Genomic DNA, 62,632 nt, shown 5'->3' on the forward strand with positions numbered 1-62,632 from the left:
CATTTGGACTGAGCATTAAAAGGAATCCACGAGGAGATATGCACCACATGGAAGTAGAAAGAACACTAGAGTTGGTTAGTGGTCAGTTTTATTTATCTCAAATGACACGAGCAGTAGAAAGTAAATGTCAGACTGTTGTCTCAGAAGGAAGTCTAAAGTAAAGAAGGCTGCCAAGCTTTTGAATATTGTAGCAATTGCTCCAGAGCTAACCATGACAGAACTTCTGGAAGACACTCTAGTAAGGGAGAGAACCCTACGTGAAGTAGCTAATGCAGGTGTGCAGAAGAAATGGACGAATCCTGGTTTGATTCAACTCTGCAATCAGTCCTCAATCAAAGGAATTTGACCCAAACAAGAGTACTCAACTTCATGAAGATCAACTGGAAGAGACACAAATCAGGGAAATTTCCCACCACAACATCTGTATAGGGCACTGCAGAGTTACCTATTGGATCTCACAGAACATGGAGAGTTAGAAGCCAGCTACGGTAGAACCTCAAAGATATGAACACCAGAGTTATGAACTGATCAGTCATCCCAACACCATGTGAAAGTGTAAGTAAGCAATCAGGCAGCAGTGGAGGGAGGAAAAAAAAGAAAGCAAATACTATACTGTGCCTATATTGCATCTTAAAGGTTGGCGTGCAGAACAGAAACAGCCCAGGGTCTGCACTGTTTCCTGTAAGCCAATGGCACTGTTTGACCCCCTCCCACCTCACCCCACTGGGAGGCGAGAAGCTGTTTTCACACACACACACCCCTCCGAGCCTGGGAAAGAAAGCTGCCGCAGCGAGCCGCTGCTACTGCAAGGAACTGAAGGTTGCAGCCAGAGCCTGGCCTGGAGCTGGCATGGGAGTCAGAGTCTGAGCTGTTGCCTGCATGCTGCACTCTGGAGGAGTTTTACAGGGCCACAGTCTGTGCACCGATGCAGCCCAAGGTTTGCCTGTGGCTGCACTCCTGGATCCTGCCAGCACCTCTGGCGGTGCAAGGGGCAGGGGAGGGAGGGGCACTGGCAGCCGCCTGGCATCAACTCCCTGCCACGTGCTGCCTCTGGAGTGTGGCAAGCAGCGCACTGAGCAAGCTGAGCCCTAGGGAGAGGCAGCTGAGAGTTGGGGCTTGTAGTGCCAAGGGTGCGGGGCAGACCCCCCCCAGTTTAGCCCAAAGGCAAGAAACAGGAATAGGGCAGGGAGCTGTTTGCAAACCAGCAGTGCTGCCAGGTGCCACCTTTGCAGAGATCTCTGCCAGCCACAGCTGGAAGACACTGCCTGCAGGGTACTGCACCATCGTGTTTTGTTCAGCGTTATGAACAATCTCCATTCCCGAGGTGTTCGTGTCTGAGGATTTACTGTAGTCACATTTGACTCTGTTATTAATCCAAGGACTGGAATGCTGTTAGATTAAGGATCCCTAGACTTTGGTTTGCTGACAAAGCTCTGAAACGTTTGGAAAAGAATCAAGATGTTGCCATTCTTTCAAGCGATGAAGAATCCAGGTGTCACATGCTACTTATTGTGGAGGCTGAGAGCTCATCTCTGAAAGAAGGTCAGAGAGGAATATGTTTTATATGTGTGTGCTGAAGTGTAAATGTTCTATTGAAAGCTTGTATTTAAATATATATGCAACAACACCAGAGTGGGAAGTTTGTATAAGGACTAGATTTACTACCAAATAGCTTGTGTTTAAAAAGTATTCAGAAGTATTCCCAAATACTATTTGCAGTGTGTCTGCATGTGTTGAATATTGATTTAGAAGACCTTGTATGGGACTCTCTCTCTCTCTGAAGCTTCCTGGGAACTATTAACACCTATCTTCAGGGTTTTACATACTACAGCCCCGAGGTTTGACTTGTGTAATGCTTTCTGAAAAGTCTATGCTTAGCAAAGAGCTCCACTGAGGTGCAAGCAAGAGGGGTGTGTAATCAAGTTATACATTATAGTAGCGCAGCAACCCTTCCCCGGTTCTGTGTTATCTTAAGACATAACCTCCCCTCTCATCTTCCTGTGTGATGTCGTCACAGAGCCCCTATAGTTTCCCAGGTGACCGCAGTAAACAAGAGCCTGGAGGTTCTGCTGTGCCCTATGGGCAATGGCTTCCTCTGCCACATGCCAGTCCAGTTACTCACCTCAGAGCCAAGGTACTGAATGAAAATATGGGGGATGGCGTGTGGGAGGGACCCAGTTGTTGCTGGAGCTGGCTAAGAAGAGGGCAGGGTAGGATAAACAGGCCAGATGTCTGTCCCTCTCTCACAACAGAGATGGACCATGCCATGTTCAAATCTGCCATGACCTTCTTTGTCTCCCGACTCTCCCTGCCCATCACTAGCCCTCCCTTTTCCCTTCCCCTCCAGTCCCTTTGCTGCTCCCATGTTGGGCTCCCCTCCATTCAAAACTGCCTGCTCCCTAGTTCCCCTCCCTGGGACTCTCACCCTGTTGTTTTGGTTGCACACATGCAGGCAATGGAGGGAACCCAGCTGCTCCTGCCCCACTGCAGCAGGGTGGGCCCTATCCCACTGCAGCCATCATCTCCAAGACCAGGGGAGGAAGAGGAGAGCGTGGCCAGCAAGAATTCCTGCTCCCCCCACCGCTCATCTTCAACCAGCCAGCTCTGCCGAGCAACAACCCAGGGCTCGTCTACAGTCTGACAGACGCCACAGCCTCCTCGCCCTCGGTGCTTGTCCAGACTCTGCCAGGGTCCTTCCCGGATATCTACGAAGGAGACACCAAGAAGTGGGAGGAGCATTTCCACAGCATCCAGAGGGCCTACAAGGAGTTTGGCAAGGACGATGACTTTGCCATTCGGGTACTGACAGAGGACTTCACCCTCCCATTCCCATTCGCCTGGCCAGCTGAAGGGGAGGCGTCCCTGCAGCCATCCTACGACCCCACGGACTGCTCTGGCTTTGACTTCTTCCTGCACCCAGGCAAGCCCGTGCCTCGAATTCTGCAGCCGCTGCATGCCACCACGCAGGCCTTCTTCAAGAAAAGACGTCTGGAGCAGCTGGCCCTCAGCTATGCCAGCCAGGCGTCCCAGGGGCCACCGGCGCAAGCAGCCACTCCCCCGATGCGGACAGACGTTGTGGTGATCACCAGCCTGCCACGTGTGAGTGCCTCCGCCGTTCCCAGAGAACCCACCTTCCTCCTGCAGGATGGCAAAAGCCTCAGGAATATTCAACCTGCCCCTGTGGCAATCTCCAATCCTGCACCACCACAGCCGGGAAACCCTAGGTTCATTACTCCAACCATACCCCATTTAAACATTCAGTAATGCTCCAGATGCTAATGAACCCAAACGCTGCCCATCTTAATACTCCAGATGTTTATGAATCCTTAAAAGCTATGTGAACACTCAATAATGTTCGAGATGTTTCTGAACTCTAGCTCTACTCATCTTCATGCTCCAGATGTTTATGGACCTTAATACTGCCCATCCTAATACTCCAGATGTTTCTGAACCCTCCACACAACCCATGTGAACACTCAATAATGCTCCAGATGTTTATGAACTCCAGCGCTGACCCTAACACACTGATGCTCCAGATGTTTTTGAATCCCAGTGCTGATCACCAAATATCTACACTGCAAAAAACAACCTCACGGCAGTGAGTCTCGGAGCCCAGGTCAACTGATTTTGGCTCACGGGGCTCATGCCGCTGGGCTAAAAATAGCAGTGTAGACGTTTGCACTTAGGATGGAGCCCAGGCTCTGAGATTCTCCCCTCTTCCTGGGTTTCATCCCGGGCTGGAACGTCTACACTGCTATTTTTGCAACAAAGACATACCCTCAATGCTGATCCAGAGGTTTGTTGTCTAGATAGGATCTGTATGTTACAGCATGCGTTGAAAGTTTAATAAAAATCAGCCTATCTGCTGAAGAGGGAGCCTGTACGTGGAGAGAGCGTCCTGGGGCAAAGGTTAGTCAAATGGAATCGACTTGGATGCATCTTTGATTTTAGAAACTGTTTCTGTCAAGACCAGATGGGCTCAGGGGACAGAAACATAGATCCGCTTCCACACCGCACCCAGCTCTCACCATGGAAAGTCAGAGATGAATTGTTGGAGGCTCAGTCCTGTTACCAGTAGGACAGGTGACAACACAATGCAGCTGCCCTTCTCACTGGCACCTTCAGCAACAAGGTCAGGGATTAAAATAGGCTCAGGTGACTGAAGCTGCAGCATCTAGATGAAGGCTGGTCAAAAATTTAACATCAAAAGAGGAATGTCCCAAAACCGAAATATTTCCGTTCTCAAATGCCACCAGGGTGCCGCATGGGAGGTGTAGTTTGGGTGTCTCATGCTCTCATTCTTCTCTATGGGCCAGGCTCCCAGTCAGACTCCCATGATACACTATGGTCATACAAATGCCACGATGCACGGCCTCCCCTTGCTAAGCGAGGAGATGGCGGTGTATCGTGGGAGATGTCCAACCAAGAAGCCTGATCCACATAGGAGAACGGGAGCATGAGGCACCATTTCAGAATGGAAATATATTATTTTTTTTTTGTCAAAACCTCAAAATTTAACCCCATTTTCCAGTTCTAACCCAGCCCTATTCCTACTTTCCAACTGGCAGGTCCAGCCCCTCTCTGCCCCTTCAAATCCCAAATCATGGGTGTGTGTATGGGGACTGGGCTCTGAGTCAGAAAGGGGGAGAGGATGAATACGCCAAATAATTCCTAAACTCTGCCTCTCCACAGCCCCACTTCCCAGGGGTCCCCAGGGTTGTGGGGCACCCCACTACCCCCTGCCCTTAATGTGCTAACCATGGGTCAGCTCCCCTATGCCACCAGCCACAGGCAACACAAGCAGTCCTCTCAGCCTGGCCAGGTCCCACTGTCTTGCAGATTAGCGATAGGCACACTCCAATTCCCAAGCCTGCCAAACATCTTGCCGGAGCATTGACCCCTGGGCGTACTGAACACTCACCATGTTTTCTTTCACCAGTAGCCCCCCAGTTTACCAGTTGCATCTCAGATCATGGCTATCCTTAACACACAGCCTTAGAGCTGCTTATGGGGAAAGCAAGCAAAAGTTTATTTCACAAAGAGTAGAGATTCCAAATAATAGCAAGTAGGAATAACTGGAAACAAAAGGTTACATGTGAAATAAAATCATAATGTATTCTAGAGCCTAGGCAATTAACAAAATACTTTATGTCTAGCTAAGGGTTGCTCCCCAAAGATCTTCACTGCGATTTCAAGCCAGCTTGGCTGTGATCCTCTGCTCATGAGGCAAACACACAGACAGCTTGCTTCTTAGGAGAAGGATCCAGCCTGTCTCTGCAACCCCAGATATTTCAAAACAGTCCTTTGATCTTTGTTGGTAAACCAGACATCCTTCTACTCTGTGCTCCTTCTTGTAGATTTCACAGTCTTGATTGGCAGGTGGCTCTGTAGGAAAATAAACTTACATTCAGAGACACACAATACACAATGACCTGATAGAGAGATAAGCATCTGCTCCCCCCTGCCTGAACAGAGCCTGTCTGAGGCAAGACACCCTCTGGTGACCTGCCTTTAACTTAAAAGCTTTAAGACATAATTTCCAGTATAAATACATACCTTCTTAAATATGATCCATACATCCATTTCACAATAATGATGACCAGCGGGCTCTCATGACTACTGGCTCTCAGCAGAGACTTTACATCTTCTGGTGAATTATCGTGCGTATACTTGAATCAGGGGAGTCCTGAAAAACTCTGTGTCCACCCCCACCGTTGTGCCTTCTGCCAATTGGCACAAAGAAGTTTCTGGGTCACAGCCACCAATTCCACCAGCCCTTTAGAGGCAACATTAAGCATGGCACTGAGAGTCTGTTTCCTACAGCTTAGTTTAGATCAATTCATAGCCCCTTAAGGTCAGAAGGGACCATTGTGATCATCTGCACTGACCTGCGCTGCTAGAGAACTTCCCCCAAATAATTCCTAGAGCAGATCTTTTAGAAAAACAACCAATCTTGATTTAAAAATTGCCAGTGTTGGTAAATGGTTCCACAATCCTTGGTAAATTCTTCTAATGGTTCATTACTCTCATGGTTAAACATTTACACTTTATTTCCAGGCTCAATTTGTTTAGCTTCAACTTACAGCTATTGGCTCTTGTTAGACCTGTCTGTGCTAGGTCGAAGAGCCCATTATTAAATATTTGTCCGCCATGTAGATACTTATAGACTAGGATCAAGTCACCCCTTCACCAGCTCTTTGTTAAGCTAAATAACAAAGATTGAGCTTCTGAAGTCTGTCACCAGAAGGCAGGTTTTCTGATCTTTTAATCATTCTTGTGGCTCTTCTCTGAGCCTCTCCAATTGATCAATTTCAGCACTGGTCACGCCGCCAAACACAGAAGTAAAATAACCCAAAGAAGAGCTCTGTGTAAACTCGGAAGCTTCTTTCTCTCGCCAACAGAAGCTGGTCCAGTAAAAGAGACTACCTCACCCACCTTCTCAAAGCAAGACGGATCCGGTTCAAGAGGCAAACGAAGACTGGTTTTAGGAGGGCTGTGGAAGGGTTTCTGGAAGTGATTGCTGGGAGAACTGGCTGCTGCTTAGAATTTTCCTTCTGTGAGAAGTGGCGACTGCACTCCTCAGAGAGGAAAGTGACCTGCAAGCACTGCTACAGAGCTGTGCACCTGCAAGCACTGCTCTCTGCTGGATGGAAAATCTGCGTCCGCCTCCCTGCCGGGAGTGGGCTGTCTGTGTGTGCGCGCTCCTCTCCCTGCTGGAGGGGATGAGCCCTGCTCTCTTGATGGAGCACTGCCCTCTGCTGGACGAACTATGTCCATTGCAATTCACTTCATCAGCCTGCATGGGAGCGACAAGTTCTGCGGCTGGTGCCAAAGTGTAATACACAGACCCGTGGCTCTCTGTGCGAGGCGGTGTGACGCCACGTGGGGCTACACACGGATCCTTGGCTCCATTTAGCAGCAGCAGCGTGTGTGTGTTTGCGGGTGCGAGTGCGCACCAGTGCCCTCTGCTGGGTGGGACACGTCAGATCTGTTTTGCCTGCAGGCCTTCACTAGCAAGTTTAGGACTCAGAGTCCAGTGCCCTGGGCACGCAGAGAGGCCCAGACATCAGCTGCCAGTTTGTTTTCTTCCACGGAGCCGTGCAAGTGTTTTACAAAAGCACGTACAGATAGTGATTGCACCACGCCCGCAGCCATCTCGGACCAGAACAGCTGCACAGTTGAACTGCTGATGATCCAGCCAGTGCAGAAATACAGCCACCGTTCAGGTGGGGCACAACTGGTGTTTAACAGCTGCACATCAGTTGCACCCAGGGCTCAATCACCCAGCATAGGAATGCAGCTGCCTCTGGGGTGGGACATGGATGCTGTGTAACAGCGGCAGAGCAACGCTTACCCCAATGCTGACAGAAATGCCCTGAGGTTTTTAATGTGAACACAGTACAGGGAACTGGGGCTTTTTAAAGGCTCCACATGGTACGCAGTCAAGTAAGTTCTCATTAAACCTTTCAATTTACTGTGAATTTTTATTCTGTCCTCTACAGTTCCTGTTCCATTTTTCCTATTATGCATCATTTTTTCTATCTTTTTGAGCCAAGACAATAATTCCAAGAGCTTCCTGGCTCTCTGCTCCTACTGGGAGAAAAAAAGAGGATTATTTTTGTATTAAACAGAGACCAAGGTCCAATTGTGCCAGGCACTGCACAAACACAGAGCAAGAGACAATCCCTGCCCCAGCTAGGATCCAGCCCCCATTGTGCTGGGTGCTGCACACACAGTGACAGACAATCTGCATCCCATGTTAAAGATGGGAAACTGAGGCACAGAGCAATGCAGTGGCTCGCTGAGGGCAACGGATTCTGTGACAGAGCCATGAATTGAACCCAGCTCTTCTGAGTCCTAATTTAACCACAGGCCAGCCTTGCTTTCCGGGTGACAATGGAACATCGATCCCCTCTGACTCCCACTCGAGTCCCCAAAACAGCTCTCTCTAGGAGCACCCCCTCTCTGTCCCGGTGCCATGCCAGTCCTCACTTGGGCGCTGTTTGTTTTTACATTCGGCTGTCTCGCCACCTTGTGGCAAAATGTAGAAAAAGCTAGATTTTATTCAAAACAATATTTTTCTTTCAACCACAATAGCAAGAGGATTGGAAGTCAGGCCCCATTATGGAAGGAGAGTGGGGACTAGTGGTTAGAGTGGGGGGGAGGCTGCAGGTCAGGACCCCTGGGCTCAAGCCCAGCTATGAGATTGGGAGAGGGGGCGGTTGAGAATAAGGACTCCTGGGTTCTCTTCCTAGGTCTGGGAGGGAAGCAGAGTCTGGTCGGTTAGTGCAGCAAGAAGCGGTTACTGAGACCCACAATTCCTGTGTTCTATCCCCGTCACTGCGTCAGGGTGTACTTTAGAAGCCGTTGGCTTCCTTCCAAGGCTGTTGTGTCACCAGTGCTCAGAAGCCAGTCAGACAGGCTCAGGAAGGAAGCAATTCCACCCTTTGCTAACACCACAAACCCAAAAGCAAGCACAAAACAGCAAATAAAACAGGGATTTAGACAGATTAACAAAAAACCTCTAATGCCAGGACTGGAGGAGAGCAGATGGCTTAACATCTCCATGGCACGGGGAGGGGCCACACCAGGATCCACCCACACTGTCAAACAATTCTCCTTTTCCACGACACCTATAAAAACCTCACCAATGCTTGGGCAGCTGAAACCACTGCTCCCATCTACCATGCCTGTCTCATTGCTCCCATCTGTAACCAGCAGTTGTCTTGGATTGGAAGCTTTTGGGGCAGGGATTGCCTTTCTGATGTTTGTGCAGTGCCTAGTGCAACGGGGCACTAACCTATGATCAGGACTCTTGGGAGTACAAGGGTCTAGTGGTTAGAGCAGAGGGGGCCTGGGACTTCTGGGTTTCTATCTCAAGTTGTAGCATGAGGTTAGCGTCTAGTCTCGTGGACAGTGATAGGGGGTGAGGAACTGGGAATCAGGACTCCTGGGTTTTATTCTTGGCCCTGGCAACAGAGGGAGCTCTAGTGGTCACAATGGCATGACTGCGATGGAGTGGCGAGTCTGTGGGTGCCCCCAGTGCTCCCCTTAAACGTGGATCCCCAGCACAGAAGGGTAGCGTACAAGCCGAACTGTTTGTCTGATCCAGGCTGGCAGGGCAGATAGGCCCATTTGCCTGATCTGATGGAGCAGGGAGGTAGGATATGGGTTAGATTGGCTCATTGTTCTGATCCAGGGTGGTGAGAAGAGGGAGGCAGGAAGTGGGCTGGACGGGCCCAGAGGTCTGATCTGATGGACTAGAAAGCAGGACGGTGCTAGACCAGCCCACTGTTCTGCAGTTAACTCCTGTAGCTCGATGGGGATACACCCCAATCCATGCCGATTCCCAGAGTGCCCTCTGCAGGGGGACCTGTGCCACTAACTCCTCAGTTCAAAGGGCCGTAATGATCATCATCCCAGTCTGACGTGAAGAGCTCCAGTGACTTAACCTCTCCCTTCCTCCTCCCCTCCTCCTGGGCTCGGCAGAGTTGTTGAAAAGCACATTTAGCGTAATGCTTACCGAACCACAGCACGTCAGGTATAAACAGCCCTTTTTATCACCCTGGGCGAACAGGAAACAATTGCTCCACAGAGAGATTTTATTTCTTCAGTTTTCTTTTAAATGAGCAAATTTAGTGGCTCTGGAAAGCATCAGTATCACATATTGCAAAAAGCAAAATATACTAGTTGATGAGAAGTGTTGGGGTTAAGAGCCCAGGACAGAATTCTTAACACAGGGCCAGCATGGCCAAAACTGTTACTGTTTATATATTGCTGGAAACCCCAGCTGAGGTCAGGATCCTATTGTGCCAGGTGCTGCACGGATGCAGCAAGAGACAATCTCCCCAGAGTTTATAATCTATCTAGCCAAAGGCAATGTATTATTCTCCCCATTTTACAGATGGGGAAACTAAGACACAGACAAATGATATGAGTTGCCAAGGTTTCTAGCAGAGCTGGGAATCAAACCGCACATGCCTAAGTACCAGTCACAAGTCAACCTTCCTCTGTAATTGCCTCATGCCTGACCTAAGACATGACAGCAGTTTCAGGCCTCTTCAATCAGCAATCACAAGGGGTCACTGGGGAAGGCTGGCCTGGTGGCAGGACTGGGACCCAGGAGCTGTGGGTTTAAGTCTAGGCTCTACTACAATCTCCCTGTGTAAGCCTGGCAAAACACAGCATTTCTTTGTTCCTCAGTTTCCCCAAATATAAAAGTGGGATAGTATTTTCCCACCTCACAGAGGACAAGATAAATTCAATAAATGTTTTGGTGATGCAGCCATGAAAGTTGTAAATCACCTGCATTTTCAAAAGCAATTTGACTTTGTTAGAAATAACCAAACAGGTTTTCCCGGGGTGGATTGGGGAGACCGAACCCTTTATTGCCTGCTTGTTCCACCTCAATGCTGCAACTGAGCAACGAGGGGTTACTTTACAATTCTTTATTCCATACCAGTCTGTAAATGTATACATTTTCAGCAACTCCCCAAAGACCCTTATTTCGTTACATTAACACCTATAAAATGAATATTAACAACTACCTAATGAATATAATTATACCTGCCCGTTTGTTATTTACAGGATTACCATATAGAGGTCAGGCACATCACCCTAAAACTTAGAAATTTTACACTAACATTCTTTGAAGTAAAGGCATGCCAGGGAGAGAAGGAAGATAACGCTTTCTTCCTACCAAGGCCTTGCGTAGGAGTGGTGATAGACTCATCCCCTGCGCAGATGTCCAGGAAGGGAGGAGAAGAGAGAGAACAAACTCTAACTAGAATTCACACCAATTAACAGAAACAAGGTTTGCCCTTGCCTTGACCCTGTTCCTTGTAGGTTAGGTCTGACCACTTATCCAGCTTTTAACTCTTTACTCTCCTACAGACTTCAGAGTGTCCAACGGCAGAAGGGAGCATTGGGCACTTAGTCTGACCTCCTGTGAATTTCGTCCAGGTTCCCCTGGATTGAGCAAGTAACTTGCATTTGACTAAAGTGCTCAAAGGGCGGTAGGCCATCGTGAGGAGTAACCAACACTTCCTTGAGGAGTTTGTTTCAATGGTTAATCACCCTCATGGAGAAAAACTGGTGCCTCACTTCTGCTTGGAATTTGTCTGGTTTTAATGTCCAGTCACTGGTTCTTGTTACGTAGTGGTTTTGCAGCGGTGTAAGTTGTTAGATCATCTTTGTATCCAAAGGGATCTGAAAAGCAGCAGGATGGGAATGAGACTCTGTTGAGAGCTGTTTTGGAATTACGGCCTGGCTGGAAGAAGCAAGCCATTCGACCTGGGTTGTTAGCTTGGAAATACAGCCAGGTCCAGGAGCTCTTCTGGGTGAGTCTGTGATGGCCATTGGTACAGATGACTAACACAGCAAGTGAAAGAGACACAGCAGTTTAGAACAGAAACAGTGAAGCCAGCTGGATCCAGGAGGGTTTAGAGAAGTAGGAGGGATTCATGGTGGAGCTAAAAGTAAAAGGCATCCCAGATCTTATCTCATCCCAAAATGTGGCATGGGTGCCAGGCCTGACTGGCATTGGAGGGCACCCCCACCCCTCTCCCTGCAATACAGCGCCCCCTAGTGCCATAGAATCATAGAATATTAGAGTTGGAAGGGACCTCAGGGGGTATCTAGTCCAACCCCCTGCTCAGAGCAGGACCAACCTCAGCTAAACCATCCCAGCCAGGGCTTGTCAAGCTGCTGCTTAAAAACCGTTAAAGAAGGAGATTCCACCACCTCCCTAGGGAACCCATCCCAGTGCTTCACCACCCGCCTAGGGACAAACTTTTTCCTAATGTCCAACCTAGACCTGCCCCTGCTCAGACTTTAGAGGCAGCCTTGGCCGGGAGAGTAGCAGAGAAGAGCAACTCTGCCAGGTGCATGGGGTACAGGGTGCTAGGAGGTGCATCGGTGGGGGAGGCACAGCCCAGTCAGGCATTTGGGGGAGGGGGGGGTAGGAATCCGCCAGCCCGCTTGAGTGATCGCGCAGGAGCCCTGGTCTCTCCGTTCAGACCGGTGGCGGGGGGAAGGGAGGGCAGGTTCCTGAGCCCTCAGTCTCGTGTGGGTCCCTCCCTCCCCACTGCTCGCGTCACCCCGTGCACGATTCCATCCCCCCCCCCACACACACACACACACCACCGCTAGACTGTCGCAGCGTTCCACCGGGGGCTCCTAACGTTCCATCCCCTCCCCCCTCTCCTACCACGAATCGTGGCGAATTGTCTCCTCCCCTTTCCCTGACGCACACAGACACGCACCCCCCCCCCCCCTTGGATTGTTGCAATGTTCGATCGGGGCAACGTCCCCCCGACCCCCACCCCAACTCCCGCTGCCGCCTCCACCGTGGCGCGCAACGCTCTGTGCCCGCCACCGCCCATTGCCACGACGTCCCCCGGGCTCCCCAGCCCACCGCCCCAGCCTCCCCCCGGCCCACCCCAGCGCTCTGCTCTTCCCCTGCCAGCCAGGGGGGGTTCCCCAATCCCCACCCCAACCTTCCAGCCGCTGCCCCCCGCCCCCCACGTTCCACCAGCCCTTCCCGAGGCAGAGAGACGAGCGGGATTCCCGTCCCTCCCCCACCCACCCCCCTCCCCCCCGGTCCCCCGCCGGCTGCAAGGTTCCTTCCCGCTGCTGGCAAAGGGGGTCCCCGACCTTCCTTCCGCCCCCTCCCTGCTGCTCGCGGCGCTCGGCCGGACAGCGCCCCAGCGTTCCATCCGCTCGCAACGTTCCACCCCTCCCCCATCCCTCTCCTTCCCTCCCCCCCCCATCGTCGCAACGTTCTATCCCCTCCCCCCACCCTCCTCCCCGGATTGTTGCAACGTTCCATCCGCCGCCGCCGCCGCCCGCCAGCGACGCTTCCCCCGGGCCCAGGCCGCGCTCGATCGGCAGCTCCGCCGGCTCCCCCCTCACGTGTCCCGGGCTCCCAGCTGGGGAAGCAGGGAGGGGAAGAGGGGGGAAGGGGAGGGGGGAGAGAATCGCTCTCGCTCTCCTCCTCACATGACCCGAGTGTTTGTCCCCGTGATCAGCGCTTCGGCTCCCGTGTCTCCTCCGCGTCCCCTCTGCCTCCATCCGGCGTGAGATTTAAACTCACCCGCCCCCCCTTCCCTCTTCTCTTTCCTCCCCCCCGCCCCGGCCCTGGTGCTGAGGGGCCTCCCCACCCCCTCTCCTTCCCCCCTTCCCCTCCCCCCTCCCCCATCTCCCCCCATGGACATGCTGGATCCCGGCCTGGACACAGCCACCGCCTCCGCTGCTCCCAGGTAAGGGGAAGAAGGGAGGGAAACCCCCACCCCCTGGCTGGGGGGCCGGATTCCTTCCCACCCCCTCGCTGGGCCGGCGGCCGGGTGGGGGAGGGGAGGGAGCCAGCCATGATCCTCCTGCAGCAGCGGCGCGGAGAGGGGGAGAACAAAATGGAGGACGAGGCAGAGAGAGAGAGAAGGGGGGAGGGAGGGGAGAAGGGGGTCGGGGACAGAAGGCGGGGGGCTGGCAGCCGAGTAGGCTCCGGTGTCGGGGGGCGGAGAGAGAGAAGGGGGAGAAGGCGGGGGGAGGAGGGGGGGGGGGGGAAGGTATGAGGGCAGAGAGTCGGGGGGTGCTGTGATCTGGGGGGCAGGGAGTGTGTGTGGTGGGGGGTGCTGTGATCTGGGGGGCAGAGAGTCGGGGGGTGCTGTGATCTGGGGGGCAGAGAGTGTGTGTGTGTGTGGTGGGGGGCGGAGAGTCGGGGGGTGCTGTGATCTGGGGGGCGGAGAGTCGGGGGGTGCTGTGACCTGGGGGACAGGGAGTGTGTGTGGTGGGGGGTGCTGTGATCTGGGGGGCAGAGAGTCGGGGGGTGCTGTGATCTGGGGGGCAGGGAGTGTGTGTGGTGGGAGAAGAGACCGGGGGGGGCAGAGAGTCGGGGGGTGCTGTGATCTGGTGGGTGGAGAGTCGGGGGGTGCTGTGATCTGGGGGGCAGAGAGTCGGGGGGCAGGGAGTGTTTTGGGAGGAAGAAGAGGTGGGGCTATGACATGGGGGGCAGGCAGTGTGCTGGGGGGGAAGCCAGGCTTGGGTCCTGTGAGCTGGGTGGCTGGTAGCTGGAGTTGCTGTAGGGGAGACAGCCAGGGCCAGGGGGCAGAGTGAGCGGGTGGGGGGAGTTGGGGCTGTGATCCGAGTGTTTTTTTCTGGGGGGGGGGGGCAGGGAACATGGGGGTAGACACGGGGGGCTGGGCTGGGGTGAGCTGGTGACAGGATTGAATAGGGGCACAGACAAAATGCGTGGGGGAGGGTCTGGGGCCGCACAAGCTGATGGGGGGGTAGGAGACGAGAAGAGGGGTGCGCCTGGGATCTGAGTAGCTGGCAGGCGGAGGAGGGAAAGCCAGGGGTCTGTGAGCTCAGTGCCTGGGTGTTTTCGGGGAATGTGGGTTGGGGGAGGGAGACGGAGCAGACTGCTGAGATCTGAGTGGCTGGGGGGGCAGGGAGTGTGGGGGATGAAGGAAACAAGGGGCGGGACTGTCATCTGGGTGTTGGGGGCGGGGCAAGGAGCAGGAGGGGGCGGAGAAGAGGAGTAAAAGTGGGAGGGGAGGGAGAAGGCTCTTGTGTCTTAGTGTTGGGGGGCAGCGCAGGCAAAGGTCTGCTGTGACCTATATGGCGGGGGAACTGAACAGATGGAGTAGGGGGAGATCATCACTCCACCAAGTAACTAGCTCCCAGGTCCCAGGATTGCTTGGGGTGGGGGAGGGACCAGGACTGTGTGGGGGAGGGGGAGAGTGGAGTGGATGTAGATGAGGGAGGACCAGGTTCAGAAGAAAGAAGTTGGAGGGGGGTGAATGGGTCGGGGGGGGGGGGGGGGGGGAGGAGCTGATGTGATGCAAGTGGGAGAGGGTGGGGTTAGGGGGCATCTTCTGGTGGCCCTCTGTCAAGGGGAGTGGGGTGGGGGCTGAAGGAGAGGGTGAGGAGGAAGAGGAGCAGAGAGAAAGTATGAGGGAAGCTGTGGGGGGCAGGTTCTAGGGTCGACATGAGTTGGCAGCTGTGGGAGATCTGGGGCTGGGGGGCAGGGAATCCCTTGCAGTGCAGGGGGGCAGCCAGGGCGTCCCTGTGGAAGGGCAGGGAGTTGGGAAGCTCATGTTACCTATACATCCCCTGCAGCCGGGTCGTGCGGCAGGGACAGGAGGATGACGCTAGAGGTGTGTCGGGGCAGTGATGCTCCGTACGGGGCGTGACGCCGGCAGTAGGCAGCTGTGCGTGTCTGTGCCAGCCGCGTTTGGGCGTGGGTGAGTGACAGCAGATGGGGATGGTGCCCGCGCTGTCACATTTGAGGGGGGCGGATTACAGAGAGCAGAATGGGGGGTGACCCTGGTTGAGGCAGGGCTTAGGGTCGGCTGTTGGTGACCTGGGATCCCACTAAGGGGCAGAGCAGATATCTGGTAGCGCAGGCCCTGTTTGGGGATCGGGGTGAAGATGGAGGCGTAGCCAAAGCCTGCCGGCTCATTGGCCTTTCATGTGAGCACGTGTCCGTGCCATAGGGTGCGTGTGTGGGGTACACCATGGGCACCCCAATGGACTCCAACAGTGCTACAGCTGATTGATGCCAGCTGGGGGTCTGGCCCCCGTGATCCCGATGGAGCTACGGCCCATTGACCCTGGTGGGGATCTGGCCCTGTGTGTGGCAGACTCTGAAGAAGTACTTCACACCTTGAGGGGTCTGTGTGTTGGCGGACGAGACGCGCACCTAGCCGGACCCGCTCTGTTGTCTGAGATCTGTGTCCGTTCTCCAAGGATGAAGGACCGAGCACCCAGCGAACGCGCGGCCACTCCTCTTGGATTTCGGAGCTCAAGTCCGTGCTGCGAAGGGACAGAAGTAACTGTGACCTTGCTGCTTCTCTGGTTTTAGCCCTGCTCTGTACGCCCCTCCCCACCCCATCTTGCAGATCTGCACCCCACCCTCTCAGCGGCTCCCCCACACCTTCCTGGCTGGGTAAGGCAGCTGATGAAATTCTCACTCTTGCTAAGCGGCATGGAGGAGGGGAGTGTGAAGACAAGCCAGGAATTGATGGGCATCTGGAAGGAAACGTGGTTAATGTTCTCCAGAGCCGGGTGCAGTATTTTGGTCCTGGGAGATGGAGCTGCACGTTAGCCGAAAGCGCAGATTTTCTAATAATCCCTGGGTCTTCTCTATCGCGTCCCATCCACGGATGTCAAAGCACTTTACAAAGGAGGTCTGTATTCTCCCCTCCCCTGTTTTACAGATGGCCAAAGGGAGGCCCGGAGAGTCATACAGGAGCTCGCTGGGGCTGGATTCTCCCTCCCCTGGTGGAAATGGGGCACGGCTGTTGAGTTGCCCCAGGCAGGGACTCTGCCCTCATGATCGCTCACAAAGCGAAACTCTGTGCTAGGTCCCCGCCACTGTTGAATGGTGCCCGCTCTGCCGTAGCGTCTGGCAAAGGTTTTGGTGCTGCTGTGGAGGGGTTTGTGGAGTCAGATTGATAGTCTTGGAGACAATCCCCGCTGGGAAGTGAAATGACGGCGCGTTGAAGGTGCCGACCCCAGGGCGGTGAGGGGGCATCGTGCTGTGGGGTGTCGAAGCAGCTGGCTATTGTCAGACTAGCTGGGTCGCTGTGGCTGACCCCCTGAGGACTGAACTGAAGAAGTCCCAGAGCCTGTTAAAGGTGGCCCCGCAGGAGCAGGCCGCTCTCCTTGAAAAGGCTCCTTTAATTAACCCCTCTAGTGGTTTACGAGTAATCAGGAAATGACCGTCTAGTTCCATGGTTACTAAAGCAGACAGGCCCTGTCCTAACCCAGATCCCGGATCCGTTGTGCCAGGCGTTGCCCAGACACACAGCGAGAGACGGTCCCTGTCCCGGCTGAGAGCAGGGCCCATTGTGCCAAGCACTGCCTGGACAGGCAGTGAGAGAGAGTCCTTGTCCCAATCGGAGGAGGAAAGACTGGTGCATCATGGGAGTTGTAGTCCGACCCATATTCAGCCTGTCCAGAAGAATGAGGCCCCACCATTGCACTTCAACATAACAATATTTCTGGGTTTCAATTTTTATCAAAAAAAAATCAACATTTTTGGGAAGGACGACTCCGTTTTTCTGCCTAGATTTTCCAGTGGTCCTCTAGTATTTGAGCCACTCACAAATTTGTCTTTACAACCCAGGAAGGTGTGTTCCCCATTATGCAGATGGGGGAAAGTGAGGCATAGAAGTCTAAGGGAACGTGGCAAACCTGGGAATAGAACCCAGGCCTCTGGGGGCCTAGCCCAGCACGTTAACCAGGAAGCCACCTTGGGAGATTACACCTGTGTGTCTGCATAAGTCACTGGTGGATGAGAGACTTGGCGTGTTTTGCTGGCCCTGAAAGACTGGCTGTGCGCAGGAGTGGCTCCAGGAGCTGGTCTGTCTGCCTGGTTGACTGCTTAGGAAAAAAGCTGTGCTTAGCGGAGCCACCGTCACAGTTCCTGGGATATCCAGGCTGCTCGGAGAAGCCTGTGTGAGAGATCACTGCGCCCTAAGGGAGGGCGTTAGATCTGTTCGTGGGAGGGCATTAGACCTGTGTTTTGCGTTCCGCTACCCCCTAATCCTCTGGGTCTGTTAAATATCTCCCAGCTGGCGTAATTCCTGAATAACTCCACTGACTTCAAGGGCGCTGCGTGGATTGTCGGGGCCATTAGATCATCTACTCTGACCTCGTGGGTAGCCTGGGCCAGAGAATGTCGCCCAGGTACCCCGTCACTGAACTTAGTATTCACCCAGCTTCCCAGTGAAGTGCATAAAATCAGAATCTGGCTTATTTCTTCTTATTATTTAAAATAGGTTCTGTGTATATCACCTTCCCTGATTTCTACCCACTCCCCCATAGCTAGTCCTTACCAGCTGCAGCTGGATTGGAGCCAACACGCTCTAGAGGGGAAAGGCCTGTGTCCCATTCCCTGCCCCACAGATTGGAGTGGGCAACCCCTGAAGGGAAAAGACCCTGTGTCCCATTCCCTGAGCCAGTCAGTTTTCTCACTCTAGGCCTGGGTCAGAGCCAGTGCCCAAATGTGACAGGCACATCCCATTTGGGGCCCTTTTGCATGCTAACTTGTGGTGTGCGACAAGGGGATTTTGCATTTCGTAGCGTGATAAATTCTCGGAGGCGTTAATCAATATTTAAACTGCCCCCCCTCCCATTGATCCTTGGCAGGGATAGAACCAAGGGACCTTTGGATCTAAAATTGTAGGCACCTTCTGAGTCACATAACCCAGTGTTTCTCAACCTTTTTGATACCAGGGACTGGCTTCCTGGACTGTGTCAGGGAGATCTCAGGGACCGGTGCCGGTCCGTGGACTGGTTGTTGAGAAACACTGACCTAAACAACCAGATCCAGTCGTGCAGAGGAATTAACTGACTCAGACTGCTGTGCCTGATCTAGCCAGTAGGGAGTGACCCTCACTCCTCATTTGTCAGGCTTACAAGTGCAAGAAACTTGGTTGTTACTTACTGGAAAAAAAAACCCAGGATCACAGAGTCAGGAAAGACCCTACAAAAACACAGTGCCTGCAAATTGTGGGCCTATGGTAACACAGCACAACCATGTCACCAAGAGTCCGCAAGTTGCCCTCATCTAATAATCGTGGCCCCGTGTTCGAAAGGGGAGCGTCACTGAAGTGCTGCTTGGAGTAAATTGTTTATCTTGTGACTAGCAGGCCGGCAAGAAACTGACCAGGCAGAAAAGAAATTGACTGATCGTTCTAGCCTGGTGTAAGCTGCCGTGCAAGTCTTGTACACGCTTTGCATGATCTCCCTACAGCATGTGCCTGTCCTTCTCATCCGTACGGGAGCGTCTCTGAACAGTTGCATACCACGCTGACACCCAGTTAGAACATGGGCATTATCTCTCCCTGCCAGCGGGAAGGATTAGATTTCAACCCCTTCTAATACCTCCCAGCACAAAACCCTGTTTCAGAAAGCAGCTGTCTGAACCGTCATGTGCGGGAAAGCTGAGAATATTAAGTCACTGCATGTGTTGTGGCTAGAAGCTTCTGGGAAAGCTCTGGGTTGGATTTCAGGATCCTTTATTGTCTGTGTTTATGGTAGGACTTACAGAGACTGTTTTGGGGTACTCCACAGACACACTGTAAGAGACAGTCTGTGCCCCAGCTGAGATCAGGGCCCCGTAGTGCGGGTGCTACAGACACTGTGCGAGACGGTCCCTGCCCCAGCTGAGTTTGGGGCAAGGAGTTTGGTAGAGCCAAGATTCAAACCCAGCTCCCACTGTAGTTCCTCAGGCACCAGATCATCACTCCTCCCGCTCTCTACGTCTCTTGAGATGGTAACAAGTGCTGGCAGAAGAAATCAGGTGAAACTGATCTGGCCAGAAATGCAGCTGCTTCTGGGGTGAGGTGCTTCATCAGCACACAGCAGTGCTGCAGAGTGTAGGACAGGAAGACCAGGAGAATCCTGTATTGGCTTAAAACATAAGGGGGTGGATTTGGGGGAATTCACTGATCCTTGGTCAATGGGGGTCTTCTCCAGCCGTGAACTGGGCATGGAGAAAGGTTAAAATATAGTCAGCTGGGTCCTGCGTGGTGTTAGGTTTCCACTGAATCCGGTGGCTTGGCGGCATTGGTTGGGTCTGGTGTGTGCTACTGAGATCCACATGGCATGTCAAACAGCCACAAAGTGAATTACAGCCGCTTCGAGCAAGAGTGGAGAAGTGGGGATCTGAGACGTGTGGCATCTTCTTATAGAGCAGGGAAAGAGATGTGGTCTTGTGGGTTATGGTGGGGGGGGAGTTAGGACTCTTGGGTTCTATCCCTGATTCTGGAAGGGGAGTGGGTTTCGGTGGTTAGAGCGGAGGAGGGAGGGGCTGGGAGCCAGGACTCCTGGGTTCTATCCCTGGCCTTGGGAGCAGAGCATTTGCTGACGAGGTTCATGCTGTCCGTTGTCTTCCTCTATCTTGCAGCCACGAGAAAGGACAAGAAGCTGAAGAAGGAGTCGAGCTGCAGGAAGGTGAGGAGGTTCGGGTGCCCTGGAGCCATCCAGGTGCTATGTCGGTGTGAACTTGGAGCTGCCTCTTGGTCCGTTTAAACCAGCAGCGTGGGACTGATGCAACCCTGACATCCTTCCCTTGCTCTAGACCCCATGCCCCTCCCAGACCCAGGGATAGAACCCAGCAGTCCGACCTCCCCCCTCGCTATAGCCCACAAGACCACGTCTCTTTCCCAGGGATAGAACCCAGGAGTCCTAGCTCCCAGCTCTCTCTCTCCCTCTGCCCCTGCTCATGGCCAGAGCCCATGGTGTGTACCCTTCCCTCGGTGGGGTCCTGTGTGAGTGACTGAGCTCTCCTGGCTTCCAGGGGACGTGACGAACGCGGATGAGCAGACCGCCGTGGCTATTGCTAGTGTCCAGCAAGCAGCCTTCACAGACCACAATATCCAGTACCAGTTCCGCACAGAGAACAATGGAGGACAGGTGAGAGGCACTAGGGGGCGCTGCGCCCTGGCAGGCCCCGATGCCCCAGCGCAGCACTAGGGGGCGCTGCGCTGTCTGTGGGCTCGGTTCACGTTTCTCGATCCCAAATGATCTTTTTCTTCTCTCCTTCCCCTCCCAGGTGACATACAGAGTGGTCCAGGTGACAGACAGTCAGCTGGATGGACAAACGGACGCGACGGGAGCCGTCAGCGTGGTTTCGACAGCGGCCTTCGCCGGAGGCCAGCAGGCTGTTGCTCAGGTGGGGGAGGGGCTGCGCCAGGTTCCTTAGCAGGGCCTGGTGAAAGGGAATGGGGCATGAATAATGGGGAAGCTGAGTCATAGGGCGGTGAAGGGACTTGCCCAGGGGTCATCCAGCCAGCCAATGGCAGGGCCAGAAATGGAGCCCAGGAGTCCTGAGACTCTGTCCGGTGTCTTCGCCGTGCTGCCTCTTAGGAGAAGCTCAGATTCTTCACAAAGGGCTCAGCAAATATCTTGTGTGGAGTTGATTACAAATCACACTGCAAGATTGGACTATGTTAGATGTATTATGGTAGCGTCCATGCGCCCCGGCTGGGATCGGGGCCTCGTGCTAGGCGCTGCCCAGACACACAGCGAGTGACAGTACCTGCCCTGGCTGGGATCGGGGCCCCGTTGTGCCAGGCGCTGCACGGACATATCGAGACAGTCCTTGCCCTGAAGAGCTCAGTCCCTATTTTAAAGATGCGGCAGGGCTGGGAATGGAACCCAGGTGTCCTGCGTTCCCAGCCAGCACTTAACCGCACACCGAACCTTTTCCCCTCTCGGAGAGCTGGGGGTGATCTTGAGTTACAACCTTCCTCTAGCCTTCAGCCTCCCCCTTCTCCCGGTGCTTTGTGGTTTATTTTTAGACTCCTATTGCGAAGGCGTCTTTGTTCTCTGCGAACGTGCACTCGCTCGGATGTGATTAGGGCCAGGCTAGCTCTCTCAGATCGCGGCTGTGGCTGTTAGCTTTGCTGGGCTGCTCCAGGCGCTCGGGGTGCATGGGATGGGGGTTGCCCATGTTCCCCAAGGAGCAAACAATGTGTGTTTTCAATGCGGCCAGATGCAAGCTCCACTCTCTGGATTGTCAGCTGCTTGGGACAGGGGCCATTTGTTCTGTTTTTGTACAGCACCTGGCACTGCAGGGTTCTGGGGCCGATAATAGCACCATCTTTCCATCACTGGATCTCAGAGCACTTCGATCATTAACTCCATTGTACAGATGGGGAAACTGAGGAATGGAAAGGAGAGTAACTTACCAGGGTCAGAGGTGGGACTAGAACCTGCATTTCCCAAGGCCCCCAGTGCTTTATCCACTTGACCACACTGCCTTGTAGGTGTTTTATCTGTACAGATAATTGGTTGATCTCCGGCAGGCTGTATTCTGAATCTGAGGGTGTATTTCTGTCTGTGACTGGAGAACGCCACATCGGAGCCGTTCTGAAATTCCAGGGATTGGTCTCTGCATCCATGGGCAGAACCCTGCTGATTTCTGGGGAGATCGGAAAGTCAGAAAAGCCTGATTTTCCCCTCAGATCGGCCTGCTCATCTGGCAGATAGAGAAATCTCTGGTGGTCAGCCAGCAGCATACCGTTCATTGGGTGGCGCAGCTTTTCCCACCTCCCTTCCCGTGTGGTAGTCCTGGCCTTTGTCCCTGTCTTAGGGCTTACCTGCATAGGGCAAGTGATCCGAATAGCTCCCCCGGAGGTTGTGGAGTGAAAATGATTTGAGTCCAGAATAGCATCTACACAGGGCTCCATTCTGGAATAGCCGTAGGCGAACCGCGTATTCTGCAAGAGTGACTCCAGTCCATTTCCCCACGTACAGCCCTTGCGTTTCCCAAGATTCCCTATAATAACAGCTATTGAGTCAGAATCGCCATTTGGTGTCTTCAGGGTGTCGTGCAACCCCAGTCGAAAATCCAGGCAACGCAGCTTCCACATGGGGGGGGAGCGAAGCCGATAAAGTCGTCCAAGCAGCTGCTCTTCGTTGGCTTTATGGTCCCGTTTCTTGGCAGTGTCTTGTAACGTCTGGAGGTTTGTAGTCAGTCAACACTCAGCCTGGGCGTGGCCATCCTCTCTTCCAGTCTCTTGCCCCTGGGGCCTGTATGCCCACGCTTGTGGGCTAGCCCTCTCCGTGAGCGGGATGGGATCATGTCCCATCACAAGGCTGTAAAAGGCAGCGTGGCCTACAGGATAGAGCCCTGGTTTGTTCCCGGCTCAGGCTGCTACGTGACTTTGGCCAAATCCTGTCTCTCCGTGCCTCAGTCTCCCCATTTGTGAAATGAGGATAATGATCCTGACCGCCTGTGTGAAGCATTTTCATCTGTAGATCTCAAGCGCTAGATAAGAGCTTGTGATATTATTATTATTATTATTCATTGTCTAGCCGTTTTTTCTGAAAAGCCTTAAAATGTTGTACCTTGCCCTACATACGTGATGACGTGTTCGTGTGTGGCCCTCTAGTGGTCATAAATATAGGAACAAAGAATGTGGGTCACGCTCAGGCTGCAGGGACTGTGCCAAGGAGAGCAGCCACTCTGGGAAGGACCCAGGAGTCCTGGTGGAACCAACAGCCCGTGAGCTCCCCAGGTGATGCTGTGGTTACAGAGTGAGCGTGACCCTGGGCTGGAAAAGCAGGGGGATAGTGAGTAGGAGCTGGGATCACCTCTGGGTACAATGGGAGATGATGGCTGGAGACTGCGCCCAGCTCTGGGGGGCTGCGCATCAGACAGGACGTCAGGAAATCAGGGAGGAGTCAGAGAACAGGGACAGGAAAACCTGCCTGAGAGGCAGAGACTGAAGGAGCTTGCTCTGCGGAGTTTTTGGCAAATGAGGTTCAGAGGGGACTTGATCCTTGTCTGTCAGCACCCCCTGGGGAGGAGATTTCAGGGTGCAGAGGGCTCATTAACCTAGCCGAGACAGGCAGAGCAAAAGCCAATGGCTGGAGGATGAAGCTGGATAAATTCAGGCTGTCAATAAGGGGCAGTGTTTTAATCGGGAGGGAATTAACCCTTGGAATGACTGCCCCAGGGACGGTGGAATCTTCATCACCTAGTGTCTTGAAATCTAGGTCTCTCTCTAAAAGACCCTCTACTTCAATCCTTCAGGCCAGCACCTAAACCTCTGCCAGGGAGAGCACCCCCACCCCGCTCCCTGCAGCACAGCACCCACCGACCCCCCCCGTCTCGCAGACTGGAGCTTTCCCGTCCTCTTACTGACCATTTCATACTTGTCCAGCAACAAATGAAACTTAATATCCTCCAACAACTGCCTTATTCCTGGTCCTGCCCCTCGCGTCCCAGGAATTGAAGCTAAGAAGTCAGTTTCCAGTGATCTGAAGCCCATTGAGATAACGTGCTGTGGCATCCAGCCTTGAATAGCCCCGGTAGACACTGCACTGGGGCAGAGGAGGGTGACTGAGCTGTGGGTCTGGGTTCAGCTTGATGTGAGCTTCAGGGCAGCCATCTCCAGCTGATGGTGGGGTCAGGAGGAAATCTGTCCCGTGGGCAAGTTATTCCATCATTGACCACTAGGGGGTGCCTTAGACTGAAGCAGCTGGTTCTGGCCAGTGCTGGACACAGGATACTGGGCTAGATGGACTTGTTGGTCTGATCAGAGGGTGGGGAGGGAATACCAGGCTAGAACCCCACTCCTTTTCTAGAGCTGGGGATAGAACCCAGGAGTCCTGACTCCCAGCCCCCCTGCTCTAACCACTAGATACCACTCCCTTCCCAGAGCCGGGATAGAACCCGGAAGTCCTGGCTCCCAGCCCCGCTGCTCTAACCATTACCCTCCTCTTCCTCAGGCTGTGATCCAGAACCCCTTCAGCAATGGCGGGAGCCCAGCCGCAGACGCAGTCAGTGGGGAGGCCCGCTTCGCGTATTTCCCCGCCTCCACAGTCGGGGACGCCACGGCGGTGTCTGTTCAGACCACAGATCAGTCCCTGGCACAGGCTGGAGGTGAGAGACCCCTCCCCTCTCACCAGTGCTAGCAAGCCGTAAACGAGCGGGGGAATGGTGGCTGGGTATGTTTGCTTCTTCTCTACCCTGGAAATCTCCGTGGAGCATGTGAGGACTTGGGGGCAAAAACACACTGGTGAGCAACAGAGGAAATGAGCCGGCCACAGCCCCGGCTGGAGAATCCTAGATCTTTAATTAAAGCTGCTGCTTTTATCTCTGGAGGGCCCTGCTGTTGGCAGATGCTGTGGTGAGGAGGGGACCTAGAGAGACGGGGAGAGGGAAAGTCGGGTGGCGAAGGGCTTTTTCTAGCCAGACTTCAATTTTTTTAACTCTGACGCTTACAAACCAGTGGGGAGAAAAACACTCACTGTTGAAGGATTTGTCCTCTCTCCAGAGAGCCCTGCCACAAGAAGATGAGGCTGGATAGTTCATATTTCTAGGGGATAAAGAAACACCTCACCGGTGAAGGTTTGACTGCTCTGGATCCGTGCTGGGCTGTGTCATCCAGCCAAAGCCCAGCTGGGAGAATGGGCTTGGCTGTCCTGGAATATTTAGCTCCACTTTATTTAAGGGATGGTTGATAAAAGGTTTGCGGAGGTGGGGAAAGCATTTTGGGAACTGGAAGGGAGCCGACGTGGTACTCTCTGCAGACCCAGGCAACGTCGGTCGCATTCGGGGCAGCTCCTTCCTTTCCCAGCGAGGGGCTCAGGCACTCGGCAGACTCAGGCAGGCGTCAGTTACGTTCACTCGCCTTTCGGAGCTTTTGTCCCCAACTCCAAGGAGCAGAAAGTCTTTTTAATGACCGCTGAGATTCTGCCACCATCACGTGAGTCCAGGAGCCCAGCCCTGATCACGTGGCTAGAGCATCTCGGCCTAAATCCTTAATCTGAAGTGTGCCAGATATTTGTAGTGGGGGGGGGGGGCAGAACCACTTCAGGGCTGCATTCACAGGTCCACAGAAAACACCCCTAAGCGGACCCAAACCCAGATGATTTCCTCTTTCCCCTTTGAATCCTCCTCAGTTAGACTGATGCAGAGAAGATCGGGAGGACCCTGATCTAGGGAGTCTTGGGGGATGGGCAGGGGGTGGCAATGGGTTAAGATTTTGGCACCGGTGGCTGTTCCCAATTGATTTTTTTCCCCGTTTTTTAAATTACCAGGAGAACAGCATCTTTGTCAGGCTGTTTGTTCCCCTCTCATTCAGATCTCGTGATGGCTGATGTCGGGGTCTGATAACAAGACCCTGCAGCATCTAACCGGCCTGCGGCGCCAACCTTCCCCTTTCTGTAACCTAGAGAGCAGCTCAAGACGAGCTGTTCATGTGTTCGGATCGAATCATAGGCTGAGTCATTCAGGATTGGAACCCAGGAGTCCCGGCTCCCACTCGATCCCACTAGATCTCCCCTCCCAGAGCTGGGGGCAGAACCCAGGAGTTGTGGTTTCCAGGAGTCCAGATCTGGGTCTGTATCACCCCCTCTCTGTCTCCCCCAACAGGCCAGTTCTACGTGATGATGACCCCGCAAGACGTGTTGCAGACAGGGACGCAACGCACCATCGCTCCCCGCACCCACCCGTACTCCCCGTACGTAGCCCGTGGAGGGAGAAGGGGGGTGGCGGCCCCAGACTCTCCCATCCGCCTGCAACTCACTCAGCTGCCCCTCTGTGGGGAGGGGTCCCCCGTAGGGCTGGGATCTGGTTGTTTTGTGGGGGAAGGGTCTGGTTCACTGGGGATCGCTCAGCTCACCTCCCTCTGGGGTGTTGCCCAGCTCTCTCCCCCCAAGTCTTGGGGATTCCCCAGTCGTCGTCCCCCCCCCCTCCCCTCCGAGTCCAGCTCCTGCTCCTACCACCTCCCCAGCCTCTGCGGTTTCTCAGCTCCTGGTCAGGTGAAGCCCTACATCAGCACCCGCTGCCCCGGTGTGTGCCCGGCAGAGTTGCTCCCTCACGGCCACCCACCCCGGGCAGCACTTCTCCAGGAGCTGGCCAGCCACAGGCAAACCCACCCGGGCCTGGCGTGTCCCACACAGGGCATCTGCCTCGCGTAGGATTAGAAACCCCCGCAGAGGAGCCAGCAGGGGTTAGGTCCCAGGACTGAGTGTGTGACGGGGAGGAAGGACTTGGAGATCAATAGTTCACACACGTCTTGGACTCAGCATGGGAATTCGGTGTCAGAGCAGATATTTTTTTTGACCCTCTTGTAACTTCCTCCTCTCTCTGGGCGCCCCCCTAGGAAGATGGATGGGACGCGGACGCCCCGTGACGAGAGGCGGCGAGCCCAGCACAACGAAGGTGGGTGGCAGGTTGAGATCCTGCCTGGCTCTTGTCTGATCTCCAGCCCTACGGAGTCCCCTGGCTCCATTTCACTCCGTTGATGCCAAGGCTTCCCCGCCCCAAACATGGCCGGTTCCCCCCCTTGCAGTTTGTCCCCTTCCGATCCTTGATAGACAGGCAGATTGTGTCTGGCCGTACCCCCATCACTCCCCCCAGCTACACACCCACTCAGCCAAGTGGGAGAAATGTCACTTCTGTTTTTTAATACAATCTCCCAGCCCCGCAGGGCCCTGAAGTCTGATGTCTTCGGCCGATTGTTCTTAATGCGCCGCTGCTACTTGCCCCGGGCAGAGCATCTGGGTTTGTGAATCTCCATCTTGAAGTGCAAATGGCGAGAGGGAACGCGAAACTGACCCATCTGTGCAAATGGAGAAGAAAACGGGGAACATTCTCTCTGCACAGATCACCTCAGGGCTGGGCTATTGGGGTTGTGCAAGGCTCAGTATGTATCCCGCGAGGGGATCCAAGGCTGAGTAGCACGGTTGGGGCCGGCAGAATGTTTTCTATTGGAACTGGCTTTTGATGGAAAATCGAGTTTTCGGCACAACGAAACTTAAAGTGAAAATTTTCTTCCCATGGAAACGGCTAATTTTTTCCACCAAAAATTGTTGAGCGTCTGAAAACTGTGCAGTAGTTTGGCTGAAAACTGAAATACTGAATAACTAGATTCTGAAATGTAGAGCTGAAAGAGTGACTCTCCCATCTGGCCAAAAAAGAGACGTTAACATTTTTGTCCCAGTCCAGCCAAAAACGTTCGGTTTTTTTTTTTTACCAAATGAATTTCTAAATTGCTGTTTGGAGTCGATTGGGACCATTTTCTGTGTTTAAAATCTTTTTAGTATTTAAAAAAAAAAAAAGTGCAAAAGGCACAATTTCAACTTGTCCTTTTGAAAGTTTTCTTCCAGATTTTTTTAAGCAAAATTTCGTCCATGCCGGTACAATTTCACAAAACATTTCGGGTTTGTTCAGAATGAAGATTTCAAATGGAAAACTGGTTTAAGTGATTTTTCTACCAGTTGTACTAATATTCCATGGTGCAGCTTTACGCTCGCTGAGCTCTGAATTGAGCTCTTTGGTCAGACTACATCTCCCATGGTGCGCTGTGGCCAGGCAACTGCTCTGATGCGTCTTCTGACCGAGAGGGGGAGACCATGGTACATCATGGGAGATGTAGTCCAACCAGGGCGATGGGCCTGTGGGGTGGGTTGGAGCCGGAAGCATCTGGACTACAACTCCCATAAGGCTCTGCAGCAGCTTTTCCAAAAATTTGGCCAAAAACTCAAAAACATTTTTTCGTTTTCGTCAAAATTTTCTGCCTCCCTCCACCCAGTTTTCCGACTGACTCCGGTTGTGCCAGTGCCTGCCCTGCGGCTGGGCCGAGGCGCCAGGCGGGGGCGCTGTCTGTAACCTGTGTGTGTTTCTCTTTCACCCCCTAGTGGAGAGGAGGAGGCGGGACAAAATTAACAACTGGATTGTCCAGCTGTCTAAAATCATTCCAGACTGCAACACTGACAACAGCAAGACGGGCGCGGTAAGGGGCGGAGGGTTTCCATGCACTGGCTTGTTGGTGCTGTGAACTAGCTTGGTGGGCGCTTGGATTGTGCTTACCTCTTTGTTATGGTAGGGTTTCTCGGGGCCAGTTCTCTGTGTGTGCCAGGCTTGTTGTTGTAGGGTCTCCTAGAAGCGCTGGGAGTCCACAGGCCCTGGGTTTGTTGTGTAGTCTTTCGGGAGGTGCTGATGTGGCGTGGGGTCAAGACTGTGCGCTGATTTTGTTTATGTAGGGTCTCCCAGGAGTGCAGAGGGCAGGATGAAGGGTTCCAGCCTGCCCTTCCCAGTCCGTATTGGGCTGAACTGCCCCCGGGGGGAGATCATGGGAAAAATTACTATGGACAGCATCAGCAGTCTGCGCCTCCAAGTTGCTTGGCAAATCTATCTCCCCACTGAGCAGCGCTGGTGCGTGTGAGAGACCTTAGAGTAACAAACTGGTGCATCTGGCACCGCCCAGCTTCCAAGAGACCCTACAATAACAAATCAGCATGTGGAAACTGAGTGATCACCAAGAGACCCTACAAGTTATCCAGGGCTCCCACAAGACCTCCTAGTGACAGACTTGGTCCTGAGAGAGCCCTACAGTAACAAACCCAGCACCTGTAGAGCCCCGAGAGTCCCCTGGCCAGACCCTGCTGCTGTGTTTTGAAGGTGGGAGGCAGCAGAATGGTGAGAATTAGGGGTCTGGACGATCCAGCCACCTGGCTGCATGTGAATAAAAGCTGATGTGGTTATTTGAACGGCGGCGGGGGGGGGGGGGGGGGGGTTAATAAGCGACTACTAACATGGAATTAAAAACAGATCATAAATAATGTAAAATACAGATAAAAACCTCCATGTCAGTCTTCCTGGAGACTCCCAGATCTCTCTGGCTTTGTCACTTTTTGCTGGGGGATGGTGGGTCTCCTTTGGTGGGGGCCTTGAGCTGATGTGGGGGGAGATTCAGTGGGAGGGGTCCCATGGGGAGTGGAAGGGGTCCTGGGAATGTTGTGGGGGAGATTGGGGGTGGGGAGGTGTTCTGAGGAGTTGGGGGGTGATTGGAGATGAGGGGAAGTTCTGGGGGGGGCATGAGGGGTGGGGAGGGGTTCCACGGACAGGTTTAGTAGGTGGTGTAGATGTGACAGGAGGGGTTTCCAGGGATGTCATGGGGAGTTGGGGTTGGTGGGTTCCGGGGGCAGAGGGGAGGGGAGGATTCAGGGGGTGACTGTGGGAGGTGGGTTTAGTGGGGGGGGGGGTTCTGAGGACGTGGGGGCCATGGGGTGGCCGGTTGGGTGCAGGGGAACGTGATTGACGACGTGAGTTTGGTGAAGGATGGTAGGCGTGGGGGGCTCCAGTGCGTTTTGCGCTGAAGGCTCTCCCCGTCCATCTGTCTGTCTGTGCAGAGCAAAGGGGGGATCCTGTCCAAGGCCTGCGACTACATCCGGGAGCTGCGCCAGACCCACCAGCGCATGCAGGAGACCTTCAAGGAGGCCGAGCGGCTGCAGATGGACAACGACCTGCTACGGCAACAGGTACCGGGGCAACCGGGCTCCCACCTGTCCCCCTTGTCCGTCCCCTTATATGCTCCCCCACCATCCGGCCGTCCGGTTCCCTTACACGTATCTTCCCAGGCCAAGGCGTCCCAATGCGCTGTGTTAACACGGGGATTGCTGCAGCCGCCTCTGGGGCGGGGCAGTTGGGGAACAGCCGCACATGATGCCACTCGGGGAATGACTTGCCTGGCGCTGAGATGCAGCCGCCTCTGGGGTGGAGCAGCTGGGGAATCACAGCAACACCGCACAACCATTTATGCCACATTCAGGGAGAATCTTGAACCCAGCTGGAGCAGAAGGTTTTAGAATCGGCCTGATGGGAGTTTGACCTGGAATTAACATCTCTGCCGGCGAGGAGAAGTCCTGGGATGTTTAATGCATTGGGGCTGGCCCTGATTGCTAGGGGAGGAACCCCCACCTCGCTCCCTGCAGCACAGCGCCCCCTAGCGCCGCACTGGGGCCTCAGGCCAGCCCTGCCTGCCGGAGAACGCCTCCTCCTGAGCCGTGCCCAGCGCCAAGGTCTCACTCTTTATTCCCCTTTGTCTCCTGCCCAGATCGAAGAGCTGAAGAACGAGAACGCCCTCCTGCGGGCGCAGCTGCAGCAGCACGGCATTGAAACTGTGGGCGACACCCCGGGGCAGTAACCCCTTCTTCACCTTCTCCTCATGGGATCTCAGCCCGTCCCCCGCCTCCTTCTGTCCTGTCTGCCCTTTGTCTGGTGCGAAGAGACCTCCCTGTGTTCAATCCGCACGGCCAAATTCAACTTGGGGGGGACACTGGGGGAGTAGCCGCATGGCCAGCCCCTGTTTTGCTGCGCCTCCCTGCCCCCAACGGCCTCTTTCCACCTCCCCTCCTGCCCCCGCCACACATAGGAAATATTAAGATTAAAGCAAACAAACAGCGTTTTTTATAGTAGGTTTTTAACACGGGATAGCAGCCCCGGGGCGTCTGTTTCCCTGCCCCCACCCAGCCATGGGTTCGAATCCTCCCCCTTCCGGCTTAAAGTTGTAGCATCACAGTGGCATTTCCCTGTCCGCTCTTTCTGTTCAAGCCATGGCGTGTGTCTCGCTCAGCGAGGAAGCTGCCGCCATGCGGCTCGAGCCACCCGTGTCTCTCTCAGGCAGGTAGCTACGTGGCTGAAGTTAGCGTTTGGGTGTGTGTGTGTGTGGCTGCCTTCCATTTTTTTTACACCCTGGGTTTTCCCTCGGCAGTGAGCCTCTGAAAAATCACACCCCTTTGAAAAGTTAGCTACTCGGTGGGCGAGACGGGAGCTGCCCAAATCAGTTTGGCGTGTTCCAGCCAGCTGATCGACTAAATCCACTCATGTCTCCTCGCTGGCAACTGCCTAATTAATTTAGTTAAAACCCACATGGCCACCGTACCTTCCAGAAGTGGCTAGAGGTTTTGTAGCTCTCTGCTTTTATTTTTTTCCCTGCTTGTCAAATCCCAGCTACCTTTTCCGAGAGAACTGATTTCCGGAGGTACTTTCCGAAAAACCCTTCTCAAGGCATCTCGTGGGACAGCTGGAAAAAGTAGACACACACACACACACACACGCAATCGCCAGCCGATCCTTTTCCTGAAATCGTGCCTGTCCCATCTGTCCACTAGGCCTAATCTGGTTGTCATCCCTCTTTCTACTGTAATTATGTTTTTAATAGAGGGGAGTCAGAGTGCAAACCCTAACACCTTCCCTCTATTTTTTTGTAATTAATCTGTATTTTATTTTTTAGTTCCAAATACATTTGTATAGAGGTACGTTGTGTGTATCATAGCTGAAACCCGGGAAGCTTCATTTTTACCGAGGTCGACTAAATGGTTGTGTTCTGTGGAGGGGTTTTTGCATATATATATAATATATATATATATATATACACACACCTATATATAATTTTTTTTTTTTTTAAATTCAGCAGTCGATCTCACTTGATTTGGGTCAAAATCAGGAGATCTCGTCAGTTCCTTTTTCTTGCAATCTTCAATTTGGCTTTATTTCTCTTCTCCAAGCACGATTTTTTTTTTTTTTTGGCTTTTTGGGTTTTTTTGTTTTGTTTTGTTTTGTTTTTTTAAATAAGCATGGCTCTAAAAAAAAAAAAATCAAATATGCAAAAACCAACAAAAAAAATTTATAATAGCAAGCTTTTAGCTTTGGGTTTTTTTATATACCGGTAAAAAAAAACAAAAAAAAACTAGACTTTCAGATGGAGTTGGAAATGCGTATCCTTTTTGTCCTGTCCCTGACTCCCCGTGGAACATAAGAATGAATGAATCAAGGAAAGGCAAAAAGGCGAATCAGATTTAAGGAAAAGAAAAGGAAAAAAAAAAAAAAAAATGAAACGAGTTGAATTGCAGAGTTTGAATGTTGGAAAGTAGGAAATAATTCTGTTTATATATAAAAGAGGAAAAAAATGCACAGACATAATATTGTATGAAATGATTTCCTTGTGGTTTTCTGGTGTCTGTGTTGGGGGTGGTCGGGAGCAGGAGCGAAGGGACGGGGGTTGAGTTGGATGATCCTGGATCCGAGGAGTGGGTATGTATGTGGGGGGTAGGGGACAGGAGGTTTGACCCCAAGCGTAGCTAGATGGCCAGTGTGTGGAGGGAGATGGGGTTAAATGGGCAGAAGGATGGGGGGTGGCGGTGTTTGGCTGGAAGGGGGGTCTGCAGAGGGATGGGGTCGCTCCAGGGGGCAGAGAGGGACGGTGCACACACAGGTGGCAGGATTGCTGAATGGAGGGGTTGGGGCGGGGGGCGCCTGGCTGCAGGGAATGGCTCTCGGATCAGTGTGTAACCACTGCCCCTTGCTGGGAGGGATCAGATCCGCCTCTGTTGACGTCCGTCAGGGTTTGTGTGTTACCATGGAAAGCCTCCGGGCTTGCATGTGCTGGGAGGAAAGGGGGGACAGATTGCTGCCCCCTCTGGAGGGCATGAGCTTGTGCTGTGTCTGTCTCACCGACCCCCACCGGGCAGGGTGTCTTAGGTGAGCGCATGACCGCTGCCCCCTGCTGGATTGTCCCTGCCCTGCTGGGCATCCCCCACCTCACCTGCCTTGGCAAGTTCTCCCTAGGAGACGTGTTGCGGAGAGCAGAGGAGTGAAAACAACCCCTGGGACCGATCTGCTGCATTCCCCCCCAACCCTCCCATTGTGAACAAGAGGGGTCCCTGGATCTCACCCCCGTCTGCTTTATGATACAGGGCAGTGGGGAATTCGCCCAACGCGCCCACACTGCAAGAAGCCCCGATAAGCACCCATGTCTTCTCCTTTGCTAAGATTTCTCCCTCCCCAGGGAGGTGGGGCAGGGCTGTGTTTGCAAGAGGGCTGACCAGCTGTTGGCAGAGATCGCGGGATTCACAGGTTGGTTTTCAGAGCTGCGGTTTCTAGGCCCGGCTCCTTTAGCCTGGAGATCAGCGCTAGCCAGTCCAGTCACACGGGTAAGCCCCGCTGGAAATGCACTTTCCATTCCAAGAACATGATTTAGATTTTGAAAAATTTTCCTATCTCAAATCGGGACAAAAAATGTCAAAATCTCCAGTTTTCACCAAGCGGCGATGGGGAAACCGCTTCCGGTCAGGTGGATGGGAACGTCTTGCTTCGGTCATTTGAACACATTTTGTTTCTAGTTTGACCAAAAAAAAAAATTTTTTTTACAGTCAATTACTTTACAGTTTTGAAGCAAGCGTCCTTTCGAGCTGGGAAACGGGACTTTTTCTGTCAGAAAATGTCGACACCAACAACTTTGAAACTTCTCCCCAATTTTTTTTAACTGAGAAATTCATCAACACATTCTTTCCCACAAAGTTTTGGTTTCAATGAATTGGCATTTTCGGACCGAAGAAACCATTTCATTATTTAAAAAAAAAAAACTGGATCTACTGCGGGATAAGTCCACCTAGGAGGTGGCATGGAAAAGATGAAGGAGCCATTAAATTACTTAGCCGCCCGTTCCACGCCTGTTCCTGCCATGGGTCTTGGAGATTTCCATCTTCCCTTTGATTCTCCATCCCGTTCAGGGATCTATCTCCTTCCCGCTGGCTTGCCCCACCAGGGGAATCCTGGAGGGGGCTCTCCTGCCGAGGGTGTTGGTTTGCATTGGGGGGTAGGTGGAATCTCTATGCCCCCAGCTCTGCAAACAACCACACCACCAATTTCCAGGGTGTGTCTGTTCCACAATGCAGACCAGTCTTCCTTCTTTGGCTTGGAGGCTTTGGAACTAGCCCCAAATCCTGCTGGTTGGCTGTAAATCCTGAGTAAACTCAAGAAGTGGAGTCACTCTGGATTTACGCTGCCATGTAGGTAAGGGAGGTGGAGGCAACTGGATTTATGCCATGGGGTGACTGCAGAATAATTCGCTGGTGTTGGTAAGGTTACTCCACATTTCCACCAGGGGATGACTGAGGTGGGGGTTACTCTGGATTTACCCCATGGGTGACTGGAGTAACTCTATTGTCAGAGAAGGAGGGTTGACTCTGGATTTACTCAAGGGTGTAACTCAGGAGTAACTCAGCTGGCGTTACGCTGGATGTGCAGCGGGAATTACTGAATTTACATTGTGGTCTAAGGGCTAACTCCGTTCCCGTTACTGGGCTATCGTCTGGATTCACACGGCAGTTACTCTAGGTTTAAGCTGTGGAGTAAATGAGGAGTAACTCCCTTGACTGCAGCTGGGAAATCACTCTGGATTCATAGTGTGGCGGCTTCTCCAGGCAGTTTTAATACTGCGTGCCTCAGTGGATCAGCTGCTGCATTAACTCTCAATCATTGGGGAGCGCGGAGTACAACCGCGGCAGATAAAGTTAGCTTTACTTCCAACGTCCATTACAGAACTAGAGCTGGGCGGGCGGATTTCTGTTCCACGGGAAATTCCCTGATGTTTACATTTGTTTTCATCCCAAATAGGAATGAAACGGCGGCTTTCACAATTTCCTGTGAAATGGACTCTGACTTTCTAACTCTTACAATATAATTGAGACGGCAACATAAAATTTAAATTACTTTTGAAACTAAAAGGCAAAGTGTCACTTTGTTTACAACTCCCCCCTCACCCAAATGAAATTTGATCGAAATCGACGCAGTCCTGCAGCTTATTTGCATTCTGACAGATCGGGATTTTCTGATGGAGGAGTGTTCGGGCCAAAAATTTTCAATCACTTTAAAAATGAAACAATTTTCTGATGTTAAGAGCCAGGTGACAAGCTGCCATAGTTCCACGGGTGTAAATTTCTTAAGAGAATGACTGGAATGTGAAAACTGTTTGCCTAACATTTTTTGTGCATACTATTGAGGGGGGGGGAGGGGGGAGAGGAATAAAATCCAGTCTGTGACAACCCACCCTAGCTAGATTTGTACAGCCCTTGTTACTCACCTGGGTGGAGATCAGGTGCAGCTTGGTGGAGCAAATGGGACCAATTCTCCTTTTGCTAACCCTGGTGTAGATCAGGAGTAACTCCACTGCAGACACAGAGCTGATTCCCTTCTCCCTCGCCCAGGAGTCATTCACTGAAAGCGTGGCTACTCAACATCAGTTTGGACCAGGGAAACGGGAGGAAATAAAGCAGATTTCTCTTCTTTGAATGAGGCCTGTGGGTTTAAAAAAAGAGAGTTTTTGTTTAAAAACCTGTTTTTTAAAAAACAAATCTGAGGTTTTGTTGCTTTTACCACTTCCAGTGATTTCTGTCGATGGGATTATTTATTTAATGTTTTTGTTCGTTTGCCTTTTTCCAAATAGGCGGGGGCAGGAGGAAGTATTTAAAATGGCAATAAAACAAACCTAGAGAAGTTTGAAAGATTCTTCCTTTGTATCTATCCAGCCACTGTCTAGCCAGTCAGTCTGTCGCTCAGCTGGCTGTCCCGGCTCTTCATCCTCCAGCTGTCCAACAGCTCCTACTTTGTCATCACAGCCCCTTGTATTCCGCAGCAACATGGGATCCAATTCTGTGCCGCTGCTGACTTGCTGTATCTCCCTCCCACTTCCAAACATACGCCCCCCCTTGCGACTCCTAATTCATGCCTCTCTGAGGAGCTGTTTCAGGCTCTCTGCAAACTCAGTCCTGGTTTTGGTTCCTCTCAGCTCACCTTTTTGAAGTTATCTTTCCCACCACGTGACTTAGCAACTTGATTTTTTTTTTTTCCCCACTGAAAGTTGAGATCATGGAGGACGATTCTCTAGGAATTCACCAGAGGGGTCCTGGAGCTTCCTTCAAACCTTTCCATAAGGTTCACCTCTGCCTTGCTGCTTCCTGATCCTAGCTGAACAGCTCCTTTTCCTTCCCCTAATTACAATGAGACCCACCCAGATAACTAGTCAGTGTCTGATCTATTTCCCCCCCACGTCTGCCATCCGTGGCTTTGTCTAGAGCGGGGCTTGTCCACCTGAGAAAGCAGCAGTGGGAGAACTCGGGGTGTGAATTTAATAATTGCCCCGAGCTCTTTTCGGTGGCAGCTCTCACAGCATTTTACAAAGGAAGGTCTGTATCATTATCCCAGTTGTACAGGTGGGGAAACTGAGGCACAGAGTGGGGGAGGAATTTACCCCAGGTCACCTGTTTAAGCCACTATCGTTAAGCTGCCGCACGAGGCTGCGTGGACATTGATGTCAGTAGAATGGCTTGACTGGCCACAATTGTTCTCGTGACTGAATTGAGTCGCGTTAGCAACGGCTGGTGGGAAGCTGGTAAGAACAGCCGTGAGCCTGGCTTCTCCTGCGAGTGCTGGTCCCCTTGTGGATCCCGACTGCCGGGGGCGCGTGCGGGCCGTGCACCGGGACCGGAACGGTTCCTAGCAGCGTCCGTCAACCCGCCTGCGCCTTGTGCGTCGGGCCCGTGGTGCCGCCTCCGAGGTCTTATGAAGCTGCGCGGTTCGACGCCGCTCCAGTTCCCTCTCCCCGCTGCACGGGCAGAGTCGGAACCGCTTCCTCCGTCCGCACCACGGCGCTCTTCTCGTGGCGTCGGATCCAGTTATTTCCACCGGTCGACTTTGCTTCCGTAGTTAGAATTTGGCAGGCGTAGTTCCCGTGCGGGGCGTCCCACGGCCCCGGCGAGCCGGCTTTACACGCTCTGCTTCGGGGCCGTGCTCCTCCATCAGTGACGACCCCAGTGCTGCCTCGGTTGCATTGTCGCCCGTTGCGCCGTGTGCTGCTCCTTCCACCGCGGACCCGTGAGGCTCAAGAGGCCCAGCTCCGAAAACCCCCCATGGAGGAAGCGAAGCGCCCACGTGCACGCGCGCCTGTGGCACCGGCAGATCCACCGGAGCGTTCGGCCTCGGCTCCATCCAGAGCGACACCCTCGGCTCCAGCGCTGCCAGCAGCACCAGCGGAGCCCCGCCCTGCGCACCAGAAGCACGCAGATGGGCACAAGAGCGGCTCCCGCAGAGGGGCCGCCTGGAAACGCAGCGTTCCCTCCCCGAGCCGCGCAATCATCCGGCTGCTTCTCCATCCAAGAAGTCTCGCCCAGAGGACAGGTGCAAACCCCATCGAGACCAACGGACATCGTCTTCGGCCTCTGTCACGGAGCCACCGCCTGCACCCTCAGCTCCATCTGCACCGCCGGGACCGGCCCAGCCGCCTGTCTCCGCTACCACCTATGGCTGAGCTTCTCCTGACACATGCTGGTTCCCCGCCGCAGCCCAGATCGCCAGCGACCATGCGCCCTCCATCGCCGGCGGATGAGCTGCTCCTGCTCCTCTTCGCACCGTTGGACCCGCAGGCAGGCACGTCCTGACGGAGTTGCCCTGCGCCAGCTCCGGCTGTTCTCTGGTGCTGCCCTTCCCAGACCAACCCTCCGGCTCCAAGCGGGCGTCAGAGCAGGAGCTCGCCTTTTCCCCAGCGCTCTGACAGGCCGGAGCTGCGGCCCGTGCCCTACGCACCAGTGTATGGACCTCCCGCCCACACACGGTTCCGGTACCCTCGAGATCCGGTACCGGCAGATCCATACGCTTGGACCCACTGGCATCGTTGGACCACGGGGCCCTGCCACTGTCTCACCGCCGGCCTTCGCCGGTTTGTGAGGAACTCCAGGACTCCGCACCACCGGAACCAATGGAGCCACCGACCCCCGACAGGAGCGTTTCCCTCCATGGACGAGACACTCATCCCGCCTTCTTTCAGCCCCGGACGCTGGTGTCCCAGTGTGGTGGTGTCCCACCCCCACGGTCCATACCAGGACCTGCTTCCACCCATGGCAAGGGCTCTTACCCTACCAGCGGAGGATATAAAGGACCCCCCCCCCCAGGACAAGTTCCTGGACAGTGTGTAGCTGGCGGGACCCTCGCGCACCGCTGTTCCCCTGAACCTAAACGAGCAGAACAGCGATACTTTGTCCCTGCGGAAGATACGGACTCTGTTCACGCACCCGCCACCCAGTTCTTTAGTGATCCAGGTGTCAACGGAGAACCTAGACAACAGCACTCCAAGACCACCCCTCCGGATCGAGCAGCCACGAAACTAGACCCGATTGAAGGTAGGATCTGTGCCTTGGTGCACGTCCGCTTCCACATGGCCGGTTACCAGGCTACACGGGCAAAACGCGACTCCCAGACATACACCAAACGGGCCAACTTTCCGGCCTTCCCCTTCCAGAGGACGGACAGGCCGAGTTTGTCTCTGACTGAGGAGGACAAACTGGTGGCCAGAGTAACCCTGCAAGCCGCAGGAGACGCAGTGGACACAAATCCCTGCTCCTTGGCCTGGGGATGGTTTGGCTTGGAGACTCCTGGCTACGAACGGCCGGGTCCGGGTCCCGCTGGAGAACCTCCCCTTCGATACCCGAAAGCTTTTAGTGACCAGAGTTTTCACTCACGTACAGACTCTTACGCCACTCCCCGGTTCTTGGGCGTTTACACGCCAGCCCCAACTCGCCGCCGGTACCCAACCTCCTTCCCTCCCCATCCCCCTGCCCGCCCTACCTACCAGCCAAACCCTCCGTGCCAGCCGGACCGACTACGCCGCAGCCCACGCTCTCAACCGCCTGGATACCCTGCTGCGGCCGTCCCAGCTGCTGCTTTCCCACAATGCCCTGCCAGACGGCCATTTTGACTCCTCCCTCGAGACCCATGAACCACCCACGCCTCCTCGTGCGCTGCAGGGGCCATCTTGCTCAGTTTGCCTCCAGCTGGAGCGAGAGGGCGACCGGTCGCTGGGTGTTGGACATCATGCATGGGGGGGGTACCTCAGAGTTACTTTCCTTCCCCCCTTGTCATCCTCCCTGGGGGGGGGACCCCACCACAACACAATCCACCCCCCTCCAGGAGGGCACCATAGAACACAGTATTGTGGCATGGGTTCTACGCCCCCTAATTGCTCCAAGAGGCGAGATTATGGGACGGGGTGGGAAATAGAGTCGAGGACCCAGGAGAGCCGTTCAGCCCTATATTCCTGACACAGAGTAGCGAGAAAGGGGGGCACTTTCTTCGCATGGGCTCTGGATCTGCGTAAGCCCAGCTCGGTGCTGAGCGGCAGGACGGGAAGCGGTCAGTCGGGCTGGTGGGGTTACGAATCGCTGGCGTGGTAACTGCAGGGTGGTGAGACGTCGTCTCCCTGGGCTATAAACGCAGGGCAGCAGAGCTGTGCGTAGCCTGGTTGGGTGAAAGATTCACTCACAGCTGAGCAGAACTCGGCAAAGGAGGCGTTTGGATGCCAGAGGCTGTAAAATGAGGCAGGGTCGCCAGGGGCTTGAGGCTTCTCTCGGGCTGCCCTCAGGCCCGGGTTGGCTTTCTCCTCCCACTGCTAAAAAGCAGAATTCATGGTTCCTTTTGGAGTCTTTTGTTCTGTTACAGGACCCTCGTCCCGGCTTTGTCAGTGGAGGGTTTCCCCGGGGCTGAGAGCCGGCAGCTGAACTCCCGCAGAGCGGAAAGCACGCCAGGACCAGGGAAACCGCCAGAGACTGACCAGCAGCCGAGGGGACTCAGTGAGGCCTGGAGGTGGTGGGAGTCTGCGGCAGCGGGCGGGCAGCGGGTGCAGCTGAGGGGACTGGCAGGGCCCCACGCCCGAGAGGGGGCCAGTGCAGCTACGCCGGTCAGTCCAGGGGCCAGCGAGACAGGAGAGGCGACGGCCACGCACGCTGGGGTGGGGTGGATCTGGTTCATTGTGCTCATGAATTCTGCTTGTGCTGTTTTCCCAAGCCAGGGCCACGTCCCTTATTTCCCGTTCTGGAAGGGTCACTTTCTACGCTCAGACTCTGTGCTGGCGCGAGGGGGGTGTTGCCCTGTGGGGGCGCCCAGGGGCTAGTGTGTCATTTCCCAGGTGGCTGGGTGGGGCTGGAGCCGGTTTCGGGGACTATCAGTGACAGGGACCCCTCGATCCAGAACCCGGCCCTTGTTGCGTAAATATCTACCCCCTTTCTCTCATCTCTCTAACCGCGCGCCCGTCCCCCTCGCTCCCACCAGGTTATGGCCCCGGAGCTCCTTGGTCTTTAAGGACGTTTAATGAAGCTTCACCAAGGTCTGGCCTCTGAGCAGCCTCAGCCTTCAAAAGCCGGACCCGTGAGCTGCACCCACGACACGAGCTGGCCTGAAAGTTAGGGGCAGAGCCACTGAGATCACGCAGGAGTCCTGGCTCCCAGCCCCGCCCCCTGCTCTAACCACTAGCCCCCTCTCCCCTCCCAGAGCCAGGGATGGAACCCAGGCGTCCCCCCTGCACGGGGGGTGTATCACTGCTCCATTCCCCCCCGAATCTCTCTCTACTTGGACACACAAACCCACCCTCCGCTTCCCAGCCGCTTGTCCTGTCGTCCTGTCCTTGAGGTGCAGAGACCCACCAGGAGGAGGAGACATGGGGCAGGCCACCTGGGGGGGCGGGAGGAGGGCAGCAGCTCTGGCAGGCGGCTTGGCCAGCCTGGCTGTCGCCCGGAGCCGGCGCCACTGGGGATCGGCCCTGAGCTTGGCTCCCGCGTGGTCTGTCCCGAGGAGACGGTGTCGCAACCCCCCAGCCGCTGTTTGCAGAGTTAGCGCCTGGCCTCAGAGACTGCAAACCCCGAAAGGTCTGAGTCCCACTCCCGCCTCCCCCCCAGCCAGCCAGGCCCCCCTGGGGCCGGATCAGAGCCCCCTATAGGGGACAAGCCCCATGTCCCATTCCTGCCCCCCAGCCAGCCAGGCCCTGCCCTGGGACTGGATCGCTGCCCCCTATGGAGGATGGGCCACCTGTCCTGTTCCCTGCCCCCCTGAGCCAGCCAGGCCCTGCCCTTGGGCCAGATTGTCCCCCTGTACGGAACAGGCCCTATGTCCCGTTCCCTGGCCCCCTAAGCCAGCCAGGCCCTGCCCTAGGACTGGATGGACAGGCCCCGTGTCCCGTTCCCTGCGCCCGCTCGTTGTGCATCACGCCAGCTGCTCTGTCACCTCTGCCCCGCTCCCTTCCTCCCGCAGCCTGGCCCTGGCCCTGGCCCTGGGCGGGGCACGGGGAAGGGAAGGTGTGTCAGCTGGCGCCTTTGGGTCTGCCGAGGGGCGCCGGAGCGGAGCCGAGTTCGGGGAGGGCTCAGCCAGGTCCAGGAAAGGAGCGGGCCACGCGCTGACCTCGGTGCAGGGATAGCAAACAAAGCGTGTGTCGCGGCTCTGAGCAAACAGCCCCCTGGAGCCAGCCGCGGCCCCTTCCCCCCGGACGCCTGGGGCCAGGACATCATCGTAATGTTCTTGTTGTGTACCGGGGCAGCTCCCGGCACCACGGGGCCCGATCCCCACCTGTCTCTCGCTGTTCATCTGTGCAGCGCCGGGCACAACTGGGCCCTTGACGGGGGCATCTCTGGGCTTTACTGTAACACGAAGAAGCTCGCTGCACCTGACCTTTATTATCCTCATGATTTACGTTCCGGTAGCACCTAGAGACTGGCTCAGGGGCAGCGTAGTTACCTGGCGCACCCCAGTTTAATTACCTCCAGCCCCGCTCCTCCGGGCCGGGTAGACGGCACTCCGTGGCAGTCAGCGGCTGAACGATCTTTGACACTCTGTGCCGGTGTAAAATGCAGAGAGCGGCCCTCTCCGGGCTGCCGGGAGATGAAATGTTGTGAAGTGCCCAGCTGCTAGAGGGATGGGGGGTTAGACAGACAGCGATCGGGCCCTGGGGGGTGAGATCTCTTGTAACAAAGACTGGGGCGAAAGGACCCTCCAGAATATTTGGTCTGTTGTCCGGTGGGGATCGCAGCTGTGGAAACATGGCAAGAGGCGAGTGCTGGAGGCTGGTGCACAAGCCCCCCCCGTCTCTCCCGCATGCCCAGCCAGACACCGCGCCGGCTGAATCAGGGGAACGCTGCAAAACGGGAGATCAATGCCCCGGGTGGAAATAATGCCAAAGAAATGCAACTGAAAACAACCCCCCCCGAACTGTCCCTCCGTAGCTGCACCTTTGCAAATCCTCGTTTATGGTTTTCTAAGCATCTCGACGGACTGATTTTCTGGGGGGGAGTCTGATAAAACAACTGGTGACATGATCGAGTGAAGCACCCAGAAAGTATCACTCCATAAACATGTGTATTGTTTCTATTAACATGTTAACTCACCTGTAGATTAATTACCATTCCACTCAATTAATAGATCAGTTGGTAATTACCATTTCACTAACATTCACAGTCTATTAATGGAGATGTTAATAATGTATCACTCTCTTAATTGATGAACAAATATAGTCAATAGCTTAGCTAAAGGTAGCTGGGTTGCTAACGAGATGACAAATATTAGTAATTAATAGATTGCTTATATTTTACTTAATATGTTTATTTTATTATTTATTTTATTTAATATGTCAGCTGGTTAATTAATCCAGTAGGTGATTAATAGATTCTTTGATTAATATTTTGTTTAACTGGTTGTTTAATAAATACATTAGCTAGTTACTAGACAGTATTAAACCAATCTTGTTGAATATGTTAGCTAATTAATACACTAGCCAATAAATGTATTAATCAATTTATTATCTTAATCAAAATAGCATATGATTAATTCATGTAATAAACTCACTAGTATATTAATTATTAGAATGGTAGTTGATCTAGTAGCCAGTTAATTAGCATATGTTAATTAATACAGTAGAAACTTAATACACTAGGCAACTGATTACTATATTGGCCAATTATTATCTCTGTGTTAATTAATTGATGTTTTCTTTTGGGAGTACTGGAAACAAATTATTGAAATAATTTCATAAATTAAATTTAAAAAGAAACTTTCTGGAATCAGTAAAAATTCTCAATTTTTAAAATGAATGTTTATTTATTCTGGAACTCACTGGAAAAATCTATTGAAATATGTTAATAAAATCAATTTAAAAAATCCCTACTCATTAAAAAAAGTTGCAGAATAAAACTACTTCCTAAAGAAAATACAAATGCTCGTCAGTTCTTGTTTAACAACTTCTTTATTAATTGATATTGATTGTTCTAAAAATTCATATTTATTTTTTCTATTAAATAATACTTATGTTTGAAAATACCAGAAAAATGCTATTTAAATCATGTCAAATTTCACTGCCTATAGATTAAAACGATCTCCTGGGTTCAATTAATTTAAATGAACTAATTAGTTAGAGCTTAAACTATTGAAATAATGTAATACATTATATTTCCAAATGATTTTTTTCAAAAATATTCAAAGCAGTTCCTTTTCTCAGGCCAATAGACAAAATCATCAGTTTACCTATTTAAGGAAACAAACCACTGAAATACTTTAAGAAATGAATGAAAACTTCCATTCCCAAAGACAATAAAATAAACATCTTCAAACTTGATTACTTTAGGCATGAGACCCTTAGAAACAAATCACTGAAAGCAATTTGCTGCATTCAGTTTTTAAAAGTTACAGGCAAAAGGTATGCTCGTTAAGTTAATTAGTTCATTAGCTTTTGGGAAACACAAGAAATGAACAAAAGAATAATAGATGTACAGTTAAATAAGCTATTTAAATAATTTTATTATTTTTGGAAACAACAAGTCATTTTATACAGGTAGGAAAATTTCTCTTTCATTTGATTGATCCATTAATGGATTACTAGACGCAAATGATTGAAATAACTGAATAAATCAACGTTTGTAGGGCGTCTGATATTGCTACTATTTTTGGCATCTTTTGTTTAATGAAACTGTGACTTTAACTTTGTTAATTCAGTTAATTTTCTTTTTAAAACTTATTAAAAATACAGTTAAACTCCACCGAGTTTAAAGGACAAATTTCTTTTTTTAAAATCGGGTGTTCGCAGAAACTTCTCATTTAATCAATAAATCTTTAGACTGCCTACAACTGAGGAAATGGAAATGAAATTTTCCTCCTTGGAAATTGTTTGTTCACTAAAGCCCGACAGAAAGCGAGATTAGCTCTTAGCAATCGAGGTGACATTTACCAAAGAACAATCAACACATTTTCTTTGAACTTTGGCCCTGATCCTGCAAACACGGCCCCAGGAACAACATGAGTGATTCCGTTGGCTGGGGTGTATCTGCAGTTCCACGGAGCTATGGTTGACTCACGCCAGCTGGGACGCTGGCCCCGTTAACTCCAGCAGAGCTACGGACGATTGACACTAGCCCAATGTGTCCAGTAACTTACATGTGTAAATGTTTCCAAACTCAATGTCAGAGCGAGTAGAGTGACTCACCTAACCTATAGGGTGAACAATGGACTCCTTTTGCCCTGCTACAAACTGTCTCATATGTTTTAGGACTGGGTTTTTCAGTGGATTGGCTGTGAAAGTTAGTGGGATGTGGCAGAATCTCAGAGAACCTCTCCTGTGAAAATCATTAGTAAAATCATTAGACGATTGTTAATTAAGATTGTCTGAAGATTCCTCATTTAGCACTTGCTTGGACTCAAAATACCCCCAACTTTGAAGAAATGTAGCCCCGATTTTTGCCTGTTTAAAATGGGTCATTTTAAGGTGCCATTAACTTGCAGAACTCCTTGCCACAGGATCGTCACATTTAAAAAATAAGGATTGGCTGCTTACATCAATAATAAGAATTACAAGGATGAAATAGATCAACCTGCGTTTGGGAACAGAGAGAAACTGGGTTAGATGGGCCCTGTGGCTGGTGCCTAGCTGATCACTTTGATGTTCAAATTCTGGGATGATGGCTAATTAGGACTCATTGATTGTTATCCATTCAAGGCTTATTTTTAATAAGTTCTGCGATGGAAAAGAGTCACATTTCCCAGAATAGTTCATTTCCCCTTCTACCTGCTGTTACCTAATTAGCTGGCGGGATGAATCTCCCACTTTGATGCCTGGATCCTCTTGTGGCCAGGAGAAAAGTTGCTGAATTTGGGGGCTTTACAAGAAAAGATGAGGTTATTCCCATCCCGGCCTCGCCCCGCTCTCGGCTGTGGCATTCCTGGAACAGAAACCCCTGCCATGAAACTTACTGTAAATGTTTTGAAACCCTTTGGGACAGACGCCAGGAAGGATTAAAGTTAAAACCCAGCAAGAATGTGGTAGCGACGGGGACAGATCCCTGCCTTGTGCGAGTTAATGGAGCTTCATTCGAAAGAGCGTTGATGATCGGCAGCGGCCGGGTGCGTTGACTCCAATGGAGCAATGGCTGATTGACACCAACGGGGGAGCCGGCCAATGGTTTGTTGGAATTTTTAGACCAACTGCGATAACCTTATTGACGTGCTGTTTACAGCTTCTCTCTCCTTACCTGTCCTTTCCTGGCACCGGCGGGATTGGCTGTTTCGGGACCAGGGAGGGATTTGTGGGCTATAAAAGCAGCCCCGGCAGAACTCAGCTGCTAGATCAGCCCTTCGGAGACACGACAGGGGAGCCGGAAAGAGGAGATCGAAAAATACCAGGCAGAAAAACATCACGATGAAGCTTCAAGTCGCCTGCGTGATTCTCATCCTGGTCATCTTCTCCGCCGAAAACGCCTGCAGCTTCCAGCGCCAGGTGAATGCTTTGTGTTAACGGTTTTTAGGATGACTGTTCTTAGACGTCCTGATGGAGATTGGGGCCCCGCTGTGCCGGGTGCTGCCCAGACATAGCGCGAGCCACGCCCTGCCCCAGCTGAGATCAGGCGCTGCCTAGAACAGGCAAAGGCAGAGTTATCATTCCCTTTTTCCCAGGTGTGGGGAAACTGAGGCACCGAGCCACGCAGGGACTGGCTCAAAGTCATGTGGGCAAGCTGCTCCAGAGATGGGAATGGAACCCAAAAACCTGGATTCCCATCTTGGGGCATTGCCCAACCCTGACTTTATTTAGGATTAATTTGACACAACGTTATCATCTCCACAGCCACCCCAGTGCACGTTATTCCAGGCCCCTGTAACCGCCCGGTGCTATTGAAAAGGTCTGCGAACGGCTGAAGGGTCTGTCTAGAATTTCAGGCAGATTTTTGGAAGGGAGAAACCACCATTGCTTTTGCGCCAAAAATGGTCCAACATGTTTTTAACCCAAAATCCCCTGTTTTTACAATATAAATGTCTTTATTCTGGACTAAAATCCATGTTCTTAGCTAGGCAAAGACTTCCATGGTGAGTCACATATGGGGCATGAAATGTAAATACAACTCTTTTCCCCATTGTCTTTTTGAAGGATAATTTTCCCCCAAAACTTGTTACTTTTTTCCAGACTTTCCAGTAGGATTCTATCCTGAGTGCAAGATGTATTGTCTTGTCATGGTGCTTCCCCCACTAAGGTGAATGGGTGACAGTAAATTGCAGAGCCCAGAATGTGTGTGGCAAATGAAAGGAAGAGAACCCAGGAATCCTGGTTCCCAGCCCCCCCGGCTCTAACCACTAGACCCCACTCCCATCCCAGAACCAGGGAGAGAAGCCAGGTGTCCTGGCTCCCAACCTCCACCCTGCTCTTACCCACTGCACCTAGCGTAAAGCTGAGGTCTCTCTTCGCTCTCTCTCTGCAGACAGAAGATCCTGCTGGTTTGTTAACACAACCAATGGAACCGGCAGAAGAAACCCAGGGGCTGCAGGTAAGAACTGGATGAGGGGGGCTCTCCCCCGCTGTCAGGGCTGGCCCCGATGCGCCAAGGCAGCAGTAGGGGGTGCTGTGCTGCAGGGAGCGGGGCGGGGGCTCTGCCCCCACAGTCAGGGCTGGCCCCCAAGGCTGCACTACAAGGAGCACAATCCCTGTACATACACCGCTCCGGGACCCGCTGCCAGACACCAGCGCTATCCATGAACCAGTGCCCTTCCCTCGTGGCAGGCCTGAGAGAACCCAGGAGTCCTGGCTCCACCCCGCTCCCCGGTCTAACCACCAGGCCCCACTCCCTTCCCATCGCTGGGGAGAGAACCCAGGAGTCCTGGCTCCCGCCCCTCCCTGCTCTAATCACTAGACCCTGCTCCTCTTGCAGTGCCGGGATAGAACCCAGGAGTCCTGGCTTCCCCACCCTCCTCCGCTCTAACCACTGGACCCCGCTCCCCTCCCAGCGCCGGGGTAGAACCCAAGAGTCCTGGCCTCCCCACCCTCCTCCGCTCCAACCACTAGACCCTGCTCCCCTCCCAGCGCCGGGGTAGAACCCAGGAGTCCTGGCCTCCCCACCCTCCTCCGCTCCAACCACTAGACCCCGCTCCCCTCCCAGCGCCGGGGTAGAACCCAGGAGTCCTGGCCTCCCCACCCTCCTCCGCTCCAACCACTAGACCCCGCTCCCCTCCCAGCGCCGGGGTAGAACCCAGGAGTCCTGACCTCGTTCTGCCCTGCGCCAGGCCCTGCTGCGGCGGCCCAAGCGGCACAACACCCACTTCCCCATCTGCACCTACTGCTGCAAATGCTGCCGGAACAAGGGCTGCGGGTTCTGCTGCCGCACCTGAGCCGGACGGACGGACGGACGGACGGACGCTGATGCACCACAGCAGCGCTGGGGGGGGCGCCGTAACCTCCAGCCCCAACCACGCACAGCCCGCTGCCCCCAGCACTGCTGCTTCTCACCCGCCCCCCGCCCCAGACTCGCCTTATTTATTGCTTCGTTTTCTTCTGTGTCTTTTTGTTACCAACATTAAACGTGCTTTTTAACAGCCCGAGCCTGTCAGCTTGGTTCCTTACTGAATTGGACCCAGGAGTCCTGGCTCCCAGCTCCCCTGCTCTAACCACTAGACCCCACTCCCCTCCCAGAGCTGGGCTAGAACCCCAGAGTCCTGGTTTCCAGCCCCCCCTGCTCTAACCCTGCATCTCGGCGCCGGGCGAGCCACTCCCCGTGTGGCATTGCTGTGCGGCTGTTCCCCAGCTGTCCCACCCCAGAGGTGGCTGCATCTCAGCACCCGGTATTATTTATCACAAACCATGGTCCCGTGCTTAGGTGCTCCTAAGGTCTAGGTGGGGAGTGTCCAGTTACTCTGAGCGGCTTGAAGAGTGAGGCCAACCCCTGAGTAAAACCGAGGCAGCATAAAACTTTTCAGCCGGGGGAGGAACTGGGGATGGTTTTTATTTAGCTGCAGCAGCGAAAGGGTTAACACAGGCAGACGTGCGCCGCAAGCTGCTAGGGCATAACTCTGTCTATCGAGTCAAAAACCCTGGCCCAAGGGAGCAGTAGCTGCCTCTCGGGTATATCAGAGGTGCCCAGAGAGGCCCCCAGCTGAGAGCGGGGAGGCTGGGCCACCCAGACACAGCAGGAGTTAGTTCCTGCTCAAAAGCGCTCACAATGTAACTAGCTAAATGCACATGCTACAGATGGGAAACTGAGGCACGGGGCGGTGCTTTGCCCAGGGTCACGCAGGCATTCTGTAGCAGAGCTGAGAATTGGGCCCAGGCGGCTGGAGCCCCAGGCTAGTGCCTTAGTCACAAGGCCAGCCTGCCATCCCACCGCTGACACCAGTTTCTATTTAGCTCACTCCCTGCCATGACCCCACCTGCCTCGCTGCACTTAGCTGTTGGCAAAGATGGTTTCCTCCCGGAACGTCTCCCCATCGCCTCCCCACCCTCATATCTTCCTCCTCCACCTCCTCCTCTTCCTGTCTTCTCAAGGACTGCTCCTGTGCGGGGAGAGACCCAGGGGAAGGGATGGCTGGGGATCCCAGTGTGGGGTGGGGAATCCCATAAGAGGGGGATTCTCGGAGCTGTGGATGTGGGGGCCCAGAGCCCATGTGGGACGGGAGGAATCCTAGCAGGGTGGAAGGGCTGGGGCAGGGGCTGGGATAACCTGCTGGAGGGCTGGGAACCTGTCTGTGGGAGGTGGCCGTAGACGCTGGCTGCCCATAGGAGTTATAGACCCTCCTGTCTCCACACCCTTGGCACCGTCTAGTCCGGGCGGGGGCTCCCACACGCCTGTCTGGGGTGAAACTATCCTCATCATCCCGCCCACAGGCACATCTGGCCTGGAGTCGCACCCCCTGCCCCTTCGCTGTCCCCGATCAGACCCATGTGCCCATCTAGCCCAGTATCCCCCATCTCCTGCCAACCCAGATCAGCAGAGCTGCATGTGGGGGGAGCTGCGTGGTGGGATTGAGGGGCAGCAGGTGGAATGTCACACTGCCAAGAAGTGATAGTTGATCTTGGGGGGACCCGTTAACCCCACTCCTTGTTCCAGGCCTTGGTTCCCACCAGATCCTCCTCTTGTCCCACCTGAGTCCTTCCCTTCGCTGCTTTCCAGGAAACTGCAGCCCCGGCACAAACCGGCAGGAGCAGGCAGCCCCTGCAAACCAACAGCTGGTGTCAGCGGTGGGATCAGTGGGTGGAGATGGACCTGACGGTGCGTCATGAACTGGTGAGCTCTGCAAAGGGCAGGGTGGGTCCCCCGTAGCAGGAGAGAGGCCAAGGTCTGGCCTGGCCGTGGGGACCGAGCCCCTTTCCCCACCCCGCCAGGGCTGGGAGGCCCAGAGGTGAAAGGGGGCAGGTGTTGGCCCTGTGACATACTTGGGTTACCATCTAGCTGAGCGACTGGCACGTGGTGCCGTATTTCCCCACGTATACATCTCTGCCTGAAGCCAAAGAGTCCACCCCTTTTAGCCAATGGCTAAACTGGATTCCATGCCCAGCCCCTCCCCTAGAGCTACCCCAGACGTGGGATACAGACCCCGGTGGGGGCGTGTACGTGAGCAATTACGGTAGCAGGGCAGCCCCCCCCCCCCTCCCCCCCCCCGGCCGGGCCCCGGTACCTGTGGGCAGGACAGGGAGCGTGGCCTGGCTCAGCCCGTGGGTATTGGTGGCGGCGCAGGAAACGTTGGCCAGGGCCCTGGTTGGGCCCCGCAGCTCCCCACTCCCCTTCCGTAGAACCCGGGAGTCCTGGCTCCCAGCCCTCCCTGCTCTAACCCCTACACCCCACTTCCCTGCCGGAGCTGGATCGGGGTCACTCACAGCTGACTTGCAGCTGGACGGGTCTGTGGTGGAGACTCCGACCGCACAGTTTGTGATGCTGCAGCCAAACTGTTTGCCGTGCTCCCCCGGGGGCGGGCGTGAGGCTGAGCACGGAGCTGTAGGAGACGCGGCCGTGCATCAGGGAGACCGAGGCATTCCTGGCTGTGGAATCAAACGCCCCCATCCAGATGTTTTGGGGAGGGGTCCCGCAGCAGGCGCCTGGAGCATGGCAGCTCACCTTCATCGGCTGCCCAGCTAGCAATACCCTGAGGATCCCCAGCACCGGCTGCTCTGCCAGCTCTGAGCAGGAGACACTGTTAAAATGCAGCTCAGTGGGGAATTATTGGGATTAATCCCTGGAACTCCCTGCCACTGGGTATTAGTGGGGTTAACCAGTGGAACTCCCTGCCCCTGGGTAGTATCAGGTTAACCCATGGAACTCCCTACCACTATTGGAGATTTTTAAGAGCAGGTCTGACCAACACCTGTCAGGGATGATCTAGATAAGCTTGGTTCTGCCTTGAGTGCAGGGGGCTGGCCTAGACGACCTCACGAGGTCCCTTCCTGTCCTACGATTCTGTGTGGGAGGAGGGGAGTCTAGTGGTTAGAGCGGGTGGGCTGGGAGTCAGGACTCCTGGGTTCTAGCCCCAGCTCTGTGGGATTCCTGCCAGTCCAGCTGGCTCTGCAATTGCTCTCTTACCTTGGCAGAGCAGCGCCAGGATGATCCCAGTGAGCAGCCTGGGGGAAGGGGAATCCAGCCGGCTCTGCGCACCCACATCCGCCTGCTCATTGGCGCTGGGGGGTGGGGGGGGGCAGGCAGCACCCTGGACTCAAAGGCGCTGTGATTTGCTCCTTTCCGGGGATCCCACATTACTGCATGGGGGAGTTATTGGTGAGACAGAGGGTGGGGAAATGACTGAACAGAGGAGGGGAGTGGAGTCTAGTGGTTAGAGTGGGTGCTGGTTGGGGGAGGGGGGGGTCTAAAACTCAAAGGCAGGGTCCCAGGCAACTCTGCGCCAGCCAGCTCTGAGCGGATGTTGTACTACAGCAGCTGCGACCCCCATCTCCCAGAGGGAAACCACATCCTGCCAAATCCGCCCGGCCCCACGGCCCCATCTAGCCCGGCGTCCCACCTGCCCCCCTCCATGCACACGCAGCGCTGGGGCGGTGCTCGCTTTCTCTCTGTGTTCCTTGCCCCCAGCCCGTGCGCCCAGCCCCCCTTGGTCCCTCCCACCTCCCCACTTTGGTTTTCACACCGGCTGGCAATTTGCACTGTGACATTGCCCAGCCGCGTCCCCTCAGCTCTCCAGCCCGAGATGCCATTTACGATGCTTTGCGGCCAACTGCTTCCCCCCCTGCAGCCTCCCCGCCCCCGCCCCCCCCCAGCTCTACCCTGTAACTTGCTCCTAGCGATACAGGCTGGCGAGCCACTAGCCACACGTGAATTAAACTGCAGAGCAAGTACTCCCGGCCTTTGCCCCGGAAACGTGCAGCTTAGGCTGGCCAGCTAGCAGGTGATAGCAATTGGGATGGGGTGAGGGGTAATAGGCGCCTATGTAAGGAAGAATGCTGAATAGCGAGCCTGGCCCTATAAAATCAGGACATCTGGGCACCCTAGTGCATCTTGTCCTGCCCAGTGTGAACTCAGAGCAGGTGCACCGGTTCAGCGAAGCCACGTGCCGGCCTGATTGGCCCAAATGGTGTTTCCCGCACACTTCGCCCCAGACACGCCGGTTTAGGGCAAACGGCAGCCAGACAAATGTTCGGGGCTGATGCACAAACGTCAGAATTGGTCGCAAAGAAAATAAAAAGGTTACAGGTGCAAACGCAGCCCTAACTTCACAAGCCGAATGAACATCAAAGCCAAAGATTTCTCTCCCCCATGCCCACGTACATTTCAAGGCTGACTCTCTGTGAAGCCTGGGACCCCTCCACTTCCAAGGTCATTGTCTTTCCGGTGTCTTTGTTTATACCTTCCCCTCCTCCCCCTTGGCTAGACATTGGCTCATTGGCAGGTTTGTGGGTGTTCCCCAGCATTGCGGTAACAATCATGCAGTAAAGGCTCATAGTGTCATGCACAGGGTTGCTGCACATAGTTCAACGGGACAATAATGTTCAGCAGCTTATGAGTTTTCAAATGACACCTCACAGGGCAGGATGAGTACAAGTGGTACCGTAATTTTACTAAAAGGGGTGACTGAGGGGTGCAACTTGTCACTCAGCGGCCCGGACTCAGTGCAGCACGTCAGTGTGTGGCAGTAGCTGGGGGCATGCAGCCGGCAAGTGGTAGCGAGTCACGCCGGGCGCTGGGGTTAACCCCGCAAAAACATCACCTCCTCCTTGAACTTTGTATTCGGCAGGCGGCTTATAACCAAATTGGTGATCCTACGCTGGGCAGTATGGTAGCGATGCACCTCTTGGGTGACGCTGGGGGGCACTGGCCCCGAATGATGTTGCCTAGGCAGGCTAGAATTGGGCCTGCGCGTGTATGTCAGTAAATATGATAACAAGGGGCCCTGTGTGTGTGTGTGGGGGGGGTTCATAGAGCTATACTAGGCTGCACATATATGTGAGTAATTATGGTAACCAGGCAGCGGGACACGGGGGCGGGGAGGGTGAGGGGGTGGAGGGGGCTTTCCTCACCCCTGAGACAGCCAGGCCCTCCCCCTCCAGTGCTGGATGGGGACCGGCGCCCCCTAGAGGGGAAAGGCCCCGTGTACCATTCCCTGCCCAGCAGCAGTCCTGGCTCCCAGCCACCCCATCCCCACCCTGCTCTAACCACTAGACCTCACGCCCCTCCCCAAGCTGGGGATGGAACCCAGGGGTCCTTTGATGCACATGTGAGGGGGCGATAAGTCACCAGACAGGAGGCTTTGAGAACAGGATCTTTAATCTCCATGGAGCAAGGGGGGTTTGGCAGCATTCTCTGGGGCAGGGCTGGCTGGGGATCCTTGCTGGGGTGACCACGGGTCTGTGGGAGCGCGGGGTCACACACACACACACAGAGCGGGGTTCCTCCCCTCCAGCAGGGGGCAGCAGAACAAACACACACACACACACACACACACACACACACACACACACTGCCCCCTAGCTGGGGGCTCTTGGAGGAATCGGTCCAGTGATGCCGCAAGGTTCTGTCCAGCCCCACACAGCTCCCGGCACTGTCCCGGGGGGAGCACGGGCCCCAGGCTCAGCTCTAGGCAGCTCTGAGGGTGGCCAGCGTCACCACACCTGGGGGGGGAGAGGAGAGCAATGGGCTCAGGGCAGCAGTGGGGCCAGGGGGAGCATCATCTGCCAGTACCTAGCACCCCACCCCAGAGGCAGACGCATCTTGGCACCAAGCAAGGGATCCCTGTACAAACAGCCCCTGTACCCCACCCCAGAGGTGGCTGCATTTTGAGACGCCCCGCCCCATGTTGCACTCACCAGTGATGAGGAAGAGGGGGAAGGCGGCCCAGGCGAGGCCGAAGGACCAGCCAAAGATGGAGTGGCCCTGCGTGGCGTTCACCATCTCAGCATGCTCCCCTGTGTACAAGGCCATCGCGATCAAAGCACAGAGCCCTAAGGTCAAAGGGGACAGCGTGGACACCCCTTAGTGCATCCTACGCGCAGCCCCGGGGCCCCTGCCCAGTCCCACCACCAGAGGGAGCTGTCACAACCCAGAACAGGGTTTGGGGGGTGGCAGGGCTGGGGCTCGGCTCCCCAGGGCTGGCTGGGGGGAGGGGAGGACACATGGTAATCATGAGCCCTGGGGCTGGGCGTAGCTGGGAGACGAGGCCCCGGAGGGATGGGGACGGGGCGGGGGGGTACCTGCACTGAAGCTGCCCAGGCAGGAGCTCACCGTCAGCGATACGGAGCCGAGGTGGGTGCGCAGGAACAAGGCGAGGAGCGCGACGGAGGAGAAAAACCCGGCAATCGCGGCCAGGATCATAAAGGCCCTGGTGACCGTTAAAGGGACTGTAGCAAAGGATGGAGTTAAATAAACAACAGCGCACCGAACTGGTTATAGAACCCAGGAGTCTGAGTGCCCAGCCCCGCTCTAACCCCTAGACCCCACTACCCCACTACCGACAGAAATAGAACCCAGGAGTCCTGACTCCCTGCCCCCCTCCCTGCAATCCCTAGCCCAGGCATCCTGCCTCCCTGCCCCTGCCTGTGGGAGCGGCTTGGTGGCAGAGGTGGGTTCCCTGATGCTGCCCTTACCTGATACTGGAGCAATTTCTACACACACTGGAATCAGACAACTCTTCCAGAGCCCCGCATGGAGGGACCCAGGGTGGCTTCTGGCCACCAGCCAGTGGTCGGAGCCCAGGGCCACCAGCAGCAGCAGGAGGCTGAGCAGGGCCAGGCCGGCGCTGAGGATCCGGAGAGGCAGCATCGCGGGCAGAGCTCAGGGCCGGGGGGTGGCGCAGCGCTGGGGGCCAGGAAGCACCTGGGTCGGGAATGGGGCAGGGTGAGAGTCAGAGGAAATGAGCCAGAGTCCTGGGGCCTGGCGCTGAGTCACCCCACAGACGGCTGGCCAGCTACTAGAGAGCTGGGGGTGTACGGGGACGGACGGACGGAGGGATGGAGGGGGTGTATGGGGCTGGATGGATGGACGGACAGGGCTGTGGGGGAATGGAGGGGCTGTGGGGCCAGACGGACACTCAGGTGCCCCAGGCACACCAGGTTGTCTGGGGGACTCTGTTTAAATGCCCCCCCCCCAGCCCCGAGCGCCCCTCCTCACCAGTTCCGCGGCGCTTGTTCTAGCCAGGCCCGGCTCCAACTCTGCCCACGGGGCCTTTTCCTCACGGGTGGTTTCCTGGGAGGGGCCGGGTGGAGGCAAGGCCCGGTTGTTGCACCATCCCCACAGCTGCTGTGGCAGTTCCGCCCTGCAGCCCGTGAGCCTCCCCGTCCAGCGCCCTCAGCTGCCCCCTGTGGTCTCTCATCCGAGTACCAATCACCCCCCAGCCTGCTTAACAAGGGAATCCCCTGGAGACAGAACCCAGGAGTCCTGAACCCCTCCTCCCCCCCTCGCCACCACTCTATCCCATTCCCCTCCCAGGGCCAAGGATCAAATCCAGGCACCAGGCCCCTTCGCTCTAACCACAAGACCCCACTCCCCTCCCAGAGCTGGGGAGAGAACCCAGGAGTCCTTTGAAGTACTCGTGAGGGGAGTGTTGGGATGGGGGGGGCACGAAAAGGGGGGGGCCTTGAAGGGGGAATAAATAACCAGCCAGGAGGGGCTGAGGACAGGCCCTTTAATCTTCATGGAACAAGTGGGGCTTGGCAGGGTTTTTTTCCAGTGGGGGGTTGGGAGCTCAGGGCCACGGCCCCGTTCCCCCACACCTCTACCCCCCCCTCCCCCCACACACAGAGCCCATTCTCTCCAGGGGCAGCAGGGACACACACACACACATACACACAGAGCAGGGCCCCAAAATGTCCATGTGGGACCATCAAAATGTTTTGATTCGTTTCATTTAGGCTTCTATATTCTATTAAATTCACTAGCATATATATTATATTGATGCACGCTTAATTATGATACAGTATGAACATTCAGGTTTTAATAGACTGTACAAGTCACAATGCAACATTTTCACATTGCCAGAATGAAATGATTTGACTTTTCCCCATTGAAACCCACAAATTCCTGTGAAATATTTTGATAGACGGACAGATTTCTTTAAAAAAAAACAAAAAAAACCATCCTGGGAAATTCAACGGAAAAACTTTGTGAGGATTTCAAACTGGCTGTGGGAGGGGGGAACCCTTTGTGACAATTTATGTCCAATTACATAATACCACTTTGGGATTTGAGAGAGCTTAATTGCCTTCAAAATTTGTTATTAAAAAGAAAGGAAACGTAATGTGTGCATACGTTTGTAAGGGCCTAGCATGACGGGGGCTTGGTCCATCACTGGAGCTGTTAGATGCTATTAAAAATACAAATTATTAATACTAATAGTAATTTAATTCTAAATATTTAAAACAGTTTAATTCTGTTTTGGCCCTTGAGTCAGTGTAAGTTGCTTTCAAGGATCTTTTCCGTCTTTGACAAAAAAAACCTAAGAAATTAAAATATTTTGTTTAAACAATGTTGTTGAGATTTCAGAGGACTGAGATACGAGCATCGCTAAGTGGTTTAAAACTGCTTTAGAGTTTGAGACACTTCAGACAAAGGTTTTCCAAGCACGACTAGTGATTTTGTGGGTAGAAAACAACAAAGGAACAAACTGCTTTAAGGTCCTTTATTTATGTTCTTTAAAAAAAAAGAAAGGAAGAAAGAAAAACCAAGGAAATTCAATGCATAAAACTTCGTTAAAGGCAAAAATCAGGGCTGCGTGGCCAAAGACGCAAAACTTTAAAACTATGGTTCCTGCTGCTCCGTTGTCTTGGCTCATGCTAGTCAGGAGGGGCACGGAGGTAGAGAGAAATTTCTGAGAAGTTGTAACTCCAGGATCCAATTTTACTTCATGACCTTATCAATCAAAGCCCCTGCACAGTTTAACTCAGTGCAGGTGCTTGATATTTTAAGTCTGGTGTTAGAGGAAGGATGGTCCCGACGGGAACTCAGGACATGTGGGTTCTAATTCCCAGCACTGCTGCTGAGTTCCTGTGAGACCCTGGGCAGGTCATGCTATCTTGCCATGCCTCAGTTTCCCCCAGCCTATAAAACATGGGATAACTGATGCTTCCCTTTGTCTGTTTTGATTCTAGAGCGCTTGGGAGCAGGGTGGTGGCTCTGGTTATGTCCAGCACCAAGCGCCAAAGGGATATCGGCAGGTGAGGTTGATTTACCCAGCAAATCTTGCAACCAAGGAGGGAGTTGGCCTGGAATCTGAGGTGGGGGGAGTCCGATGAAATGAATGAAGGATACCCCGCGTCAGCGGCGCTGCGGGTGATGGAAAGCTGGGGGTGGGGAACGGCGAGGGATCACTCGCCCTGGATCACTGCAGCTGTCTGTCAATTCGCTGCGGAAGCCCTAATGGAGGGTTTAACGCGTCTCAGCCACACGCTGGCATCTGTGCATCCGATACGCGCACATGTAAAATATCCCTGTGGGGAGGAGAGAAAGGCTGTTTAACGGCACCGAGGGGTCAGGACTCCTGGGTTCCATCCCCTGCTCGGGGAGGGGAGTGGGGTCTAGTGATTAGAGCGGGAGGGGGGCAGAGAACCAGGACACCTGGGTTCCATCCCCAGCTCTGGGAGGGGAGTGGGGTCTAGTGGTGAGAGCAGGAACATTCCTGGACAGGGAATGTGAAACAAGCAATTGAAGCACAGGATGAGGAGAAACGTGTCCTATTGCCACCCCCTGGAGGGGAAAGGCCCCGGTTCCAGCCCCCCCTTGGGCCGGAGGGGAGCTGGCGGCCCCTGGAGGGGAAGGGCCCCTACCTGCGAAGAAAGTCATGAGCAGGGCTACCCAGCCCAGGATGTAAGACCAGGAGAAGCGCCAATCGCCAAACCGCTTGCCCAGGAAGTTGACGGTGACGCCGGTGTAGACAGCCATGGCCAGGAGGACGAAGAGCGCTGGAGGTGGTTGGGGAGAGACCAATGGCAGGATAAGGGACCCGAGCGGAAGGACATTGTGACGCGGCTATAACAGCAGAGTGACAAGACTAGGCCTGAGTTAGCATCAGTGATGAGAGTCAGGCCCCATGGGCACAGATCGGCCTCTCGAGCAAAGCGAGGAGCTCGTGACCTCGGGAAATATGTTAACCGCACCATGCCCTAGACATGAGCTTGAAACAGAGCAGACAGACGCAGACAGACAGCCACAGCTTATAGCGGACTGGGCCCTAGCTAAATGCCATAGCAGAGAAAGTAACAAATGTTAGGACCCAATCCCCCAGTGGATTGAGACGTAACCAATGAGTTTATTGCTAGAAGTGGGGGGAAGAAGTATATTGGGATCCCCCCGGGTGCTGCCTGGCCCCGAGGCTCCCTGCAGTCCCGGAGAGGATCCAGCGGGTTCTGCGTGGCAGGTTTGCTCCCTGGTTGCAGCCCGCTTACAGGGGGTGATGGGCTTCCCCTCCCTTGTTGTGGTAAGCGCCTGATTTATATCCCCAGCCGCTGAGTGGCCTGAGATTTGTAACTTTCACAGTCGGAGCGCTGCTTAAATAAACTAACAGGGTAAGGTACTTCCTCGGCCGGCTGCTCTTTTCCCGCTACCGGGATCTCAAACCACGGATCCTCCGCCTCGGCGGACCACACCAAGAAACCACGACATGCATGTGAAGTGTGACTAGACACTGGGCCCCTCCCCAGAGCTTGGGACAGAACCCAGGAGTCCTGACTCTCACCGTCCCCGTCCCTAACCGCTACGCCCTCCTCCCCCTCAGAGCCGAGGACAGAACCCAGGCATCCTAGCTCCCAGTCCTCCCTTCCCCCCCCCCCCGGCTCTAACCACTAGACCCCGCTCCTCTCCTTGTGTCTGGGTGACCAGCTGGGATCCCCGTGGCAGAGGGGAGACACTCACTGGAGATGAAGAACATTATGCCAGCAGCGAACGACCGGGTAAATCTCTCGAAAGTGGAGGGGTGGGCGAAGGACAAGATGCCCGTGATGATGCCAGTAAAGCACGACAGGGCAGAGAGGATCATGAAGGCCCGGGTGGCGTTCCAGTAGGCTAGAACAGCAGGGAAAATAACACTCAAAACCGCTCCTGTTTAGAGGGGAACAGCTCACCCAATAAGGAGATGCAGCCACCTCTGGGGCAGGGCAGCTGGGGAACCGCTGTACGTAAAATTGACAGGCTGGCTCACCTGGCACAAAGATGCAGCTGCCTCTGGGGCGGTGCAGCTGGGGAACAGCCGCACATAACGCCACACAGGGACTGCTCGCCCGGCACTGAGATGCAGCCCCCTCTGGGGCGGGGCACAGTGACTGTTTAATTCACCACCAGTCAGTGCAATTTCAGATGGGAAGCGAATGAAAATTTCAGCCCGAGGGAGGATTTAGGGAAGCTGAATGGAATCACCCCAGCTGGGATTTGGTCCAGATGCCCGGGTTCAAGCCCTGCCTCTTGGAGGAACTGCGAGGGCCTCTGGGAGCAGAGCACCGCCTAGCGGCATTGGGCTGGCCCTGGTTGCCCGGGGAAAGCCCACACCTCACCCCCCCCCCGGAGCACAGCACCCCCTAGTGGTCGCTTACCAATGTTCTCCGTCTGCATGTAGCACTTGCTCATCAGACAGTAGCGCCACAGGCCCTGGTGGGCCAAGGTCCCCTGCAGCCGGTACTGCACCCAGTAGTCAGTGGCTGTGCAAACCACCAGCAGGATGTTCCCGACCGAGGCGCAGAACAGACCCCCTGCCATGAAGCTGTACATCCTGCCTGAGCCTGCAGGCAGACAAAACCAGTTAGAGGGGGCAGCCAGGACTCCTGGGTTCTCTCCCTGGCTGTAGGAGGGGAGTGGTGTCTAGTGGTTAGAGCAGCGAGGGCTGGGAGCCAGGACTCCTGGGTTCTCTCCCCAGCTCTGGGAGGGGAGTGGTGTCTAGTGGTTAGAGCAGCGAGGGCTGGGAGCCAGGACTCCTGGGTTCTCTCCCCGGCTCTGGGCGGGGAGGGGAGTGGGTTGGTAAGGCTTTTGTCAGCTTGTGTGTCAGTGTAACTCTGTGTGGGCATGTCAATGTGTGTCTGTTGCAGTGAGTGTGTACGTGGGAGGAGTTCCTAAGGGTTAGTGTGTGTGTGTAGCCGGGCCAGTGTGTGCACGGAGGGGTTTGTTTGTGTATCACGGTGTCTTTGCTCCCACCTCACTGTGTGAGTGTCTCTCGTGTGTAGCTCAGTGCGGGAGCCTCTCGGAGGGTCCCTCTGCCCCCCCTCAGGCTGTGTGCCCCCCACCTCCTCCCCCCTTGGTGCCTTGTACCTGTGCCGACCCCGGCGCCCGCCTGTCCGCTCCACACAGCCCAGAGGCGATCGCCCCTCTCCTCACCCAGCTGCTGGCAGCGATTCTGCAGAGGCCGACAAATCCCTTAATGCCAGTGACAGGCCGGGAGGGGTGGGGGCCGGGGCGGGGATGGGTGGCGGTTCGAGAAGGCCTGGATCTGCAGTTCCAGCAATCCCTGCCCCCACGGGGGCTCAATACAACCTGATGACTCGGTCAGTTCCATTGAGAGCCTGAAGTGACCGGACAGGGGCTCCCACGACAGCGCAGGGGAGAAGAGAGCCAGGGACCCCTCTCAACTGGTGCTGAGATGCAGCCACCTCTGGGGTGGGGCATGGGGGCTGTTTATACTGGGACCCCTCTCACCTGGTGTTGAGATGCAGCCACCTCTGGGGTGGGGCACGGGGGCTGTTTATACTGGGACCCCTCTCACCTGGTGCTGAGATGCAGCCACCTCTGGGGTGGGGCCTCTCCTGATACCCCTCAAGTTTCTCCCTAGTGCTGATTTGTCCCCAACACTTGTTCCTTTCCCTGCTGCAGAGACACCAGCTCAGTGACTGGCCGAGTTCCGCCCGTTGCTCAGAGGAGGGAGGCAGCAGTACAAGGAAGTCCAGGGCTGCTCCTACAGGAACAGGCCCATTGAAAATACAGGCAGATTTTCATTTCATTCCCAGCACTCCTGAGCCAGCCAGACCCCTGCTTTGGGCCTGGGGCCGGATCAGAGCCGGCGCCCCTTAGAGGGGAAAGGCCCCGTCCCCCGTGTCCCACTCCATCGAAATAGAATCCCTTAAAACCCTCCGCAGCCGAAGTACAAACACCACCTTTATTCACAACCGGGAAGAACCAGGCAGATGCCACCGTGTCCTAAGTTGCATTAAATGACCGTTATCATGAAGCCTCTTCAACACATAGGCACCCGGGTGATATTCACGCCTAGGGTGTCCACTCTCCGGGGTCCAATTCGTCTCTGCGCCCACTGGGGGCATTGGCTTCCGGTCCCGAGGGATCCGATCTCGGTCCCCTTTCAAGACAAACACCCAGTTCAATTCGGGGGCTTTCACCCCAAAGAGATGAGGCTATTTCTTGAGGCAAAATACACACACACAATCCTAATGATTTTTTTTTTTTTAAATGAGGGACTTAAAAATCCCCAAACACAATAACCAAAGGGTAACACTTCGCTCCTCGGATTCCTTAGCTGCTGGTTTCAGGATGAATCTGAAAGCATCTTTTGGTGTTAATGTCTCACGGCCTCTGTTAAAAATAACCCCCCAATACAATAACCCAACCATAACATTCCCGGGTATCCATGCACAGGTATATTTGATGCATCATCCAAGGGGGTCAGAAGCCCCTGCTGGAACAGACATCGCACACAATATAATTTCTCTGCATTATATGGAGCGTTAAAGAGTGCATTTGACTGATGGCTAAGATGCCCGTCTCACACGTACAATATAATTTCCCTGTGCTTATGTATTAAAGTGGCGAATTTGACTGACTGCACAATACACTGTCATCATCTAATATGCAAATAATAGAGGCAACATCTATGTTATCAGTCAAATTCACCTTTTTAATCTTTTAATAGCACAGAAATTATACTGCATATATGTCGGAGATCAGAGCAACATCATTTCTGTGCAATATATCTCAGAGAAAGTACATGCTATATAGGTTAAAATGGTGAATTTCTATTCATGCATCTACATGTCAGATATGCAACGGTCATACTGAAATGTAAACCTCTAGATAGCACAAGATAGAGGTCTATGCCACATAATTTCTCGGGGATACTATGCAATAACACAAATGCAATCATTCAAATTCCCGATTTTAATCTCACCACATGGCACAGAAATTGTTTTGCATAGAGATCATGGCAATATAAGTTTTCTGTGCTATATAAATCATAGATGCAATATAATGGGTCAGCTACATAAACTGGCAAATTTCTATTATTGCATCTAGAGATAATACATGCAGCAAGCCATACGGAAATGTTAACCTCTAGATAGCATAAAGATATAATTCTATGTGCAGTACAATTTCTCTGGGATACACAAGTGAAAATGGGGGATTCGAGTGATTGCTATATCGTAAATGTGATAACTAAATCCACCTTTTTTCCTGTGTCTCGCACAGAAGTTGTATTGCAGATAGCACATCTACGCCATATGCAATAAGCGAAATTCACTGTTGAAATCTCCATACAGCCGAGGGGAATGTTATTGCATGTCCAACATCTCTATTTTAGTAATCAATCGACTCTGCTCTCTAAGAGCCGCTGTCGTTAGCAGGCCCAGTGGCTCACCCATGTAACCAGTACGGATTTATACAGACAGCCGCGTTCCAACTTTTAAATCACCCCAGATACGAGCATTGCCAAACAGAGACATGTTTTAATTTGTTCAAACAACTCACCATCCAACTCGCTTTGCAAACACAACTTAACACTGGCAGGTGCTCAACTCTAGGACCACTTTGAAACTGCCGCGTTCTTGGGGGCTTTTCTGATCATTTAAAAACCTAAGCGAACATCAAAGTCGTTGGACAGAGAAAGACAAGAGCTGGGAATGGAGGATCATGGGTAGAAAGGTTGCTTGGGGGGGGAGGTTAGGAACAGAGGACCATGGGTAGAGGGCTAGGAATGGAGGATCATGGGTAGAGGGCTAGGAATGGAGGATCATGGGTAGAAGGTGCTGGGGAGGTTAGGAACGGAGGAGGGGAATGGAGGATCATGGGT

General features: G+C 53.9%; 4 protein-coding genes across 6 annotated transcripts; 2 read left to right on the forward strand and 2 right to left on the reverse strand.

Moving 5' to 3' along the window:
• Nucleotides 1-12,857: 12,857 nt before the first annotated feature.
• USF2 (upstream transcription factor 2, c-fos interacting) lies at nucleotides 12,858-32,233 on the forward strand. Of its 2 annotated transcripts, none has more exons than XM_067557463.1 (10): nucleotides 12,858-13,259; nucleotides 19,916-19,962; nucleotides 20,309-20,424; nucleotides 20,564-20,683; nucleotides 24,250-24,403; nucleotides 25,898-25,985; nucleotides 26,631-26,689; nucleotides 28,168-28,262; nucleotides 29,662-29,790; nucleotides 30,366-32,233. In XM_067557463.1, exons 1-10 carry the CDS (start codon nucleotides 13,207-13,209, stop codon nucleotides 30,453-30,455), a joined length of 951 nt encoding a protein of 316 aa, XP_067413564.1. In that variant the 5' UTR covers nucleotides 12,858-13,206; the 3' UTR covers nucleotides 30,456-32,233. The 2 variants fall into 2 exon arrangements, with proteins under 2 accessions (XP_067413564.1, XP_067413563.1); XM_067557462.1 differs by lacking the exon at nucleotides 12,858-13,259 and adding an exon at nucleotides 19,316-19,347.
• A 13,273-nt stretch (nucleotides 32,234-45,506) lies between these two features.
• Nucleotides 45,507-47,749, forward strand: HAMP (hepcidin antimicrobial peptide). Its single transcript, XM_067557468.1, has 3 exons — nucleotides 45,507-45,665; nucleotides 46,639-46,704; nucleotides 47,438-47,749. Exons 1-3 carry the CDS (start codon nucleotides 45,588-45,590, stop codon nucleotides 47,540-47,542), a joined length of 249 nt encoding a protein of 82 aa, XP_067413569.1. The 5' UTR covers nucleotides 45,507-45,587; the 3' UTR covers nucleotides 47,543-47,749.
• Nucleotides 47,750-53,220: 5,471 nt separating this feature from the next.
• On the reverse strand, nucleotides 53,221-54,402 carry LOC137159320 (protein NKG7-like). Its single transcript, XM_067557478.1, has 4 exons — nucleotides 54,228-54,402; nucleotides 53,835-53,981; nucleotides 53,451-53,585; nucleotides 53,221-53,255 (listed from the first exon to the last, which is right to left on the reverse strand). Exons 1-4 carry the CDS (start codon nucleotides 54,400-54,402, stop codon nucleotides 53,221-53,223), a joined length of 492 nt encoding a protein of 163 aa, XP_067413579.1.
• A 374-nt stretch (nucleotides 54,403-54,776) lies between these two features.
• On the reverse strand, nucleotides 54,777-59,334 carry LOC137159311 (lens fiber membrane intrinsic protein-like). Of its 2 annotated transcripts, none has more exons than XM_067557465.1 (4): nucleotides 59,160-59,334; nucleotides 58,486-58,635; nucleotides 57,402-57,536; nucleotides 54,777-54,825 (listed from the first exon to the last, which is right to left on the reverse strand). In XM_067557465.1, exons 1-4 carry the CDS (start codon nucleotides 59,332-59,334, stop codon nucleotides 54,812-54,814), a joined length of 474 nt encoding a protein of 157 aa, XP_067413566.1. In that variant the 3' UTR covers nucleotides 54,777-54,811. The 2 variants fall into 2 exon arrangements, with proteins under 2 accessions (XP_067413566.1, XP_067413565.1); XM_067557464.1 differs by lacking the exon at nucleotides 54,777-54,825 and adding an exon at nucleotides 56,244-57,065.
• Nucleotides 59,335-62,632: the final 3,298 nt, after the last annotated feature.

The sequence above is a fragment of the Emydura macquarii genome, unplaced genomic scaffold (assembly GCF_026122565.2).
Source record: "Emydura macquarii macquarii isolate MOO-44397 ecotype Brisbane River unplaced genomic scaffold, CSIRO-AGI_Emac_v2 contig_1851, whole genome shotgun sequence".
Lineage (NCBI taxonomy): Eukaryota > Metazoa > Chordata > Testudines > Chelidae > Emydura > Emydura macquarii.

Bases quoted from the DNA above. Each gene is read 5' to 3' on its own strand.
- LOC137159320 (XM_067557478.1), bottom strand. From the start codon at position 54,402: ATGCTGCCTCTCCGGATCCTCAGCGCCGGCCTGGCCCTGCTCAGCCTC. The intron at 53,586-53,834 runs GTACCCCCCCGC...CTTTGACCTTAG, and splicing joins CCTGGGCAGCTTCAGTGCAG to GGCTCTGTGCTTTGATCGCG. The intron at 53,256-53,450 runs GTGAGTGCAACA...CTCCCCCCCCAG, and splicing joins CCCCCTCTTCCTCATCACTG to GTGTGGTGACGCTGGCCACC.
- LOC137159311 (XM_067557464.1), bottom strand. From the start codon at position 59,334: ATGTACAGCTTCATGGCAGGGGGTCTGTTCTGCGCCTCGGTCGGGAAC. The intron at 58,636-59,159 runs GTAAGCGACCAC...CTGCTGTTCTAG, and splicing joins CATGCAGACGGAGAACATTG to CCTACTGGAACGCCACCCGG. The intron at 57,066-57,401 runs GTAGGGGCCCTT...TCCTCCCCACAG, and splicing joins GCTCATGACTTTCTTCGCAG to GGATATTTTACATGTGCGCG.
- USF2 (XM_067557463.1), top strand. From the start codon at position 13,207: ATGGACATGCTGGATCCCGGCCTGGACACAGCCACCGCCTCCGCTGCT. The intron at 13,260-19,915 runs GTAAGGGGAAGA...TCTATCTTGCAG, and splicing joins ACCGCCTCCGCTGCTCCCAG to CCACGAGAAAGGACAAGAAG. The intron at 20,425-20,563 runs GTGAGAGGCACT...TTCCCCTCCCAG, and splicing joins CAGAGAACAATGGAGGACAG to GTGACATACAGAGTGGTCCA.
- HAMP (XM_067557468.1), top strand. From the start codon at position 45,588: ATGAAGCTTCAAGTCGCCTGCGTGATTCTCATCCTGGTCATCTTCTCC. The intron at 45,666-46,638 runs GTGAATGCTTTG...CTCTCTCTGCAG, and splicing joins CCTGCAGCTTCCAGCGCCAG to ACAGAAGATCCTGCTGGTTT. The intron at 46,705-47,437 runs GTAAGAACTGGA...GCCCTGCGCCAG, and splicing joins AAGAAACCCAGGGGCTGCAG to GCCCTGCTGCGGCGGCCCAA.